At 42.2% G+C, this 72,089-nt stretch overlaps 1 long non-coding RNA gene across 1 annotated transcript; it reads right to left on the bottom strand.

Moving 5' to 3' along the window:
* Positions 1–18,184: 18,184 nt before the first annotated feature.
* LOC117244736 lies at positions 18,185–63,616 on the bottom strand. The gene is made up of 12 exons (XR_004498363.1): positions 63,172–63,616; positions 62,724–62,775; positions 61,774–61,859; positions 61,363–61,520; positions 60,523–60,579; positions 60,232–60,369; positions 57,401–58,135; positions 51,966–52,087; positions 51,077–51,129; positions 46,712–49,520; positions 37,919–38,020; positions 18,185–22,110 (listed from the first exon to the last, which is right to left on the bottom strand). It is a non-coding gene; the product is annotated as an uncharacterized LOC117244736 (long non-coding RNA).
* Positions 63,617–72,089: the final 8,473 nt, after the last annotated feature.

The following is a 72,089-nucleotide window of genomic DNA, read 5'->3' as shown; positions in this document are numbered from 1 at the left end:
CAGCAACTTACAGATCACAGTCACAGAAACATCAGGGCTGGAAAAGCCCTCTAAAATCATCATGTCCAACTGTTAATGTAACACTGCTAAACCCACCCCAAGCCATGTCCCCCAAGGCCACATCACATAGTTTTTGCTCAAGGCCAGGTTTGGATGGGGCTTGGAGCAGCCTGGTCTAGTGGAATGAGATGAGTTCAAGGTCTCTTCCAACCCAAACCAGACTGTGGTTCTGTGATTCTACCAGAGAACAAAATTGCAGATTGCTCAGAGGAGAGATACAGCATCACAAGATTGGAGCATGGCTGTGACATCGTGGGGTTGATTAACCCCATTTACTGGTGTTTCAGATCCTTTGACTGCAGCAGTGACTCCTGCTTTTACCTCTCCATCAGGATGGAGGGAACAGTATCCACATGGAGACCAAACCCAGGCACTGGAAACAGCTATTGTGATGGCTTAGGTATGCAAAGATATGTTTAAACATTTGTTTATACACATATAAACATATAAACATATAAACATATATATATATATATATATACACATGCATACACATATATGCAGAATCATGGAATAACAACACATTGGGGTGGAAGAGACATTAAAACTCGCTTCATTCCAACCTCCTGCCATGGAGGAGGTCTCCTTCCACCAGACCAAGCTCCATCCAAGCTGGCCAGGAACACTTCCAGGGATCCAGGGGCAGCCCCATCTTCTCAGGGCACCCTGTGCCAGGGCCTCCACACCCTCTGGGCGACAAATATTCTCCTAATGTCCAACCTAAACTTCCATCCTAAAGCCATTCCCCTTTGTCCTAGTGGCAGTAGGACACTCTCTACAAAACACACTAAACCCATATTTTTCCATAAAAGGGAGCACAGTGTTCCCCAGCACACCCCAGCCCCGGGTCCCCCGGTTCCCCCCGACGGCAGCGGGGCCGGGGCAGCTCCGCTTTCAGCCCGACAGCTGCGGATCCCAGGTGGTCTGACATTTGAGAGAGGGGCTGTGGGAGAGACTGGAGGTGTTTTAGGGGAGAAGGAGGCTGCGAATAACAGCGAGGCCTCATCCAGATGGAATCGTTCACGGAACAACCTGGGATACTCGATTACTGTCCATATGCCTCCCAGGTCTCCAAAGGCCACACTCCATTGATTTATTAGAAATCTGCTTCTTTTCCCCCAGCATTGGTTCTTTCCCAAACAGGGCATAATGTGGGATTTACTGCCATCTGAAATGCTCCTTTTTAAAAATCAGTTCTTCGTGCAAGCTGGGCTTCAGAAATGCTCCAATAAACACCAGATTAGAGAGCATTTCGGGACGGGAGCCCCCTCTTTATGTAGCCTTTAAACAAATTTCTTCCTGCCACAATGAGTGATAAAACATTTTATAGGGCATTTCTATGATAAGTAAATGGCTGAAGGCATGGCACCAGTAGAATTAAAGCCACCAGATATAACTCTGCTAACAGTCTGCCTTACACTTATTTCTTCCTTTGCATATAAGCCTGGAAGAATTATTTTATTGTTTTAGCACTGCAAACAGTTGTTATTAGTGTATCTTATTTATAGTCAGTTCTTTGAGGCACTATAGTAATATAGAAAAATATCAGTTATTTCATCACACTGGTGAATTTAATGAACCTGAAGGTGTGTGTTATTTTAGCACTTGCTGCAGCTCCTGTGAAAACCCAATGGTGCTAAAATCTGTAAACCTGTCACTGCTTAAGTAATAACCTTGTTAAAAGCATCTTCATTTAACTTATTTCAGCTTTTGCAGAATGCAGGTTTTATTTTATCAGTGCAGGGAATAGGTGTTTCCAACCAAACCACTTATTGTAAATATAGTTAATTGTAGTTCATTAATTTATTCTCAGTGTTATTGCTTTTATTTTAACACTTAGTTTAAATTAAGTGTTGTCTAGAATTGAGTTCCCATTTTCGATTTTTTTTAAACAAACTCTTAATTTATATAAAATATCTTTGGTTAGAACAGTAAATTTTATTCTGCAATATGGAAAATGCTCTTTGCATTCATTAATATCCCTTTATGCTGCAAGAAATGAGCTTTCTTCCTTAAGAGCAGACAGGAAAACAAAATGAGATTTTTTTTTTTTAATCTTACCACTGTGAAATTGGGCATCTTCCTTTCATTTAAAAATATAGAGAAAATGAAATATTGATGGCATGTGATCCAAATTATCAATTGATCCCTGCAAATGCACATCTACAATTATTGAAATCCTGGCAATAGAAGAATGGGAACTCCCTGCTATTTAGCACCATTCAGCAGAAAGAGAAGTGTAATTTGCACCATCACTTTTTTTATAGCACCAATGATACTTCCGATATTATTACACCATGGAGTTGTTTGTGACAAATTATAAAAGTATCAGGTTCCCAGTAAATTATTACAAGGTGGGCAATTATCCATCCATTAATACTTTTTTGTCTTTGAGACCTGCTGTGCTCCCTGGTGCTCCCTGGCAGACACATCCCAGGGGTACAGACCTCAAAACTGATGCTGGATGCCAACAGGGATCCGAGCTCTTGATGGCAGAGGGGCTGCAGTGGAATCCCAAATGTGTTGGATGCTTTGAAATTATAAGAATTAGCTCTCCAGGATGCTCCCATTAGATTGTCATTTGATTGGGGGGGTCATTTATTGTTTTTTCTCCCTCAGCTTAGCTCTCCTTCCCCGAGTGTTTCTGTTTCAGTGGCTGTTGAGCCATGTTTCAGAGTAGGGCTGTCATTAATTTAAATCAGAATATCATCATCCAAGAGAGTGTAACATCCCCAGCCAGGCACAAAGCTGACCTGGGTTATTTCATTGTCTCTCATTACAGCTTTCTGCCCCAGCCAGTCTTACTTCACAAACAAGCTGAAAATGTAATTAACTTCCTCCTTTCTTCCAGTTTTGGTGCCAAAACCCCACAGAGGGGTGGCAGTGCAGTGCAGAACCCCGGGTGGGTCCTACACAGAAAGCAAGAGGGATGCTGCAGGAATTACTCCATACCTGGATGTTACAAGCAAGGATGGGTGAGCATGGTCAGCAGGCAGCCCCAGAGGTGGCAATGAGGAACTGAAATGGGGCTGAAGGCATCAGCATCCCCCAGTGCCCTTGTGAGCATCTCAAACCCGAGGTGGGAACACACAGATCTGGTCTCCAGGATGGGAACACCCAGTTCTGCTCTGGTGCTGCCCAAAGAGGTGAGGGGTAGGAGGAGGGAACACACACTGCCTACGTGTTGTGTCTACAGCAGGGTCATCACACCAAAAATTAGGCCTTGTCTCAAGCCAGAAGAGCGTCAGTGTGCCCCGGGAGCTGCAGCAAACAGAGGAAGAGGAGGGAAGCCAAGCTGCCTGTGCCTGACCACAGCACCAGGACTTGGGGCAGAAATTAGGATGCTCCAAATCCCAACAGCTGCAGTGCGTCTTCAGGGTCTGAGAAACCAGACCAAGCAATTGAAAAGGAATCCAGTTGTTTAAGCTTAGGCTGAGACTGTGTTTGTGTTTGTTTTGCTTGTAACCTTTCATTTCCAGCCTTCCAGCTAAAAGCCTGACCTTACATCTTGCTTAATAAACCTTTTGAAAAAGCTTTACTTTATCATCCAGCCTGGCCCGTGCTGCAGGGAAGATGGATGGGAGGGAATGGGTGAAGCTTTGGAGGTGCAGAGGCACATCCCAAGGGTGCAGGGTGGGAAGCTGGGCTGTGTCCTGCCCTGAAATGCTATTCCACAGAGCCATGAGCGCTCCTGTGAAGGGTTAGACAGCCAGGAGAGATCCTCTGCTAAAGCATCTCACAGCTACTCCTCAGAATGCATTCAGAGAGAATACAGATGTCTGGAAGTGTGCAGAAAAGGATCTAGCTGATAATGATCCTATGCAATTTGGATATAAAAACAAGTCTGTAAATGAAAGGGTTATTTTGGAGCCTGGAGCCCTGGGAGCTTCCCTGCTGCAGAGCCAGGGGTCCATCAGCCCAGTTTGGTGTGGTCAGCATCACACTTCCTCTGGAGCTGCCACCTACCTCTGCCTCACTCCTCCCTGTCTGTAAAACTGCACCACAAGCTCCTTCTGGCCCTGGACTCAGCTATGAGTGTTGGCAGAAACATTTTGAACCTTTTCTGCTCCAACACAAAAAAAATTTCCTATATCAAACATCCGGCCTGCCTCCAGAAGCCCTGCTGTACCTGTATGTATCCTGTATGATACCTGCCTGCTGTATCCTGTGCTGCCACAATCCACAGAGACAAAAGACAAACCCAACACACACAAGATAACCCCAGATTTGATGATCAGGTGCTGAATTCAGCTGTCAGAGGGAAAGAAAAGGCAATACCAGCATCACCATTCCTCTGGGCTGCAGCACAGGGAATCCCAGCAGCAAAACTGCAAAGGGGATTCTCCTTTCTGACAACCAGCATAACCCAGCCCAGAAATGGGTTTTATACCCATTCACAATGTATTGACTTTGGTTTATAGCTAAAGTTATATAGTATTTATCCCCAGTCCTGAGACACAAAATAATTCCAGGTAGGATATCACATTAATGATCTGTTCCTTTCAGTATCTAGAGCCAGCACAACATAGTTCTGTACCCATTCCTAGTACCAAACAAGAGTGAAGTCAATATTATGTTTATGGCTGTAGTGCTAAAAATGTAAGATTAAATTTAAAACTATGGAGCAGAAAATTTGAATTTAAGAAGATTTTTCGTTAAGCCAGCATACATTTATCCCTCACAATGGTAATAGCAATTTGACCCACATAACTTTTTTGTTTCTTAAGTTATACTATTACAGACCAATTACACATTCTTTAAAGAAATGTTATTAATTATTGAAACATTAAAAAGCTGAGGTCATTGTTTTTGTGCACTCAGCATAGCTTTTAAGACAGATTATAGGGAGAGAATCTTTTGGTAGATAGTCTTAAAATATTCACCAGTGCAAGAACAATTTAATGAAATTCACATTTATTTCAAGGATTTTTTTAATTAAATCTATTGCTTGTTGGTATCCGTAAACCCTTAAGAATAAACACCTGCAGTGTTTTATTATGTAAAAAGGTAGTTTAATTGCATCATATTTATCACAGACAAATCAAGCCCTATTCAGAAGATAATAATGACACAGTAATTGGACCAGTAATTGGTTCAGGATGATTCAATATTGTACTAATAATCATAAATACAACTGTCTCCTGCTTTGGTACAAGGCTGACACTATATTATAGATTGGATTTGGTGCAATAAATATCCATGAACTGGGTCCAGTAGTGCCCAGGTCTTTAGTTCAACTGCCTTAGTAAATAACAGGTACCTCATAATGCAGCCTACACCAGCAATCATTGTTTCCTGGAGGGAAACACAGGGAATACTGCTTTTTTCTGCATCTGGGAATGGCTGGAAGAGGCATCCTTACAGCAGTGCTTCCTTTGGCTCCTTGCTTTAAGCATTTGCCTCAGACATGATTCCACTCCAAGCAAACCTGGTCATGCTCAGAGCCAGTTGTAAAGCAGATCTGTGTGGTGAAAATCTTGCTTTTCTTTGGCTTTTCACTTATTTGCTTGCATTCCTGACAACTGGGGAAGTGGCATGCTCCAAAGAGGTACAGTTTTCCAAAAATGTTCGGCATCTGCCCTCAAACCCTCCAAGGAGAAAGAGAAGGATGGGAAAAATAACCCAAAACTGGGCACCCCAAACTCCTCAGCAGCCAGTGGTTTGTCCCCAGTGGCCACATATCTCTGGGGGTGGCTACTGATGAGCCCCTGTGGGCCACCAGACCCCTGCAAACCCCTGGAATCTCTTATATTCTCCACAGAAATCAGTACTGCTGTTCCTTGCTTTAACTCCACCTTTTCCCTGAATTTCCTGTATTTCCCTGTCTGATCCAGAGCACCACCATCCAAAGTGAGGGGTTTTCCTTGCTCCCTGCATGGCACCATGGGGGTCTTGCTGCAGCATTTTGGCAAACCACGCTTCCTGTTTCGAATGGGAATGGTTTTGTCTTATAAAACCTAGGGTTTTCTTTTTTTTTTCCCTTAGGATATCTTTCATTGAAAATAATGAAGATAAAAAGGCCTTTTTTGGTCCCTGAATGTGACGTGTGACACTTAGCTCAGAGCTCCCCAAACACAGATAGTCCAAAATAAAAGCACTTATGAAAAAAATGCTCATTTTCATATTTCAGTTAGAAAGAGATGTCAACATTTCAAAGACCCCACAACTTTGCTGTATTTCACCTCTGGTGAGCTTCAACCAGACATTTTCAGATATTCCTGCTTTTCCAGATATTCCTTATATGAGTTGAGCACCTGCTTATTTTCATGTTCTCATGTTTTCCTTATTGTGTTTTATTATTTTATTATTTATTTATTATATTTATTAGTTATATTATTTTATTAATTTTTTATTATTTTATTAAATCATTATTTATGGTATGACATAAATCCTCATAGTGGCATCCAGCTTTAATCTATTTTCTTTGCTCTGTGCACGAACATAGAATTTTTAGAAATATGACAATATAGCAATGAAGTATGGGAATAGATATAGAAATTTAGAAAATATTGAATTTTTAATTAAATTCCTTTCTTGACTTGTGTGAGGAGGAGGGAGTGGAAATCCAAGGAAACAAACAGCAGGGCCTGGTGGCAAAGGGTGGCTAGCAGGAGGTGGCAGCCCTGTGTCCAGCTGCTGGTTTTTTGAGGGGTGATGCAGTGAGCACAAACCCACTCCTGTGGCATTTCGTGGTAGCTGTGAACACTGTCCCTGCCACCCCCATGTTCAGTGGACCTGGGGCACTGCTCCTCCAGTGCTGGGTCCTTTCAGAGGGAGCCAAAAGGGAGTGGAGCCTCGTTAGCCCCAAAAAAACCATCCTTAATCACCAGACACAGAAAATTGCTTTTCATCAGGGCCTTGTATGGAGCTGGAATGGAGATAACACAGCTCCTTTACTGCCAGGGCAAAAGATCAGTGTCCATGGCCCTGGCTTGGAAGGACACCCTCAGCAGATCGATTGTAAGAATTTACCTTTCATTCCTGTAATTTCCCTGCACTGGAAGGAGGAGCAGCCAGGCCCAGGTTCCAGCCTGAGGTGGGCAGTGAGATTCTGACACATGACTGGACATCTCCCTGGTGCCCCATCCCACTGGCTGACACCTCCACCCCAAAACACAGCACCTGGAGGGAAGGAGGGATGTGAGGAATGGAGGCAGAAGAAGAGACAACTCACATTGCAGGAGATATGGAGGGAAACCCTCAAAGATTCTACAGCAGAGCAGTCCTGGAATGGGCACTAAGGCTGAAATGAATCTGTACAAATGGAATTCCATGGCAGAATGGCACCAGGGGACCAGCTCCCTCCTAATGGGGCCAAAGGGATGGAGCCCAATCACAGCAGTAAGGTGGCAACCAGGGGAAGGCACACAACACCGAACCATCCCTTTTAATTACTATTTCCCCTTGGCGCTCCATCCCCATGCCACTTTTTTCCCCCTTTTTCCTGAGTCTCTCTTACCTTAGCCTTGTGCAGGGAGGAGGGAAAGGTGAGAAGACAGGAGAGCTATCGCTGTGCACAGCCAGGCAGGCAGGCAGCAGAGGTAGATGAACAGAATGTGTTGAAAGCATCATGATCCAGCGCCAGGAAATAACAGTTAGCATATCCCTGAATGACATTTACAGGAAACCTATGTTTCCTTTTCAGGGCCATAAGCTTCAACAAACTGGTGTGTTCAGTCAGCCCTTCCCCATGTACAGTATGGATGCCACAATTTTCTCAGCATATGCTCAGCTGCGTCCTTCTGATGGCATCCATGTTGGCGCCTTTCCATCTATAGGCATGGAGGGATGTCTTCATCTTCTGCAGGAGTCTGGGGCTACTGCCAAAGGCAGGGATCCAAGCACCGCAGGCAAGGAAAGTGGATCATTTTGGTTCCTGAATAAGGATTAGGCTCTGCAACACCTGAGCAGTGAAAATCCTGCAGAGCCTTGGTGGCCGGAGCCAGGAAACGCCGCGGTTCTGTGCAATATCGCTGAGCCGAGCCCTATTTAACCAAGGTGAATGCTTGCTAAAGAGCAAATTAGAGGAAATTTAGGGAAAAAAATGGCAAATAGGCAGCCACATGTAATGTCCGTATAAAGGCTTGGATGGGTTTGGCTCTGATGTTTTCTCAACGTGTAACAGATAACACCTTCATTATCTTAACTCTCTGCCAGCCCTCACCTAAGGAAAAACCACACAGCCTTCACACCAAGAACTCCTTCACTTGTGTGAGGCACAGATCCCTTTGATCTTTTGTTGTATATGCTGAGGAGCCCAGTTACACACCATCCTAAGAACCAACACTAGTCAAATCCCTTTATTATTTACTTCCTTTTTAATCACAAACAGGAAAAAAATAAAAATAAAAATCCTTCTATTTTCCCCCTGCAGCTTATCCATTTCTTGTCTTTTCAGAGCATGGGCCAAAATGTACTTTTCTGATTTGAGAAAGGAGGATTTCACTGAAGTAAAAAAGATACCCAGAATTAAGGGCAGGAATTTGTCTACACACTGTTTTATCCAATCTACATTTATCGTCTCTAATACACTTAGGAGAGAAGAAGGGAATTTATTTGGATATTAAAAGGCCCTGGAAATCATTCTCAACAAGGAATAAAACATTCCCTTTACATAAAATCACATTATAGAAAAAGTGTTCAAGTTAATTTAAGGGGAAAATTTAGAAAACAAAAGCCAAGTCTCAGCCACACACACACACAAACTCGCCTCGCTCCTGCTTGGGGAAGAGAACTGAAATATTTCCTCTCCTCCTCTCTGGCCAGCTCGTTTTACAGAAATGAGAAGGTAACCTTATCGATCAGCAGTGCATAAAAGCCAGGCATACACAAAGCAGGGAGAGGTGGGTGATGTAGATGAGAATTAAAAGTGTTTTTATGGCTCTGCACCTGATCAGGAAAAATCTTTTTCAGCTCAAACACATGAAAGTTGTCTCCTACTCTTAAGCCGTTTTTCACCTCTTTCATCAAACATGTGCTTTGCCCAAAGAAATGATGACAACACATGGCTAATTAACAACAAAGAATAATTGAACTATGGCTCTAACTATCTACCTTTAAATCAAAGGAAGAAGGCAACCAATACTAAAATTTAATCTGTCCTCTGGGGCTGGAGACAGCTTACAGGTTCAAGTCAGATAGCAAATGTAGCTAAATGGCAGTCAGAAAAGATCATGTGACTGGGGGCTAAAAACTAATTAATCTCCATAAAGCTGTAAGTGAGGTAGGTAAGATGACTTGAAATCTGATTACATTATTGCATTTAAGGAGGGAAAATGCAGCATGTATTTTTCATGTTGATTTTAACCACCTGAGCCCTTAATGACATTTTGTACCTTGAAAGAAAACTCATATTTCATTTATATTTTAAAAGACTTACAAAGACGCTATTGTCATCTGCACAGAATTTACAAATTTAGTCTAAATAATGCTGCTATGAATCACAGGGAGTGCATTTCTAAACTTTTTTTATTCCATGTAACTATGGGAAGTCATAAAGCCAATCATTTAACAAAAGCTGAAATAAATCCAAGGGAAAGAATAATTTTACTACATACTCAAAGAGAGGAGGGAAAAAAGACCCTGCATTCTAACTGACTGCTGAGGATGCAGGTGCATTGCTCCTCTGATTTGTAACAATCTCCAACGCTAAATTTCGAATTAGTGGGAACACAGCGTTGATTATGGTTTATATTATTTATAAATTGTTACACGGGAAACAAAAAGAAACCCAGGAAAACCCAAGCAAACAAAAAATTCTAGGTGGGTGGGAGAGCCCAATTAAATGAATTTAGTCAAATTATTCATGGAATCAACAAACTTAAATGTAATATTTTTAATTGTGTAGGATGGATGTTAGAATAGAGGATAGGAAATGGCCTCAGGTTTCTCCAGAGGAGGTTCAGGTTGGATTGCTGGAAAAATTTCTGCAAAAAATCTGAAAAGGCTTCCCAGGACAGTGGTGGAGTCAGCAGCCCTGGAATTGTCTGAAGCACGAGAAGATGTGGCACTTTGTGACGTGGTTTAGTGAGCATGGGGGTGTTTGGTTGAAGGGTGAAAACTCGATCTCAGAGGTTTTTTCCAACCTTAATGATTCTAGGAACAGAAAGGAAGAGAGAGGGAACAGAAAGCTGCAGCCACGTACCAAGCTGAAACCAACCCTGAAGTTAATTTTGGAGGTTTTAGTCATGGCTATGGACCGCTGTGCATAATCTCTGCTTCTTGTGCAGCAGCATCCATGTTAATTTACAGACTGGAAAACACCACAGACACACCAAAAAAAATTAAAAAATTAATAATAATAATAATAAAACTAACCTAGGAGCATAGGCATTATCAGACTCAATTACATGTTTTGAAATTCAGTACCAGCAGTACCTGACAGCCTGTGCAGGGGGCTGAGACAGGGACAGTTTTACGTGATAAAAACCTGTACTTTTAAAATGTTCATAAAATACTTGATATACACTGCTGAACAAGTATATAGTGGCAATAAATAAACAGCATTTAACTTAACAAGCGCACGTTTATAGGTATAATAATGGCATTTTGCACTTCTGCAACACCTTTGATCCCAGAATTTCTGAGTTCTTTGCAAGGATTAATTAATTAAGCTTCAACACGCCCCTGCACCAGATGTCATTAAAATACTTTTTATGGCCTACAAATTCTACGAAAGACACGCTTGTATTTCATGTCTTATTGTGCCTCCTACCCAAAGCAATTACTTTTCTCCTCACTTGGCTGTGTGGTGGATGAGAAATGATGGAGGGGTCCTCCTGCCCCATTGGGCTGGGAGATTCCCTGGCAACTCTGAATCTCTTCTTGATGCTCAGGAAATTCAGGAGGTTCACACCTGTGTGAATTTGGGGAGTTCATGCCATGCACCCTCCTCTCAAGCAGCTTTGCCTGTCTTGCTCCTGAAGGCTCAGATTTTCCTTCCCCACCTCCTGTGTTGCTCTTTGCTATGACTGATCTCCCTGAAATGCTCCAGGATTTTGCAATTTTGCTATTTAGAGTTAAGAAGACATTTTTTCCCACATGGTGAAACTGCCATGTGGCTGCAAAGTGCCCCCACACCCCCCACTTCCCCTGCTTTTTTTTTCTCTCAGGAACCAAACCATTGCACTTCTTACATCTTGACTCCCAGTTTTGCCAGAACCCAACATGAATTGCAGTTCAAACCCTCCTTGTGAGTGATTTAAGGTAGAGCAACTTGGCAGTGAAACTTGCAGGGTGAGAGCGCGTGTTTGTTAAGTCTGGCACAGATGGATGCACCTCCTTGCATGAACCCTTAGCCTCCATGGGAAAAGGCAGAACATGGGAATCAGCTCCCAAACCTCATCCTCTGCTTATCACGCTTATCTGGAGCTGGCAGTGCATCTTTTCCTGGACTGTGGTTGGTGAAAAACTCCCACACGGAGCAAATTTTGGCTCTATGACTTATTAGACTCAGGAGAAGTCACACGGGCAGCTGAATTAAAGATTTTATTGCTGCTGGGCTCTTCCTTACACCTCTTTCTCTTTCCTCCTTTCTTCCAGGTACCTGATGAGATCACAGTGCTTGTGAGGCTGCTGATTCAAAAATCTTCTCTACCTTATCTGTTATTTACAGAAACAGGTTGTGTCTCCTGGCCAGCAGCCAAATTTAAGCAAAATTTGGCCAATGAGTTCAATTACTGGACATGCACATCACCTCCTAAAAATACACTTGATGATATTTCAATGTTACTTATACCAGGCAACCTTAGGCTGATTGTCCCCAGACCTATCTATATTTTATCCTGGAAATAAAACACTTATAAGGAGCTCGTCAAAATAGGGAGACTGACTTTTTAAAAAGGCAGATACTTACAGGAGAAGGGGAACATTTTTTGAGCTAAAAAAGGGAGACCTAGATTAGGTGTTAGGAGGGAATTCTTGACTGAAAGAGGTTAGAACAAGTTGCCCAAATTCCTCAAGGCACGAGGAGAAGGATCTCCTTGGAACCCACCATACACTGATGGCAAAATGACCCTCTCAGAGGGACAGCTCTGTGGGCTGTGGCCAGGGGTGGTTTGGTGACACATTGTACATCTATCCAGGACATTTTTACCATCCCACTTTTTATCAGTGAGATGGTGAAAATAAGAGACGTAAGGCTCTCACCGAGCAGGTGTGTCCTGACATTTCCTGACTTACACAATTATTTCTCAGGGTGTTGGGCACAGTCTGAGAGTTCCCTTCACCTTTTCCCATATTTTTTTTTTTTTCCTGCTGTAGGAATGGCTCACCAGAAGCCAGTTTCAGCAGTCCTGTGCTACCCTCCAGACATGGAGCACAGACTGTGCCACTGCTCCTGCTTTCAGCAGATGTGCTGTCTGTCAGGAGCTGAGCCCTCCCTCACACTCAGCATTTCCCCTGTCACTGTGCATTTTCAGGCCATAAAGAACAACTGTCTGACCAGTGGACAGACACAACTCAGCCCAAAGCAGGGGTTTGTTTGGCTTTTCTATAGCCCTGTGCCATAATGTTTTGTCTTGAGACATCTTGTGCCAGCTGCTTTTGAGAAAAGCCCTGCTGACCAGCATCGAGCAGAGCCTGCTCCTTAAGAAAGGTACTTTGTGCATTCCTGTTTTGAGGAAATTAGTTTGTTCCTTCCACAGTGGAATGAGAGGGAATCTCTAGGCCAGACTTCAGATTCCTGACATAATTCTCCACCTACTCAACAACAGAACAAGCATGTTCCCAGCAGAGGTTGAGGATGTTGCAGTTCCATGTGCCTACAGAGAGCAAGAAAGGCAGGACTTCCCACAAAATTATATTTTCCTTAAGAGAAGAGAATCCTTTAAAAATAAACCATGAATTTTACCTTTTTCAGGTCGCTTAGATAATGTAGCTGAGTCCAGCTGGGCTGAAGAAGTATTTGTACCATACGGACGCTGATACCACAGCTCTGTGTGCTTAAATATTTAATTCCACTAAGGTACTGTACAACCAAAATACCTTGGCTTAATTTAGGTTGCATCTGGAAACATGTCATTTGAGATGCCAAGAGGTAGCTTTCTAATTTTTTTGCTTCTCTCTTCTCATAAATCTACAATTTCTGCTCCCAAGTTTAAAGTATGTAAAAATTCAATTTATTTTTTTTTTAATAGGAAGATTATGCTGTAATCCAAGGGTTGTCTCTTGGTCTGAACAGCCCTTGGTTTTATATAAGGGAGCCAAAACATTAAATACAAATCTATCTGAAGGCTCTTTAATAAGAAAGATGGCAAGTAAATTCTGGTTTGATATAAAATCCAATTCAACTATTAATCACGATTGCAGATAATTCCTAATGTAGCACAATATCATTTAATTTCCAAAAACCAGAGGAAGTGGCAGCATGTATTTTCTTGAACCCACGTAATGATATCGTGCAAAAAAGTCCTCTCTAACCACTCCTGTGCCCAGGTCATAAATTACCAATCAGACACATAGATCCCCCTTTAATATTTTAGAGTCTCATTTTTTTGTGTATTCTTTTCTCTTGTTCATGCTTTGTCTTAACAAATATGCTTGGCCATAATGAAAATAAACCTGCTGAAGTCTCTGTGGCCTGAGACAAGCTATAACACATTTCTGCACCACGGGGTGGGCTCATGGGATACCTACTGAGAAAATGCATCCCCCCCTGCGCATGCCCAGACTATTAAAATGAATTGACATGTTAATGCTGACAGGAAAAGAGCACAAGAGAGCTTGCTAAATTACTGCTCAGTCAGGCACTAGGAATTCCTGAGTGGCTAACTCCTGAGCAAAACCTGCAGCAAGGAGACAAGGAGGAAAAAAAAAAAAAAAAAAAAAAAAAAGAGAGAGAGGAAGAAAGGAGAAGGGAGGAAAAAAAGAAGTGAAGAAAAAAAAAAGTGGGTGAAAAAAAGAAACTTTATTGTCAAATGCAACAAAACAAACAAACAGTAAGGGTTTGTCATGTTAGTAATGCACCTACTCATAAATCATATGGATTTTAATCATACCTGCCACCTCAGCCTGCTTCTCCCCTGAGAAATTGTTTTCTTTTTGCTCCCTCCTTCACTCGCTTTCAATTATCTGGAAGCTGTTTCTCCTGTTTATTTATTTATCTAAAGTTCACATACAGTATGCATGCACAAATTTCCTCTGGGGGCCTGAGCCCAGGCAGATCATACAGGGATGCAGCGGAGCGTGGCAGCTAAACATCTCAGATGAATGTACTCAGCCTCCCAAAACCTGCTTTGGACCACGGTGACAAGAGGAGGGGAGGACAGAAAGTAATTAGTGTGTGTACAATGATGGATTATGGCTTAATATTCAGGCATTTCACCTTTGCACCGCTATAGGTAGGCCCACAGGATGACAAACGAAGTCCACATTCTTGCCAGTGAGGGAAAAAATAGAAGGAAAGGTGGGGGGGGAAAAGCCCCACAGGATTTTAGCCATCTCCTCTGTTCAGTGAATAAATTGCCTTGGTTGTTTTAGTTACCTTTCAGGCCCTTTACAGTTTGGAAAATGCCAGATATGTGCACACAGGCATCCATGAGAAACCTGAGGGACAGCTGCTTGGTGAATTTCTGACAAGCTGGCACAATACTGTTTTTATGTCTCACAGCTTCTATATGTAACTTCAGTACTACAGAGCAAGTCACTCTCTCAAATTTTAAGGAGAGAGTGAACTGCCAGTGACCTTTTCTCAGCTCTGGGAGGTGAGTGTACAGCACAGATCCATCATCAGAGGAAGATCTCATAGACAACTTTAGGGGAAAAAAAGAAAAAAAAAAAAAGGCATCATTTTTGCAAGCCAGATGAAGGAAAAATAGATGAGGAGAGTTCAATAAGGAGTTACAGCTACAGGTTAAATAGATTTTTAACTCCAAAAATTAGTTTAGATTCTAACTGAGGCTCTGTATGTGTATTAGGTCTATTGTAGCTTTTTCAGGGATGTTTGAAACTATAGTTGCTATGAGGGGTATTGCTCAATTAAAGGGACATCTAGACAGCTCTCCCATTTGGAACACTTGTAGAAATTAAATGGATCACGTGCAGTTTGACATTTTGCAAAATAAAAGAATAATTGGGGCACCGTATTGTTTTTGCCTGTTAAAGAGAAGAGTGAAGCTCACCCCGTGAAGCATAGCTGGATCTGGAATCTGGGTCCAGATTTCTTCCCCCCTCTGCTTTCTCAGAAAAATACTGAGGCTGCAGTTAACCCTTGCAGCACCACACACTTCCTACTGGATATTTAATTCACCTCTAGCCTGATACTTTGAAGCAGTCAGAACTTATTTACTCAAATTCATATGAGGGGAAGTAGTTGCCTGCTATGGCAGATTCTGCAGTTCAATATTTCCCTCTGAAGGCCATGACCTGATTATGAGACAAGTCCTGTGCTTCATATCCTTTGAATAAAGAGTTTCTGGAGGAATTCAGCTACCTGCCAAGGTGAGGTGTGTGGTGAGAGCTGGTTCCTCAGAACCCCCACCCTCCCCTGCAAAAGCCAAGGGGCTCACAAGCTCCCACACGTTTTCTGTTCATGCTAAACTCTGCCAAAACCTGAAAACTTTGAGATCAAGGGGGTTCTGGTGTCCTGTGGTACTTCAGCCCTTTCACATAAATCAAATTCATGTGTGGTCAGAGCAGATTGTTCACCAACTGAGGAGCCACAAACACTTATGTATGTGCCATCTTTTAAACATTTCAGCAGCCCGTTAAATGTTGTCGCATAAGCTAAAAATTAACCGTGAAGACACACTTTTCCTCACATTCACTGCAGCTGAGCCTGAAACCAAATCCCAGATGTTCCCAACAAAAGCCATCTTGAATCACTGCTTTCCAGAGAAGTGTTTCAGAGAAATCTGAGGAGGTGTCCCCTGTTCTGATTTCATGGACATTGCCAGAGGCTGCAGTGGCAGTGTGGGACCTTCAGTCCAACCCACCAGGGACATCTAGTCCCACTCAGGACAGCCACTGTCATATTTCTATTTAAAAATCACTCTGGGGTGATCTGATTTCAACCTTACAGTACCTGAAGGGAACCTACAAGAAAGATGGAGATTATTTACAAGGGACTGGAGTGGTAGGACAGGGAAGAACATCTTCAAACTGAAGGACAGCAAGTTCAGATTAGATATTAGGAAGAAATTCAACCCTGTGAGGGTGGGGAGGCCCTGGCACAGGGTTCCCAGAGAAGCTGTGGCTGCCCCTGGATCCCTGGAAGTGTCCAAGGCCAGGCTGGACGGGGCTTGGAGCAATCTGGGATAGTGGGAGGTGTCCCTGCCTGTGTCAGGGGTTAGAACAAGATGAGCAAAGAGTCTGATTTCCTCTGTCTCTCTGAATTATCTGAGCCAGAATACATCACAGGTGGTTTCCTGTGATCACAACCTAGTTTTGAAATGCCATGAGCACTTTCTGACTGTGGCTTCTCTCACCTGAAGATCAAAGTCCTGAATGTGTACAGTTCACACAGAAATGCCATCTTCCTTGGTAGAAACAACATATTGCACATTTGGTACAACTTTCATTTCATTTTGTATTTTCATTTGCAATCTCAGATATCAAAGAAAGCCAAACTGACAAAAGCCAGCTTGCACACCCAAGAGTGAAGTTTTCCATGGTTTACAGAAATCAACCCATAATCTATTTTATTTAAATCTCTGAATGCATAAAAGGCTGCAGATTGTCAGAATAAGATAAAAGCTAGAATCATAGAATTACTTAAGTTGGAAAAGATCTTTAAGATCGTTGAGTCTATCCATTCTCCAGCACTAATCCATGTCCCCAAGTGCCACTTCTACACAGCTTTTAAATCCCTCTGGGGATGGGGACTCCACCACTGCCCCCTTCCAATGTTTGACCACCTTGACAGCAAAGAAATTTTCCCTAATATCCACCTAAACCTCCCTTGGCACAGCTTGAGGACATTTCCTCTTCTGTTCCCATCAGTTTCAGTGAACCCTCCTGGTCTGGTGTCCCCCTGCAGGGATGGAGATTGGGTCTGAGGGATTTATTCCAGCACAGAAATCACCCACAAACAAACACCCACAATTAATTGGGACTTACCTACACAGGTGGATATTTAATTCACCTCTAGCCTAATACTTTGAAGCAGTCATAACTTATTTACTCAAATTCATATGAGGGGAAGTAGTTGCCTGCTATGGCAGATTCTGCAGTTCAATCTCTTTTTTACTATGCTACAAGCTCTTCTACCAGGTGGTGCTCCCAACATCACCATTTCTTTGACTGCTCTTCCTTCATACATCATGGGACTTTTATGAGTCATGTGGACCTAGGTATAGCAAAAATACCTCACCCTCAACTTTGTGTTACTCCAATGTCAGGAATTAATGACAAACTTTTGACAGACCCTAAATAAAAACAAGCAACAGACAAAACAAACAATCAAACAAAACCCCCAAGCTCTTTAGTTTGCTTCAGTTTCCCCCAACCTTTCAGCAATGTGAGTTTTCCTTATGTTTGGGGGCAGGAAATGAATAGTTACCATGGAAATTGCCACAAATCTTTTTCTTTCAGCCTCCTTCAAGCTACAGAGCACGTTTATAAAGACACACATAGAACACACTCGTCATTAAAGAACTTAGGCAGCAATAGAACTGCGTTTTCCCAAGTTTTACAACATATTTCACAATAATTTGCTCTGCTCCCGTTCTCATTACAGAGGCAATATTAGAATGATAATGACTTACATGCTCTGTCATAGTTTACTACTCTGACCTTTTCAGTATTCTGCCTTTTGAAAGCTTGACAGGGCCACCTCTCCTGCTCACTTTAACATGGCAGAGAGCTGGGACCAAGGAAAGAAGGGGATAACAGCAACAGACACTCTGCCAAATTCTCTTAAGCTTTAAATAACCTTACTGAAACTCATCATTTCTGGGGTGTATTTAAACAGATTTCCTGTCTTTCTCCCAGCACTTTGTGCCCCTGGAATTGCACTGGTCATCCAGAACAATGGCTTACCTGCAGAAGGTGTGTTGGGAAGTCAGAGGTCTACACCCACACTTGAATATCACTTTGGCCTTTTGAATTATTCATCAGCTCAAGAACAAAGTGAGATTTTGGTCCCAGATGACCAGATGTCTGTTTTCTCAGCATGTAGAACTTTTTTTTTTTGTTTTTTTTTTTTTTTTTTAATGTGTCATTGCAGACCCCAGGCCCATCCCCTTTGCCATATGCAGAACTTTCTTTATTTTGTAGGATAGCAGATTTTTTTTTCAGCTGCATTTCCTGCTGCCAATTCCCCTATAAATCATCAGGAGCATGAAGGAAGCTCCACAGGGCCAGTGCACAGCCTGCTGCACAAGTGTGGGGTCACAGGTAGACGTGCTGGCATCGAGTGTGCTCCTCCCAGTCCCTCATTTCCTAGAGCATAAAGTCAGAGAAAGATCCTAAAGAGAGTCATTGTCAACTCCCCTTTCCCTTGTGTACCTCTTTTAGTGGCACAAAGCCATATCCTTCTTGAAATGAGGGCACAAAAAGGCAGGAGCTTCTTAAACCAGTGGAAAGCTTGTGATGGAGGAAACAATTGCAGGGATCAAAGAATCACAGAATGGTTTAGGTTGGGAAAGACCTCTAAGGCCATAGAGTCCAACCTTTGACCAAACACTACCCTGAAACTAATCCAGAGCACTGAGATTTCTGGAGCAGCTCCCTGGGCAGCCCCTTCCAGTGTCTAATGACCTTTTCAGTGCAGAAATGCTTCCTGATGTCCAGCCACAGTGAATGGGGTTCCTCATTTCCTGGGATCCCCATCCCAACCCTTTGCTGTGCAGCACTGAGGAGCAGCCAGGCTGACAGCAACCTCTGGTTTTGGAGATTCAAAGGGAGCTCTCAGCCTCCTGCTGCTCAACCTGACCTCCCTCAAACACTCCCCTGATGCTGCTCCCTGCCTTCCTGCAGCTGAGGTGGGGATCAAGCCACTTTCACCCTTTCACATCTCCATCTCGCATCTGTCCTCTCCAATATTACTTGCAGGTGTTTTGAAAAGACCCACACACACTTCAGGCTGCCTTTTTTCCCCTTTTGCACTGCTCTGAAGTAGTCTGCCCTGCACATTAGGGCTGCAGTGTTATGCTCCTCGAGTACACCACTTCAATAAAAAACAGGTGTTCCGCCGCTTTCCTGTGGGATCCTTCCCCACTGCCAGCCATGTGCTCTGCAGAGCTCACTGGCGTGGTGATGGAAGAGTTAATCATCTCCCAGCCTACTGCTGGAGGATTATTTAGCACACCAGGTGCCTGCTGCACTCTCAGTGTGGAGGAGAGCCTGGGAACAGAGATGAATCAGTGCTGCAGCTGTGTGAGAGAGGGGAGCTGCTGAGACAGTCGGGATCTCCCTGGGACCTTCTGCTCTTTACACAAGCACAGAGCCCGTGCTGGGCAAACCCCAAGGAGCCACCCCAGCACCCCCTCGGTGGCTGCACAGCCCTGAGGGTCTCACCTTCCTGAGGAACACCAGCACCCTCAAAGTCTGCTGGTCCTCAGATTTGGGCAGATGCTCATTGCTACCTTTCACCTGTTGCTTGTAAAGCTGCTCTGCTCAAGTACAAAGACTTTCCGTGGCTGTAGAGAGATATAAATTTTGCTATGACTTTGAGTTCCTCTTATCTTCACAAGAGTCAAACTTCAAGACACCTAAAAGCTCTTATTGCTCTTCTCCAAGTGCAGCTTCCTCTTCAGTCAGAGAACTGATTGATTTTGGAATTTTTTGGTGGATTTTGTGTTGGTTTGGTTTTTTTTCCCCCTAAACAATGCATAATTTGATAGCATAACCCTTGAGTTTCCATTTCACACAAGAGTACAAAAGCAGGGGAGAACCTGTCCCAGACAGGAGTGCAGGGGAGACCCTCAGATGGCACCAGGGAGAGTAACTGGGATTTCAAAAGTCACGGGACCAGGTGTCTGTCTTAGGTACCAACCTCAGGCACAAGAAGCTCAAGAGAGAAGAATCTCAGAACTACCCCAGGCCAGTGGGATTTCCCACTATCTTTTAATCAGAGGAAAGCTATCCTCTGATCCAATCCTGTATGGCTTGATTTGTGCAATTCATAATGTAAACAACAAATAAATCTGTAGGGTTTCAAATGGCTTGTCAAAGAAAAGAGATTTTTGATAATGAAAGTATTAAAGGAAAACCAATATGGGAACCACATTGTACCATTCACAGGGAAGGAAAGTTTTGATCCATCTCAGCATCTTTCCTGTGCTTAACTGTATCAGAAAAATCCATAGTGCTAAACTCCCCCCCTCTCTCTGTAAAAGTTTTGCTCTGAATGAGATAATTACTTTTTCTCTGGTACATCACCTCTCTTGTCCCAGGGGGTTAAATATGATACACACACTGAAGGCAATGCAGATGTCCCTTGCACGAGTGGTCTCGTTATGGAGATCTCCACCTACAGCTCCCCTGCCCTGGAGATAAGAAAAATGAATTCATATCAAGAAAACAACAAGAGTTAGAATCATGGGCTGATTTGGGTTGGAAGGAACCTTAAAGCTCTTCTCATCCCAACCCTCTGTCACAGGCAGGGATACCTGCCACTATGCCAGGGGAGACTTCCAGGGATGGGATGTCACACTTCATCTCCCCTCTTTTCATTCCCTGATTTATGAAACAGACAAAAATTAATATTAAGAAGAAAACCAAAATTAAAAAACAACAAACACTTACTCCACTCCAGAGGAAGAAAGAGCAGAAAAGAGGGTGATGGCACAAGTCCCCTGGGATCTGCAGTACATGCAGAGGACTGTATATACTCTTCCCAAGTGCAGCTAAATTACATTGTGAACACCCTTTTTTCCATCTGTGATAGCTCAGAGCAGAGTCACTGCCTCCCCACTGCCCCACCTGCTGTGACATCAGCTGGTTTCCCCATCCTGCTGAAGTGGGGTAGGTCCTCCCTAAACTGTGCTGGTCCAGCTACTGCTGGCACTGAGTGAAGCATTCATGGTACACCCTAAAGTAATTCCTAAGTGACTCTTACTACCATGTATCCCATACCCAACTCCTTTTCCTTCTCTGTTCTCTGCTTCATGAGTTTCTTTTCACTTTTCCTCAGTGTTTACTGTACTTTGAATAGTTCTGTGGCTACCATCCGTAGGAGAACCATGGGAACTGGCAGGCAATGAATGACTGGCATGCAAAAGGGGTTTTTTTGGGTTTTTTCTTTCCCCTTCTTCTTCTACTTCTTCTTGAAAACAACCTTGGCGAGCAATCAGATGAAAAAATCCATTCTTCTGCCAGCCCCTGCCCGGTGCCAGTGTCAGGATATTTAAAGCTCTCTGAGAAGTGGTTTGGGGGAAGGTAGCACCAAAGCAGCATATCAAGCTGCATCTTTCCCCTCCATATAAAAAAAAAAAAAACAACCAAAAACCAAAACCACAACCCAAACCAGAGGTTGCTGAGCTCTCTCTGCTACCAGGCTTGACTTAAGTTAAACATCCAAGCCCCTGACATAAATGTGCTCTGTAGGAATCTGTAATAAGGTACTCCAGTTAAAACTAGCAACTGCATTTTCGATGTGAGAGCATAATCCCCATTGTTACTGGGGAGTCTGGATCCTGCCACAACAGAGGGGTTTTTGTTATATTACATGCCTACCAACCAAGTCCTTTTCTTTTACAGCTCCCTATGGTAGAGAAGGGAAAAAGAGTGGATTTAAGTTTCCAGGGAGCTGTCGGCCTTTGTAATAAGGTCCATGGCTCAGTGCTGGTTGACAAAGGGGGTTAGCAGCAGAACGGCGGTGAGCTATTCATCCTGCCAGCGAGCTCAGGTGAACGCGGCGCTCGCAGCCAAACAGGAGCGCTCAGCCCCATTCACCCGGTGCCTGGGTAATGTACCACAAGCTGAACGCTGTTCATCGAGCCAGCGGGAAATTCAGGCGTTTAGCAAGCGCTGGAAGCCGAGCTGCTGTGATGGATGGTAATATCCAGACCTCTGGAGCTGCGAGGAGAGGCCGGGCAGACCCTGGCGAGAGAGGCTGGGAGTGATGGGAGGATGGGATGAGGTGTTCCTGCTCTCCTCCTCCCTGGGAAACTGCAAGGAAAAGAGATGAGTTTGATTTATTTCCCATTGTGAACCTCGGGGAAAAGAGCAAAGCTAAGAGCAGAATACACAAACAAAACAAAAGACTTAACCCCAAGGGGAAAAAAAAAAATAACCCACGCCTGTTCCTCGGGGAGAAATGTGATACTCCCCAGCTTGCCCACTATCAGCACTCTGAGACCCGCTCCCAGCTGCTCGGCATTCTTGGGTTTCATCACTCAAATCTGAATTACAGGAGAGAGTTAAGGCTGCCCGTGCTGCTCCTGCTGCTCCCCTGGTGCTGCCCCTCCGAGCGATGCTCAGCCACCACCAGGGATGCAGCCTGGACAGGTCAGAGCCCACCACGGCAGCAGGAGGCAGAGAATCACAGACACCTGGCAGGGCGACAGGCAGAAGTCAAAAATCCAGGGGTCCCAGATAATATAAAACAAAATTTAATTTCTATCAGGTTGGAATTGTGTCTAAAATTGGCCAAATAAGAAGTTATAGCATTTATCCCTTTGAGCTGTTGGGTGTAGGTGGAAAGAGAACCCATCAGCAGCCCTCTGATCCACCCCAGGAGCCCTGAAACAACAGGGAGGAGAAATCGCCCTGTAAACTGCAGCTCATCGAAACCTTTTATCTTGAGATCATAGAATGGTTTGGGTTGGAAGTGAACTTAAAGACCATCTCTTTCCAAACCCCCTCCTTATGGGCAGGGATACCTTCCACTAGAGCAGGTTGCTTAAAAAGCCCTGTCCAACCTGGACTTGTTTGGTCACATCCCTCCAGTCACCCTTGACACTTCTGCTTCATATGACAGCTCATTAAAAATATAAAGATCATTAAAAATATAAAAGTTGATACATATTAGTAGTTTACAGAAAACGTGGCACCCTGCCCTGTATTGAAATAACATCTATTATTTAATAAAATCAAACAACATGTTATTTGAGGAAACCAAGGGGTGAAGAGGTTTGCAAAAGAAAAAGGAGAAATCACTGCCTATCCATAGGGGGAATTTGGTAGGAGATGATGTTCCTTGTTTCCACTCAAATGCATTCTGCCCCAGTTACACACAGCCCAAAGCCACTGTGGTACTCAGGGCTGCTAGTGCAGCATGAGCTCTCAGTGCCAGAGCAGATAAAGCCCTGCTGATAAAAGGACAATTAACTGCTAAAGGTCTGCCTGAACTTTCTCCCCACGTGCTGCTCTAGAGCCTTTCCCTGAGGACTGGGAAAAGCATCCCTGAGGCTTCAGCACCACCTCTTCAGTGATTTGGCATGGCCACCTGTGTTTTCCCGGAGATCCTGTGCCAGCTGAGAGGGGCAGGGATCACCCCTTCATCTTCTCATCCCCACCTGACCCTCCTGCCTCTGCTGTCACAGCTGCCCATCGCTGCCAGCTCACCGCAGCACTTCAGGGGACAGCAAGGAAATCAGACAGTGACCCAGAGCTGGCAGGGTGCAGGGGAACACAGCTCCAACTCCAGCCCTGAGCCTTGGCTGTGGAGCGGGATTTACATAATAATTAACTCCGGTATTCTTGGACAACTCACTCTCTGTGCAACAACTGCAGATGATTCCCCCGTACACCCTTAAAAATCTGTCTAGCTAACAGATCCAAAAATCCAACACCTGTGTGTCAGCACGAACAGCTGTACACTTCCACCGCTCCTCTCTCTGCAGAGGATGCCACATGCCAGTTGCTTTACTTAGAGCGTGTGGGGAGGCCAATCCATTAGAGAGGGAGCACAGCATAATTAAGAAGCAACATGCTTGCTTGTTCCTGCTGCCCTAATATTTTTTTAGTTTTGTTTGGGGTTTTTTTTAATTATTTTTCCTCCCCCTACATACTTTGTTTAAACAACTCCATCCACTTTATTCTGCTGTTCTTCAGGCTTGCAGGGGTACTGAACTTGGGAGGCAGGGTCTGTTTTTCCAGCACTCATCAGCTGGCGTGTCAGAGTAGAGAAGCTTCCAGTCAAATTACATTTTTGTCTTTTTTTTTTTTTTCCCCCCTTTCCCTGAGAAATATCCTCAATAAGAAAGATCTTCTTGGGATAAATAACGGGAGACACAAAGAGTGCAGAATCTAAACACCCGCATTCCGCCCGCCGTACGACGGCAACAAATGATTACATCCACCCCGAAACATCCACAGACGGTCATGTTTGTTTTCATTGCATTCCAGATATCAGTTGCAATAACTCTATATATATTTCTTTCTCTCTCTTGCTTTGTGTGTGAGTGCTTGTGTTCCCTTTACACACAGAACAGGAGAAACATTTTGTTAAACTAAGCTTTATCTTCGAAACCTGTGCTCCGGCAATGCACGCTGTGTGTAAAAATACAAGCTAAAAAGGGGGTTTTAAATCCATTTGGAGCCATAATGTGAATTTATCTTCACATGAATAATTTGCACCAGTATTCCTAATTTGGCAAGCAAAGAGTGCAGCATAGCTTCACAAGCCATCGTACCTTTGTGCTCTTAATCCTCATGGGGCTACCTATACTTGTCTTTCTGTACATTGGATCACTGCTAGTGGAGGTCTGAAAAGCATCTCCAGCAATCTTTAATTCATGTGATTAAAAATTCAAAAGAAGCCCTTGTACCAGCTGTTAAACTATGTTAGTAAGCTGTAATTCAGAGTTCAAATCCCAGCAAATTGAAGGTTAGGTTAACAGGATCATTCAGTGGAACTGCATTATATCGTAGCAACTAGAACAGTAGGTGGACTGTTTTATACATGCTCATTTGCAGAAGATAAACTAAGGATGAGCAAACCAAAGCACTGCAAACCTTGCCTTGGATTTATCCCCCCCCCCCCTTTCTCTTTCTGTGACATGATTTTTTTTTTAGAGCCTGGCAGATGAAACCAACTGTGGGTTTTGTTTAATCTTTGTACAGATAGAAGCAGAGTAAAATCAGCATGAAGTGTTTTGTTTAAGATTATCTGGAATCTGAGCAATAAGTTTTTCATCTCTGAGACTAATTCGTTTAAATATTACAAAGGTGAAATGAGTTTGATTGTCTTAAGTCTACTGTTCACTGTCCTTCAGCAAATACAGAGAAAGTATACAAGAAAAGAAATCCACATTATTTAGCACAGTATGATGTGGTTATTCTTTGCACAGACTGGTCCCAGGGTAAACTTGCAGAAAGTCTGGAAGAATCAACCTTAAGTGCAACTAAGGCTGAAAGTCTTATGTATGATTACAATTATTATTTATTAGTAACACCGCAGTAGTCATTAGTCTTCAGCTGAGATTGAAATGCTGTTGTGGAGAGTGTTGCATTAAAAAATGACATTATTTGCTCTACAGTGCTTACAGGCTCTGCAGCTTTACAGAGCTTGCAGGGGGAAGGTGAGAAACAGGATGTAATATCATCTTTAGTTTGCAGATGGGGAATTATGGCACAAAGTGTCTTTCCCAAAACCACACAGGAAGTGTGCAGAGCTAGAAGCTGAATCCTGATCTCCTGGAAGCTTTAACCAAAATACCATCCTTCCTGTCTATTGAAAGAATCACACATTATATAATAGGCTGTAAAGCAGACCTTTAAGGGGCCCAGACTTCAGATGTGGTCCTGTGCCTGTGGTACCCAGCAACACAATTAGCCCATTTAAAATATGCCTCATAAACTCTTGAACTCCATGATCTTAGAAGTGTATTTCAACCTTAACAATTCTATGATTCACTCTTGTGTTTCTGGTGAATTTGCTGAGGTGGGTTTTGTACAGAAGAGGGGAACTGGAAAAGGAGACAAACTGGTGGGAAAGTCTAGGAAGGGTTGGTAACTTGCTCAGGATGGAGAGGGCAGCAGCCTTTTGTGGGACAGGGTATTACTGGGGAACAAAGCTTCCCAATAAAAGCAGTCAGGAAAACTATGTCTTTCAAATTAAGAGGAAAAGATGCTAAAGAAGAAAAAGCACTGAGGATAAGAGCGTCAGGGACTCTGGCAGAGGAAAAGGCTAGCTGAAGAAAAAGGTGAGGAGAAGTTTGGTAGGAAGAAAAGAAAGGACCACAGCAAATGTTTAGGACTACAGCTGTTCTGTCAAAGCAAAGGAACTTTTGCATAAGTTGCAAAAGAATAAAAATTAAAAAAAATTATTTTTGCAATTTTTCCTTCTTGCTGTTGGCAAGATACCACCCAGTGAAAACCCCAACAAACTTTGTTGTCCTTCTAGGGATGTACTGACAGGTTGGAAGAAAGAAGACATCTGTTCAAGCATCTTTTGGCTGAGACGCCTACGAACTTTGATCGAGCAGCTCCTTTTAATTTCCCACCTGAGACAGCATTTCTCCTGAAATGACTAAAAGTCCTGGCTGTTCTTCCCAATAGAGGTCTTCATATAAATTTATAAAAACCAGACCAAACCAAACAAACAATTAAAATTTGCTTGTGACCAGCACGATTGCCTGCATGTGGATGATGTGTGGCTGGTTGCTGCCATTAAAACCCTCCAGTGACAAATCCCTCCCACTGTGGGTCAGATGTCATGTCTATACACATGGCACTCCCCAAACAATTTTAATGCTACATCAAATACAGTGTTTAAAAATAACTTTGTCTAACCAAGGGCTGAGTAAAACTTGTGAAGGACTTGGCCTCATAATTTAGAGTCATCATCATCAACAGGCTTTCCCTTGGATAGCACCTTTCATTCAAAGATCTCGGAACACTTAATTTAATTAAGCCTTTCAACAATGCCATCATGCAGCCAAATGTTATAATAACTGCTTGTAGAGGTTTGAATCTGAGACAAAGAGAGGTTAAACGAGTTTCCCAACGTCCCAGAACGAATTAATAACATCGCCAAGAAGAGGCTTCAAAGCCTCCCTGCAAGCCACGCTGCTTCCCTCCTTTCCCACCGTGACACGGGTGGGTTTATGTGCCCGCTGGGCTGTGCTGAGGGTGCCTCTGGATTTCTCTGCTTCCCAGGGAGACAGGGAGCAATCTGTGTGAGAAACAGGCAGCGACTGCTCAGCAGGGTTAGCTGCATCCTGAAAGGGAAGGTGGTAATGGGAACATCCTCCCCCCAGAAACAAGATGAGAAAAGGTCTCGCAGTGCTTTCCTCCACGCCACCACTTCCTCTGGGTTACCTTGGGAAGGGGGATTGCTTGCTGTTTTCCCATGGCTGAGAGCTGTGAGATCTTTTATGGCACATTAGTGGTCTCTTATAAACTGAGTCCAAAAAGCCACGGCTGGGAGAGTACAGTCACCTTAGCCCCGTGTGGGGAATTGCCTCAGCCCTGAGGGAGGAACATCCTGTCCTCGTACCGGCAGAAAACGCTGCACTCTGACTTTTTCCTGGAGGTCCCTTGCATTCAAACGCTGTCTAGTCCCGATTCCCTTAGCCTGGGAGATCTGAGCAGCATACAGGCTGCAGTGGTATGGCTCCAGGCCATACAGCACACACTAAGCATTACCATATGTCACAGAGGCAGCTAGACAAAATCTTCCCTGCAATGCGAAGAGCAGTGCTGGATTCATGCACAACTCCACTAGTTAAGACCAAACAGCAAAGGTTTTGTAAAACAAAATCGCTTTGGTTTACTGCTGAGCATCAGCAGCTGCTTTCAAATTTACAAATGCTCCTACTTTCTACAAAACATAAACGAAAAGCAACTGATTTCCAAGCCACCTGCCCAGACCTGAGACAGGGATTTGTTTTTTCCAGGCGTTGCTGCAGGGTTTCAGTTACCACAGGTGGAGTGACCACTAGAACACTGAGACCTGCAGCTCCCACCCTGCTGCCAAAGGAGAGCTGGACCTCTTGGATGTGAATTGCCCCGATCTCTGCAGGATTTGATGTTTATTACTCCCAGGATTTCCCTGGCATGGAGCAGCTCCAAGATTAAATACTTGTCCCTTTTGTTCTGGGGACTGGCTCAAGGGAGGAGGCTCTGCAGGAGATGCATCATGCACAGGGAACGTGGGGTCTCATCAGAAAGGCTACATCCCATCTTCTCCCAGCTCTACAGTCCCATGAACACAAATATTTAACCCCTATGCCAGTCCTGTATTTATAAAAGGACATCTGTTTTCTGCTTCCAGAGGCTCCACGTTAAGTCACGTCCATAAAAGAATTATGCCACTCACTACTGACATGATACCTTCAGTTTGAGGGTGACATAGTTATTTGGGCTAATTTCCTAGTGGTAAAGCCCTGTGTAATTGAACAGTGTTGAAAACAAATGAGGTTGGGCAGAACTACAAACAGAGTTGCTGGTGGCACCCATTTCACCAGGCCATCCAACCAAAGCCCAAGCTCCAGGAATTATATGATGCTTCAAAACATCGACTTTGGCTTTTAAAAACAAGCCCCTGGTCCTTATTATTGAGAAGTTCAAAATGTGTTTACTGCTGAAAAATCAAAAGACAAAGAACAATTCCAATTGTATTTTTGAAATCTAATTATTTGAACCATGACCTTGGAACGTTGGGAGCTGAATGCAACAGTGTAAATTACACACAAATTTCTACAAAAAAGAAATTATGTGGGTTTAAATGACAGTATAATGGTTTAAGCTTATTTATATTAATTAAGCACATCAAAATAATATGTGACTGTTAATACATAAAACAACATTAAAATATAATAGCTGTTTTCTCTTAAAGGTTAAATGGTCTTGATTCTTTGCATGTGCAAATGACTGTCATTGTCATTAATTGCCATCATCTTGCTTGCTCACATTTCTTGGAAACGCAAGGCTGGACACTTTTAGCATGCAAATTTAGCTTTAAACTCTTTGCCATGGGAGACCTGGGTCTCAGTAGGACCCACACAGGTAAAGCAGAGCCTGCAGATGAGCCCTCAGCACTGTGCCCTGCCTAGCTCAGCTCACAGGCTCCGTGGAAGGCTCCCAGCTCTGCAGATATTTTCCTCCTGCAGCAGTTCACAGTCCTTACAGCATACAGCGAAACTCGCATCTTAAATTTATCTTAATGAGCTGAAATCTGCGGCCCTAATTGGCGTACACATGGCGTGGTTTTAGTTACGAGATAAACAATTTATTCCAGTATCAAGGCAACATCGGTTAGGATTTTACGAGGCTCCCAAAAATGTTTGATAAACCCACCCTTCTGTTTGTTGCAACAGCTACGGTAAAATAAACTCCCAGCACATCCCAGGCTGAGCTCTTTGTCTCAGCCCTGCTCCCACCCAACGCCCACCAGCTTCGCACCCAGCTCGGCCAAAAACACCGCCCGGGCTCCTACAGGTGTTACATTTTTTGCTCCCCCCAGTGACCAGTTCCACTGCGATTGGACTAAAATAATATCTCCAAGAGCAATGTGCTGGCATGGCTGAGAACATACATATAAGGCCACTGAGGTCCGCACAGCGAGGATTGCACAATAACCCATTAAAATAAACATTTGCAACCACAGATAGCTGGACTGAAATCCCTGCTCTGATACAAATAACATCTGGACAACTTTTGTATGCATCTTCCAGCATAAAACACCCTTGAGAAAAAATAGAAGGCAAGCTAAAAGACAAAGGACCACTAAAGATTTTATTATGCTATGGGTGTGGTGCCATAAATTTGAGGGGATTCAGGCAAGAGTTGCCAAGCTTGAATTTAAACAGCATGTTGTTTTTAAAAGTTGTAACATTAGTGACGAACAAGTCAGTATTCTTACATAATTAATCCAGTGTGAAATAGAGTGACTGGAAAACATCCAGTGGTTTAAAAATAACTCAATCGTCTTTAAGATCCACAATACTATAGGATTTAACATTAAGGCACAGGAAGTGAAGGCATCTTGGTATGGAGCATGCTGTTTTAATTCCACTAAAGCTTTACGAATTCAGCTTAACCGAGCTCACTGTACAACAGCCCTGAGCCATGCAAAGCCAGGGAGGTTCCTCTCGAGTGGATCCCAGGTTTAAGCACCAGGATTCTTCCCCCCACCAAAAAGAACTGTCTCTAGCTGGAGGTACCATTAAAGAGACAAAAATAGAAGTGCTTTCTTTTGCAAAATGGTAATCCTTAACTGGGAAGACTGGGAGAAAAGACAAAGATATGCGGGGAAGGTAATGAGCGTCTTCAGAAGATGGATAATCATGGGTTGGAGTTGAATGGACTTCAACATCCAGGGTTATTCCTTAGTGGTGTTTCCAGCTGGCAGCAAGCACAAGGGACTGCAAACTGGAGACACAGCCTGAGTGGGGCTCAGTGTAATGATAAAGAAAACCAGCCAAACAAAACCCTCCTTCAACCTGAAGCTGCCACTTATGTTTGTAAACTGAGGGCCTGATTCTTTAAGTTATTCCCACAAGAATCTCCAGCAATGTCACCTGTAAATGTAAGAGATGTTACAGTCACTCTTCTTGCAGGCTGGATAAATTCTAGTGAAAGGTTCCCTGGCCATCAACTGTATTATTTTTAAGGTCTCCTTCAACTCAAACTGTTCTGTACCCTTATGAGTCCAAAATTGGCCCTTCTTGGAGAAGTGCTTGGCACACTCTGCTCACTCTGAAATCACAGGAAGCACCAAACACTTGTCCCAAGTGAATTCCCTTATCTGAAGCATCACAGGCCTGCCCAGAACCCCAAGTCTGCACAAGGATATCATGTTTCTTGCAGCACAGAAGTTGGTGGGGATCCAGGAGAAGCTAAACCCTTTATTTGAAATCAGTCTCTGGGAAGCTGCTGGTCTGGATGAAGTAAGATCCAGCTGATTTTGAACCATGTTTGATGAGTGAGGATGCTGAGTCAGATTTTGGCCAACTCTCCTATATCTGAGTCTAGTTACAAACAGAGAACCTGTGTAACCTGGGGCCACCAGCCTGGAACAACCACCATGGGTCTAGTTGGACACCTCAATAACATTTCACTGTCCACTGTGAAAACCTACCAGAACCAGGAGTGATCCAAAGAATATGTGAGCTCCCAATAAAGGGAAATAAAGCCTAAATCAATGATAGAAGGTGACTCTTCCTTGGCAAAAAGCATTCCCATTTTGCCTGGCTTGACATACAGGATGAGAGCAAATACATCAAAATTGTAATCTTGAATGATCAAAATAAATCACACACAATTGATTTTGACTAATGTAAAACTAACTGAATACATTTCTGGAAACAGTAGTTATGAATTAATAATAGTGATTAAGATGAATTAAATACACAGACTAAATTCTGCCCTACAACATGCTGACTTCCATGGAAACTGTGCGTGCACTTAGGGTCTGAGTCTAGCAAGTTAATTTTGAATTACTTTTATCTGTTGATTCAAAGTAGTTTGTTAAAAAGAGTTTATGTGACTAAATAACATGCTGTACCTATCAATGTTTATTGAGCTTTGACTATAATTTTCTCAAATTAACAGTGTATTTGCTTAACTATGCAAAAAGTGGCTTTGTGAAACTCATTATTGCAGGACTGCAGCAAGTCTTAATAAATGTGACTCAAAACAGTGTCTTCATTTCAGTGGATAGGGTCAGAATCATTAATCCCATCTCCTGTTTTGCACCTTGTTCCCATTTAGCTATCATGAAAAGTCCAATCCACAAATTCTCCCTCCACTCTGATAATATTATGTCCCAAATCTGACCCAGAAATATTATGACAACTAAAATTAATCCATATTTATATATATATATATATATATATATCTTTCTCTAAGCCTTTCCTTCTCCAAAATAGATAGATGTAAACACATATTTTTATATGTATTTTATTTCTGTATATACATGTGTATATACATATAGCAGTGCATATTCATGTGCATTTTCTCATATGTATTTGTCTCTATAACAGATTAATTCATTATGACAGACTTGTTCTTGGACTAGAAACTGTGTGAAATTTAGAGAAATGGAGTAAATTGAAATGCAGCACATGGCATTTCCTATGAGGATTTACAGAGGTACGTTTGGGAAAGAGAAAAGATCATCTCAAGTTCAAGCCCGTCAGGTGGAAAAATGGTGTTTAAGACTGGGCATGAGAACAGAAAGAAGGAAAAAAAAACCTACGGATGTGGAAGTAAATACAAAATGAGCAGCGTTGCCATATGGGTTTCTGGAAGGTAGCATGTGTCAGGTTAACCTGGTATCAGTTCAGATTAATTCTGATGAGAACATCTGCAAAGAGGGACTTGTAGGTGAGCAGAGAGCCTGTGGGTGTTATCAGAGGAGATTAAAAGAGCTGGGCACGCTCAGCCCGATAAATCAAAGGCTGAGATGCAGTTTCTGTCTAGAGATAAACCAGTGGGGTTAAAAGAAGTGGGGAGAAGATTTGTAATTAATCCAAATATGAATGAATATCATCTGGCAATTAATGAGCTTTGTGAGGAGCCTGATAAAGGAACCTGCAGCGTGAACTCTCCCACGGCTGGCCAACAAGAGAATGGGGATGAGGGATGGAAGGAAACAGCAGCCCCAGAGGCTGCTGAATATAGGGCTTGACCAATCTACAAAAGGGATAAAGAGCTGTGAGAGTGACCCAGTGCTCAGAGGACCCCTGCTGACCCCATCTTGTTACCTTTTCTTTTTTTTAGATGGTTCCATGAATTTTTAACATTTACCAAAAAAATGCTAAAGTGACAAAGTTTACCAAGAGTGATGAAATCAAAATTTTACTACCAAAATATTCCCCCCCAAACACAGAAGGCTTTGGGGTGATCTAATTGTGACCTTCCAGTAGCTGAAGGGAGCCTGCAAGACAGATTGGGTCAGACTATTTACAAGGGCCTGGAGTACAGGACAAGGGGGGATGGCTTCAAACTGACAGAGACCAGGTTTAGACTGGATATTGGGAAGGGATTCTTCCCTGTGAGGGTGGGGAGGCCCTGGCACAGGGTGTCCAGAGAAGCTGTGGCTGCCCCTGGATCCCTGGAAGTGTCCAAGGCCAGGTTGGATGGGGTTTGAAGAAACCTGGGATGGTGGAAGGAGTCTCTGCTCATGGCAGGGAGTTATAATGAGATAATCTTTAAGGTCCCTTTGAACCCAACCCATTCTACTATTCTGTGATCGCTATAAAATATTTTCTATTCAGTAGAAAATTCCCTTTAATTTATTTCTAGAGGCTCAAGGCAGAAACCAGGATGTCTGGAAGGGATGTGGACATTTATGCCTCACTGCCTCTGTTTGGCCTTCTCCAGAGAGCTCAGGACACGACTGGGTCAGGGTCTTTGTGCTTCTGGTGATCGAACAGCTCTGGATCTCAGCTCTTGCTGAATCCTGATGGCAAACAATGTGGTGTCTCTCCCCTGGCTGCTAACAGGAAAACAGGCTGTTTCCTCATCCGAAGGGACGTCCCAATCCTCCTTTTTGCCACAGACTGGACAAGAACAAGGCCTGGCTCATGGCAAGGGCATTTGGAATTATTTCTTGGAGACTCTGATGGCTCTTCTTTGTATGAGCTGAGAGAACGGGTTGGGCAAATGTTGCTCCATACTCATAGCTGCTCTTACCTTAGGCCAGCTGGGTGCACCAGATGCTCTAATTAGTAGACCATATCAGAACTTTTCTGTCAAAATTACTTTTCTAATAGAAAATGTCCTCTCCATGAAAAGGAAGACGGTATTTGGCTTGAAGAGTTTTCTCTCTGTTTCACTAAAGTACGGCTTTCTTTTTCACTGGTTAAATTTTTAAAATCAATTTCAGATTTATCAGCAACTTAAATTGTGAATTTCTAAAAATATAATGTTTTTAGAAATCCTTTCATATGAAAAATGTTGTGGTTTTCAATTTCCATCCAAGAGTTGGATAAGTTTCTTTTCTAAAAACAGAAAATATGTAATGGGAAGGGATTTCCACTTTCTAGCCAGCCATGACTTTTAGTGGTGTTATTATAATTAGTTATTTTCATTTCTTTTATGTAGAACCATTCATAAATACCCTAAATTGCAGCAAGGAGTACACACAAGTAATTTTTTAAAGCACAGGGCAACAAAAAAGCAGAATCTTATTTTTTAACAGAAAAAAAACCAGTAAATTAAAATTTTGGTTTGAGATCAGAACTTGTACACAAGTGAAATTACTGGAGATTGCAGAATGTATTAAAAGTAAAGCTTTACAGAGAAATAATGAGCCTGGAAATAACTAAATGCATTTAAATGTTCCCAGTGGTCCCAACTTTGAGAGTTGTTAGCATGTAGCAAAAAGAAAGTTAAATTTGGCCCTTGGTCCTCAGGATGGTGAAGGCTCTTCCATACAATTCCTCGATGGATACAAGCTACATCTGACACAGGAGCTTGCTGCTAATTGAGGCCAATGACAAATTAGAGAGAAACATCCAGCATAAAATAATCTGTAGTTTTCAGGACTCTGATTTTGGAAACAAATAAGAAAAGAGTTTGCAACAGCCGTGACCTGGTGTTTGCAAGTAGGCAGCATAAAGGGACAGCTTGGAATTGAAAGTTTTAACACTGACCTGGGATTTAGATGCCAGAGTTTGACATTCCTATGTCAACAAGTAAAAGGAATGCAGGAGGAAGTTTCCAAATGCAAAAGGCATATTCAGAATGAGGGACAGGTAAGCTGTGGGTGTCTCAGATGTTAATCCAAGTACCCACCATGGGAACCAGTGACAAACCAGGTGTTGCTACTTCATCGGGGTTCCCCTCAGCAGAACATCTGTCCTACAGTACACAGTACATGAGGTCAAACAAGATGGTCCTGGAGCAGGCTGATAGCTGGCATGAACATATGTGCATTTATAATTTGATTTTCTGTGAGTCCATGGGTTAGATAGACTTTGACAAATCATGTGTGTTTTAAACTGGGTGCACATGGTTGGAAGGTTTGCTGCTGAAATATTTCCTTTCCTCGCCAAAGCAGCACTCATCTGGGGTATCTCTGAATAAGGGTGGTTAACAGAACTTAGAGAAAGGACACTCCAGTGCTGATGCTGGTTTTGGTGTAAATTATTCACTGATATAAACCAGGAGCTGGTGCTACCAAGGTTTGAGCAAAGAGGAGTCTGAGAAGCTGGTAGGAGATGAAATATCTTTAGAGGATGAACCAAATTTCATAGAATCACAGAAGAAACCTTGAAAGGTTGGGGGTGGAAGAGATGTAAAAGATCATCCCATTCCATCCCCTTGCCTAGGACAGGGATACCTTCCACCATCCCAGGTTTTTCCATGTACCTTTCTAACCTAGCCTTGGACACTGCCAGGGATCCAGGAGTAGCCACAGTTCTCTGGACAAGCTGTGCCAGGGCTTTTCAAACCTTTGAGCAAAACATTTCCTCCAAACATCGAACCTAAATCTCCCTTCTTTTACTTTAAAACTCTTCCCCCTTGTCTTGTCACTGTATGCCCTTGTAAAAATTTCTGGAGTAATGAGTGAAGGGGAAAAGTAAAAATGAAAATAGTCCCCAGGATAGAGAGGAAAAAAAGAAATTTCCTAGGTACTATATTGCCTTCAACATTTGCAGTGGGAAGCCACATGAGTCACCCTGTAGCATCCCCATATACATGTTAAATGTTCTGCCCCTAACCTTTGCTGAAATCAGAATGAAGGAAAGTTTCAGTCCAAGCATTAATGGGAAAAGTGATTATTTGCCTTTAGAGAAGATACCCACTGAAAAATGATGACATTATGTGCTCTTTACAGGGATGCTGCAGCTTTTATAGATGCTCTTGGTACAATTCATTTCTGGGAACTGCATGTGAGAGGGTTTTACCACTGTCATTACACAGAAGTGCTATGGCTGGGCTGGGAACCCTGCAGCAGCTTTGGGGTTGCATCCCCTAAATGCAGCTGAAGAACAGCTGAAGTTAAGCTGAAGGCTTGGTGGTGAGAAGAAATTGTAAGGTTGTTTCCACCTGGCTGAAAGTGAAAATCTGAGAGTTCTGGGCACTGAAGGTACACAAAGGGAAATGAACTTGGCCTGGGAATTGGGTCCTGGGGTTTACAGATCAAACCAGCCAGAGTGGCACACCTACTGCTTGTGCCTGTGCAATCCAGTGCTTTGTACCTCTTAAATAATACAAACACCCCATGTTTGTGAATTATCTAAATCCAAGCTTAAAATTGTGTATATGGCTTATAGTTATAACTGCCCAGGAGAGCCATGTAGCTCTTTCTAAAGTGACACCACTTTTTAAAAACATAACTTCATTAGTTACTCATATTTAATAACCAGAACAGGGCACTTTTCCCCACTTCAGCATTGACATTTTTCACACTCTCAGTTTTCACTAATACCAAAGTCTAGACTCATCTAGCTGCTCAGCGCAGCTGAGATGAAATATTTCATCCAATATCAGCTTTTTGGCAGCCATTGGATTTGTGTACCCATCAAAACTTCATCTTCTGAGAAGAGAAAGAATTAAGAAAAAGTCATTTACCCAGTTAATTCTGTAACTATTGATTTCAGTGTAAACCCCTTCCTCTTTATAAGATTAATTTAGTTCTTCCCATGCCCCACAGAAAAATCTTGTGCCCAGAGAAAAGCTGCTATGAAAGGGATACAAATGAATCTACTTAGATAATTGTAATTCCAGTCAGACACTGGCACCATGTAGTTCATGTTTTATCATAAGAGGCCAATTTCTAAGATTCAGCCATCAGTCTAAAGAGTACAAGACAAAATTTCACCCCCGGGACTGTAAAGGAGGCAGAGTTGACTCCAGTCAATGAGATTGTACCTGGGACTTGCAAGATCTCTGAATAAGAGAGTTTTTTCCCTGTGAGAGTAAAAACATCTCCCCCAGTCTCGTGGTGTTAGTGTTGAACATGTATTTTTCTATAAAGTGAGGATCTCATGCCCCTGTGGTCCATCAGTGATGGGTAACCAAGCCAGCAGCCATGAAACCCTGAGCGCTGCATTACAAACGCCTGCCCTACATTTGAGAACTAACATCAAACAAAAACCTCACCAGTTTCATGTATTTTTGTAGTGGAATCACAGCACAAGGATTTCCCCCTCCTCTTTTCTCTAATCAAAGACTGATTAATTAATTCTCATTATCTCCATCTCTGTCACAAAGATAGCATGGTGACACTGTCAGAAAGCTGTTGTAATTTGCCTCAGGCATGGCTGTAATTTGGTGGTGGTTGAAGTGAGTGCTCACTATTTTTGTGGGTCTCATCACCCCCATGTCCACAAAAAACACTCCCAGACAAGAGCTGTGTGTGCCAGTAGGATGGAAATAGGTGGCAAAACCAGTATGAGCCTCACTGCACAACCTTTGAATGAAAAGAGCTCAAGAGAACAACTCACAGCCTCAAATATTCCCACAACTGCACCAAAGGCAGTGTCAGACCAAGTCAGGAGAGGAACCAGCTCAAAAAGGAGAAAAAAAAAAGCCCTTTTCCACAGCAAAATATATTCAGGGAAAACTTCTCTGCAGCTGCTGCTATTGGGACAGAGGGAAGGGTGAATAAACCCTCTCTCCCAGCAGACTGCAGAGCAGCTCCCACTGAAAGGGACCACACCAGGAAACAGCTCACCACAAGCCCATCAGGGTGAGCTGGGACAGCACCACGGCCCTGGGAGCACCGGGAGGACGGCTCGTTACTGGCAGTAATGAAAGCATCCATGGACAATTGAAACCACATGGCACCAATCCCCCTCCAAGCCCAAGGTTAGCGCCGATCCAGCTTTCAACTCGGCGAGCTACATAAACCAGACGAGGTGCAGCGAACAATGGCTCACGCGGGTGTCCCAGTTTCCACCAACAATGTCAGCCACACTGCTGGTGACTCGATTTGTTTCCATCAGATGCTCTTTAGAGTCGCCTCTGGCAGCTTCATTTTTCATGCTGCTTTACCAAGTGAACGTTATCCAAGGGCAGCGTGAGGAGCTGGCACCCAGGAAAAGGCACACGAAGCTCTGTATTCACACCTTACCTCGCAATTCCAGGTTTGGAGGGTTCCTCCTCCTCTTCCCAGCCCTTCTGGATCCGGTTTTGGCGTTCAGCTCAGAGCATGACATCTTCCCATACTGCTGTTCTGTAAAGCAAAAGGAACCAGCAACACCAACATATGATACTGACAAAGAAATGTTATAAATAAAATATTTATCCTATGTATACATGTACCTGCCTTTTATATAGAGCTGCGCTACGTCATCTCTAGTGTAGAAGTAGCAACGTACTCAAAGCAAATAAAATAAATATATATCTGACCTCAGTGCAAAAAAAAAAAAAAATCTGCTTTCTCAGTGTAACATACCGTAACTTGAAGTTTGCTCTCCCAGCATTATTTGTTTAATAGAAATATTTTCTGTACTACCTTGTTCTGGCAGAAAGTCAGAATTTGCATTTATATGAGGTAGTTTATCAAATATAACATACAGAAGTCTGTTAAGTACACATTGCATTTTGTTTGTGAGAAAATCTGTTTGTATTTAATGTAGTTTTTAAATTAACCTTAATGAAAGCTTCTGAAAATTGTTGTTCTAAGCATTTGAAATATGCAACAAGAACTAGTGGAAGACATAAACATGTTTTCCATTATATGTTATCAGATAGTCCAAAATTACTACAAAAAGAATGTGGGACTATGTTAAATTAGAAAGATAAGCAAGCATTTAGTTAAAAGGCAAAGGTCTTTAGAAGAGTAAAGCATCTGACAGTTAACCCCAACATCTTATGATCTCCTACCAAGAGCAGGACAGCACTCTCAGAATGCATTAGGGTGTTTTAACCACATCCATGGCTAAGGGAGAACAAAAAAGAAGTTGTGTTTCACAGAAATCCCGTGGTGGGTGTTTGTTCAGTCAATATTTACAGAGTGGTAGCGTGGCCAGGGCCATTTTTAAAGATCTTACTCAACCACTATCAAATATGGTCTGCCCACAGTATTTATTATCTTTTGAAAAGAATCAAACATGTGAACTTTACAAAGGGACTTATAAAAGAAATAAAAATGTATAACACCTTCAATTATCAAAATAATATTTTTTTATTGTCTTCTGCTGTCTGCTGATTTAATTTTTCCCTTTGACAGGCTGCTTTCTGTTGATAGTCACAAGGGTGACTTGGTGAAGAACATAAAGTAGGAAGCAAAAATCCCATTGGTATTATGGCTTTCTTCCCATCTTTTCCTCATACATCCAATTAAATGTATTATAAAGAATAAAAGGGTTTGTGGAAAAAAATTGCCAAACAAGGACAGGCATCAACAAGACATTTAAGATATCATGTGAGGAGTGAAGCAAGGGTACCTAAGCAGCTCGTGGATGAGTTGTTGTCACAATAATCATTCAAAAAGCAGCAATAAAACCATCACTGGTAATGATCAAGTAAGGGAAGGAAAATCTGACTAACAACGTTGTCCTACTATTCTGGTAACCCCTTGCACAGAGAAAACTCAGTCAAATCAGGTTTTAATCAGGGTGATATTTTTCTGGAAACTCTTCCTTCCCAACACATTCTGGCACTTCACCAGTGCTTGAATAACATTCCCACAGCAAGTCTCAAGTCAAGCTTCTTTTTCATAATCAACTGCTCTGGAAAACAGGGAAATCAAAGGGCTTTTCTCAGAATTCCATTAACTTCTCTGGGAGATAAAAAAGGGAGGAATACCCCGTTACCAACCAGTTTTCAAGACAAAAAGTTCTAAGCTCCAGGTGCTGGAGTTATGTGTGAATCTGTCCAACATAAGGTCCACCTCCACTGAGCATCAGAAGCTGCTCTTTTACTTCCTTCCACTTATATTTTCTCACTAACACATTGGAAAATTGGATCATTTTCCTTTTTTTTTTTTGGAGCATAGTATAGGTAGGTCAATCCAGCTGTCACCTAGGTCATGGAATAATGGAAATCCTGATTTGGATCGTGTCCTCAGTGTCTTGTTTAAAGGGGATGGTTTCTTATAACTGAGTTACAGATTGCTGTGCTCATAGGGTGGTCACAGAACTGCAGCTCTGCTTTGCATTAAAAGTGGAATTTTTAATAGCCAGGGAGGAAAAAGGAGAAAGAATTGAGAAGCTGCAGTATGAACATTTTGCAGTAGGGACCAACCCTAAATACCACGCAGGCCCATTGCCTGTCATGTCCAGGGATTCTGGGGTTCTTTTCAGTTATATCAGACAAAGGGTGGGCTGGAAACAGAAGATTTGGGAGAGCCAGCCTCCCAAAGCCCTCCACCCTTTGGCTTTCCTGAGTTTCCTTGGAGGTGGTTAACCTGACATTTACAACCGTGAGAAGCGATGGGAGCTCTTGGATCTTGCAAATTCTGCATGAAGAGGAGAGAAACCCTAAAAATTCCTAAATTTCGTACTTTTGGCTTCCTAACTGAACCTGGAAAGTTTGAAGGGCTTGACTCAGTTTCCCATGTGTGCAGGCCCTGCACTCTAGATGGGGTGGGGGATGAACTGAGCTGTTTCAGGAATGCTGAGAAGCCAGACTGGGCGAGGGCAAGACCTCGGAACAATAGCAAAGAGCTTGGGGACATCTTCCACAAATAAGAAAGTTCTTGGCATACACCACAGCCATGCTTAGGAAAGTTTTCTGAGCCTTTCCTAAATAGCTAAAGGAGATTCTTTTCAGGCTTTTTAAAATTTATTTTGAGAGCTGGAATGAGCAGAATTTGCATATTCTTTCGGACACTATGGGGAGAGAGATGGAACCAAGCTTTTGTGGGTAGGCCAAAAGATAATTAAAGCAATTATATACTGTAAAGGAATATGTTATGCTATTCCTAAAGGAAGGCTTTTGGCCAGATAGAACTGATGACAAATATTTATTTTCTTCTTTTGGCAATTATAGACTTAGTAGGCAGTATTAAGAACACTTATCAGTATTCATATATGGTATTTAGGGTGGCATTTTTATTATGTTTAGTGCAGAATATTTTCACACGTTAATAGAACACCCATTTGTTTTAAGAAGATATTAAAGCCTGTCTAATGACAGAGTGTGGAAAATAGCATGATCAGAGGTTTGGGGCGACTTTGGGAAGATCTGGGGTGCCATCACTAGAGCCAAACCATGTAAGTTTAACACAGTGGGGAGAATTACCTGGGAAAAACACTGGAGCTGCAGGGTGATGGCCCGTGGCACAGAAAGGATACAGGGATCTTTGAGCAGGAAGCTATTTGGCAGCCTCTCTGCCTTAGCTGGCGGAGAGCAGCCAGGAGCTGATTTAGTCAGTGGGTAGGAGAGGCAGCTCCCAGTGAAGAGTTGAGAAAGCGAAGGCGGTCCCAGTGAACTATCAAGAAATACCGATCCGGAGTTATTATGTAACATTAGGGTCAGAACTGCAGATAAGAGGCTGATGCATCACAGCCTTAGCAAACAGCCAGTGCTAATATGTTTGCACAGATAAGGCAGATTTGGCGTGGTGCACGGGCATAAAAATGAGGAGCCAACACGAGCTGAAACGGAGCTCAGAGCACCACTGCCAAGAGATGTAATTCTTGTCTTCATCTCCTTTGAATATCAAGGTTTATTTAGTTTACAAACATATGGGTTTTCAAAGCTATTACAACTGTGACATCGATTTAGAAGCTACAGACATGCAAGAGGTTAAGATTAGAGCTGGCCAGGAATTTTCTTACAAAACAGAATTTTGCTTTTTAGCCAGGATTAGTTAAGACAACTGAGCCTTACAACATCATCCTGCCAGGTGAAAAAATGACTCACTTGACAAGCACAGTGCTGCTGGGATGAGTCCTTTTAAACTGTGTATTTACATAAACATTTATGGGCTGTTATGATTATTAAGAAAAGATGTGATAGGGAGAATTGCACCTTTCAGTTGCTCAGGCAAGGGGAGGATAGTTTGGGAGCCACTACCTTCCTTGGATTTGTTAAAGTGGTGAGGAAACACTTGCTTCTCAGTACAGCAGGGTGGGTTATGCCTTCATGCCATGCTCTATACCCAGTTTAACCTGAGGTTTTTCAAAAGGGCATCAAAACAGAAAAATTATAAATATTTTACATCTGAACTTCATTAAAACTGGCATCTGAAAACAGAAATAAAAAATTAGAATAAACTAAGAAAAGCTGGTTTCATAAAAAATTCTTTACTGGAACAAATGCCCAAATATTAAAATAAAAGAATCACAGAATTATTTCATTTGGAAAAAACCTCCAAGACCATTTAGCCCAACCTTAATACTACTACTAATAATAATAATGATAATGAACAGCACATCTCTCCTTTTAGCACACTAAAGCCCCTGCTACAAAACAAGAAAAGCAGCAGAATTCTGTGCCAAATCATCACTACACTCTCAAGCAAAGAATTTTGAACTTCAGCTCAATTCACACAGATGCTGGGGATTATTTGGGCAGAACCCGAGATTACGAATCGAAGAGCACATGTATATGCTCCAGTTATGAAATCTGCTTACTGATTAAAGTCATCTATGCTAAAAATAAAATAAAATTTAAAAAAAAAGAGGGAGAGAATAAAATAAAAGCAAAACTGATGTTGAGATCCGAAAGTATGTGTGTGGATTGACGGGGCAGAGGTTAAATCCAGATGAGGGTCACTCAAGCCTGGTGTTAGTCTAAATGAGTTCAGCATTAGTGTTGAAAAATCCTGGCGCTGAGATCACCACCTGTCTGCTGCAGAAATCTGAGGTTCAGCTCAAACTTGAGGGTTTCTTGCATTTCCAACACTTATGTGCTGCTAACCAGGGAGGAGGAAGTGGGTAAATCTGGCTGTTGTTTCCATCGCTGCTACCACCCTTAAATCACTTTTGTCTGCTGCCTTTTAAAAAGGCACCACTTCTCACTTGTAGTGCAACAGGATGCTTGTATACTGTGCAAATATGACAGAGAGCTTTAAATAGTGAATCCTGTCAGGAAAATGCAGCACAACCTTCCCTTTTTCTTTTTTTTTAATATATTTTTCCTTTACGTTCTTATTTCCATTATTTTTTTTACAAAAGAGGTCTGAAAAGGCTAAAGGAGAACTGCCAATTTTCAATCCTGGCAGTGATGACAAAGCAAATATTTAGGTCCTGATCTCAACAAGAAAAATGCCTTAAGGACTCAGAACCGAGCTTTGTGTAGCATCAAAGGGTTAAAATGTCCAACACTTCAAGGAAAGAGGAATAGATCACTTAAAACACATATTCTATTATTTGTTGAAAACTTGTAGGGTGGATGTAAGCTTGTTATCATTCACCAGAAGATAAAATTTGCTGCAGAATGTACACACTTTGCAAGTGTAGAACAGCTAATCTCAGACCACTAATAGATTTAACCTTGTATATTCACAGATATTTAAAAGTGTTATGGTTTGAAGGTCAACTCCACTGTCTCCGAGTACAAGGAAAGAAAAGAAAGGAATAAAAATTAGAAAGAATTAATTCTTCAAAAAGTTTTTACAAATCAAAACCCTGCAGTTTCACACTGAGAACAAAAGAAGCATATTAAACACCAAAGTTTATCAAGACAAATTAGGTCCCAGTTTCAAATTTTCTTTAATCTTTTGCATCTGAACGTTTTTTTGCCTCATGCTGTTTTCCCTAGTTAAATGTTAAAATGAATTCTAGCCAATACCATTGACTTCCTCCCTTAAAAATATTGAGACACATAATAAAAAATTAATTACTTCCCCTAATTTCCGTGTGATTCTTTAAAAAGATGTAAAATTCATTTAAAGTAAGTGGTGACTTTGTCTTTGAAGATCACGACAATTAACATGGATCAAAGCTTAGGTTCTGTAACGATGATAGCTTATTAGCATAATGAAATTAACTTAGAGACAAGAATCTTTAATAGGTACAACAAAAACGCTTTAATAATACTTGAAGAAAATTATGTATTTGCTAGAAGTACAACAGTTTCAGACTTTCTATCCAATTAATAAGTTGTTAATTAACTCCTTTTCCAAACAATGTGCACTTTAAGTTAACATCTGCCCATTGGATAACACTTTCCAATGGTATTTTTTTTTTTTTTAATAAACTGTGGAACTGCAACGCTGTTTTACTGGGAATTCCTTGTAGGACTATTCTTATACAGGGAAACAGGACCCAAATATAGTAATATATATGGCTTTTTACAGCCAGCCAATTAAAAAAAAAAAGAAAAAAAAAAGAGAGAAGGCTTATTTCAAAGATGGGGAGGAGGAATGGGTAATTCCGTAATTCTGGCTGCATTGTTTGTGTGCAGTCTCAGATTTCCTTGCATTTTCAATAGGAATTATTTTCTGCAGTTTATATTCCCCTGCAAAATGTCTCCCTGCTGATTAGTGCCTTATATAGACCTGATTTGGGAGCAATTTTCATATATTTAAAAAATATCTATTTATAGTTCCGTGCTACAAGATTTTACAGTCTTGTTTTATAAGATTGTAAATCAATAACTATTGGTTTTGAAGACACAGAGAGAGAAGGTTCTTCACAAAAATATTAAAATAGAACTTTATATATATAAAGAGTATTTTCACAGACTTTTCTTTGTAGTGCAGAATAATAAAGGCTTTCAGTACTTGAATTTTTAATTAAAATTACACATTTTTTGTTTTAGGGGCTTCTGCCTATAGAGTGGTTTGGGGATGAAAAATTTCATAGAGCATTTTGCAAGTGGATTTGGAGAACACACGTGACTCTGCACTGCATGGGCTGCTCAGGCCAATGATGGAACAATTAAAGGGGCCTTATTTGAAACAAATGAGTTATTATATTCTATTGGGTCAAGGATTCATGTTTTAATAAATCCCTAATTACAGTAACTTTTCATTTAATCTGGCGAATTCTAAGCAAGTTAAGAATTTATGAGAGTTGGAATCAGCAATAAAAAATATGCCTGTCTGCCATTCTGCTCAGGGCCACACAGGTTGAACTCATTTGGAGGAGCTTGGAAGCCAGGAATGTATCTCCTGAGCAGGGCACTGCAACATGAATTCATCTATGAATGCATGAAATAGTATTATGCATGTATAAAATAATACTGTGCATGTATAAAATACACTGTATATTAAATTATGCATAAAATTGTATATAGAATTATTATATTATAGTCATTATTAATAATAGCCTGGAAAGCCTTTTTATTTTTTCTTTTCAGAAATAAAAAAGAGACAACAAAAATCAACCAAATCCCCAGCATAGCCATGAGAGCATTTTTGAGGTGGGTTATTTTTTTTGCTTTGGCAAAGTTTTCCACCACGAAGCTATGACTACCCAAAGCTTTTTTGTGCACCATCCAGCCAAAACTCTTCCAGTCACTACTGGCTGAGCTCAGGATTTCTATTTCTGATCATGTGTGGTGCTGGCCAGGCTCCTCTCAGCTCCTGGTATGTGCCTGGGTACAGACACCTTCAAAAAAACACTAAAAATGAGTAAAAATGAACATTTTCATGTGAAATTTTCAGATTTAGAATTTTAACATTAGGATTTGCTGGTTCAACATCATCTTGGAAAAGATTGTCTCCTCTAGAACAACACCCTTATGGGAATTAACTAATTAATACCCAGCAAATAAAAATAGTTCAGGCTTTACTATCCATTGAAACACCTTTTTCTTTGGGATTGAAACAAGGTGCCACCAAGAACTCACATGGAAACTGCATCACAATGGAAAGAGATCAAGGAAACTTCTGTTTTCTGCACACAAACAGGCAATACCTCTACCTTCCCAAAGTTTGTGGTGTCTACTGAACTTAAATATGCAAAGTCCTGCAAATGACATCTGTAGCTGGCTGAAATTCTTTGTTTTGTGGGTGCTTCAATTTGAAAGTTGCTAAGGTGGGCTTGGCTGCTTTGAGGGTTTTTTTAATTGCAAATCAAAACTGAAAATTTTTCAAAACTTCTCCCAAAATATCAAAGGCTGAAACCCCTTTTTTAGATACAAAGTAGAGCAAGAGCTGAGCACTGCAAGCCCCTTTTGGGGTCCTGAGCTGCTCGAGAGCAACGGGGACAGCACAAGGGGCATTGGTTGTGTCTCAGATTACTCAAGAGCTCCCAGATCTGCCTGGTTCCTTGGACAATTCTGCCCCAAAACTGCTGCAGGGATTGGTAAAAAGGCAGAAGGTTCACACAGAGGATGCTGAGCTGGTCCTGGCAGCATCTGGGGACATCCCTGCTGGCACCCAGCTGAGCTCTCCACAGGCTGAGCTCACCCACTTCCAGCAGAACCTCCCTAAAAACAAAGACACCTCCTTTAAACTCCTGGCTTTTGGCACACCAGGGTTTTTTGAGGTAAAACATTTCCAAGTCATAAATCTATCAGGTAACTCCCCAGTTCCCAGTTCCTTGGTGTCCAAGAAATAGGATACACCCTTGGCTGGGAAGTGCAGTCGAAAGGATATCATCACCTATTGCCTTTCCTGCATACTTCCATGCCATACCTATTTTTCCCTGGATGACTCCCAAGCTGAGAAAATCTCTCTCCTTGCTTAACAAAATCCAGTGTTTTAGCTGCACAAGACACTGAGTGCTGGCCAGAAACATTACGGGTTCTTCTAAATAAGACATTTTTATTCTTTACAGGAGGAAAAAGGAGATCAGGCTCATCTCTAAGCTAAGAAATGCACTTACTGTTCCAAATTTTGAGTCAATATTCAGAGTTACTTTATACATAAGGCTCTAGTGGAGATTGATACAGTGCCAGAAGATACTAAATTCTCATTTTTGGTGAATGACCACCACACAGAGTTGCCAGCCGTGAGTTTCTTTTATGATAACAAAGAGCTTGCCAGGAAAACCCTGGGTAAAAAAATTGTGCTGATAAATACCTTGATTTAAAGATAACCGGTACAGCATTTCCATTGTTCACACATGGTTTCATTTTTTGGTCAGCAGAACATATTTCCCTTGCCCAGCTTCTCCTTCCAACAAGGTATTTCAGCCTTTTTCCTGCTTTGGAAACAGAAAACTCTGTGACTAAATCATGTGCATGATTCAGGTTGTCCTGACTGGACACACACAAGAGCAGGATTTGGCCTTTGAGAAATGGTGACATAGCAGGTTTTTTTTAAATTATATAATGGCTTTCTTCAGCCATCCTATTCTAAATTATCTCCATAGAATTAAACCAGAAACGTCTATTTGTCATCAATTATTCCCTTTGAAATATCACCTTTGCCCATCAACGTGGTGGTGGTGTTAGTCCCAGTTTTCTGTGCTTTCTCTCAGTTGTGCCCTGGATTTGGGATTCTCTTGATGCCCTGTTCTTTCAGTGATGCTGTTCCTGCCTGCTTTCAGAATAATTTCTCTTTCACACTTCATTTGCATGTTTTTCTCACTGCATGGGAAAAAAACCCAAACAAGCACAAGTTTCCTTGTCTCCAGCTTCACAACTGAGCAAAACATATATTCCCCTTCCTTCCCATTCCCTTTACCCTGCCACAGAGTTGGAAATGTTGCTTCAGATGTTCGTGTGGAAAACCCTGAGCAAAAATCCTGGCTGGGAATTGGGAAAGTCTGAGCTGATTCTCTTTGGATAATGACCTGAAGGTCACATTGCACTGAAAGGACAGAAGCTACCCAGGCTCCAGGTAAAGGCATAGCTCCATCTTTTCCAATTCATGTTGGATTAAAACCTTTAAGTTTTATGTGCAGATTTGTGATGAGTACCTGCTAAATTCCACCTTTTTAAACAGGAAGTTTTCTCTAGTACTTTTTTTTTTATTGACAAAGACTTCCTAAATTTCAAGTGCAACATGACAGACAAACTGACTCAAAGGAAGAGCTCCATGGTGGGGTCAGTGATTTTAGTCACCACTTTCAGTTTAACTCTTTCTTCCTGCAAACACTGCATCACACACTGAAAACTTCAGGCAGAAATCACTTTGGAAAAGTTACATCAAGCATTTAAGAAAAGCAAACAAGCTAGAACCTAAATGATGGAGGTGTTCCTGCCTCTCCTCTTCTCTTGAAGAAGTTGTAGACCAGGATGAGTCTCCCCCAGCTGAACAGGCCAAGTGACCTCAGCCACTCCTCCTGTGCCTTCCCCTTCCTTCAATACTTGAGTATCTTGAGTCTCCCAGGTTGGGGTTTCAGGGTCCTGCCCAGCAGTTTTGATTTGTTTTTGATGTGTTATACCAGCAAGAAAAAGGCATCAAGATCCTGCTCCATGTGCACCCCTTGCTGCTGAGTTACAACCCAGCCACAGCCCACAGCATTGCCCTGCTCCTCTTGGCCCTCATTACTGAGCACTCAGCATTCTCACCCCGCTTGTCTGCTCTTTAATAAGAAATAAAGTTGTTTGTTTATTTTATACCTATTTAACTTGTCGTTTAAGATTTGCAGAATGCCATCAATCTCTGCCTCAGCACGTTGACCTCACTTTAATTGGTGGGGCTCTAAATTCTGCACAGATGTTATTACTGTGAATTTGACTTTATATAGCAAGAAATTCGGGCTGCCATATGCTGTCTTTTATGAGCTAGCAGTTTGCAATGAATATCCATGACTAATGCTTGTGACCCAGGTAAACCTGTGATTAGGGAAGGTAAAAAGTTTACCAAACTTTATTGCAGCGCTTTCAGTAATTCCACCAACCACAAATGAACACATCTCCCCTGCCTCTGCCTTGGTACCAAAAATTGCTTAGCTCTTCTTAATATATCTGTCAACATCTAGTGCCATTCTGGGACTCTCATGAGTCAGCCAAAATTTTCTACATTCATAGATTGCATATCAGAGGGGATAAGATGATTTCCTCTGATATCCAGCATAAATCAGACCTTTTTATGTTTTTCTAGTGGTTTCTAGCTGTGCTTGGGGGGTTTGGCCTTTTTTGTTGAATAAACCAGGGCAAAACTTTCTGCAGGTTAGTAGGATTTAGCCAGGTGCTAAATCCAGAATTCAAATACATCTGCTAAGTCTATGCAAAAGTAGAAAAAAACAGAGATACATGGAAAATTAGGAAAAACTTTATGGAGATCTCAAATTTCATTCCACCCAACACAACAACTTCAGTTTAGCTGAAGCTCCAAGAAAACCTGTCCAGTGCTAGTGAACTTATTGGTCTCAAGGCCTGGGAGAAGCAAACATTGTTTCAGCCAAAGGGAAGAGACAAAAAAAGTAGGAAAAAACCAGTGGGTTTGAATTAGTCATACATATATTTGCAATGCAAAGTAGGGGAAAGTCTTCAATCAACAGAGAACTGAGGTTGTGGTGCCTCCTCACTGCAGGAATGGAGTCAGGAAACCTCACTTCTCCCAAGATAGAACTATCCAGGCTTTCCAAAGTGATTACATGGAGACAAGCAAATAGAGGCACCTCTAGATCAGAAGTCCTTGCCCAGTCTTATTTCCACGTCTCAGCCTTATCCCTGCTGAATGCTTTGCCCAGCCATCAGCAAAGGATAATAAATTCCTGCTTACTGTCAGTAAAATTTATCACAACCAGAAGCATAGCAGAAAGCCTGAAAATATGAATAAATCTGAAGCACTACAAAGTTAAAGTTGCTGGTTAATAATAAGTAGGAAGATGTTTGCAGCAGGTCCTGTGCTCCCAGCAGCTCTGTTCACTTCTACGGAGTCAGCTCATGAAATAGGAATTGGAGTGTTGCTCTCATGAGTCACTCTGCTTGGAAACCTTTACATATTAAAATAAAAAAAAAAAAAAAAAAAAAAACCCCAAACAAAAAAAAACCAAAAAAACCCCATGTGTTAAAAGTATCTTAGCCAAGCATGTTATTTCTCTTAAATATATAACAAAACACAACTGTCCTCAAGGTAAATATCCTCTGTTTTATTACTTTAGATCACTTTTCAGTGCTGTAATCATGTCATTAGGATTGCAGTTCCTGGCTCCAGAGGAAATAACCACCTAACTATAAAATTCTGGTTTCCCAGTCTATTTTGAGGGGACAACCAGAGGTCAGTGGGTCTGAGCCCCTACCACTGAAACCAAAGGCAGTAGGTTCAAGGCTCCTGCTCCATGGTGTGTCCCAAGGAGATGATTTTTTTTTTTTTTTCTCAGCTGCAGTTTCTAACAGATGTTCAGGCAGCTCATGTCATTCCTCTGAACTGAATTAGAGAGCTGTGTCAGGAAAAAGTGTGGACAGTCTGTGTCACCCACAGATGCACCAGCAAGATTCCTGCTGGTACCACCAGGGCTTCCGTGCTTCTGCTGGTTTTTTTGTAGCCTAAAAAAAAATTTAAATGGGGAAAAAATGAAGTTTCTTCCCTTGCCTTATAGGTGGGAATGAATTTGAACAATAAATCATTGAAATAAGTCTTCTATAAGTCTGCATGAGGCCACCACAGTGACTCCAAGGACCTTAGCTTTTCCTCTGAGACATTTTACCTTACTGTGCAATATCCTCAAGGATAAGAGCTCAAAACCTTTGGTTTCAGCCTATTATAGCTAGAACAGGCTCACAGTGTGGGAATTCCATATTTCATACTTCATAACATATTGTAATGCGTTATGTTTTATTTTCACTACCTCTGGAGCCAGGAAAGTTGCATCTGGCATGAGTAACTTCTGCAAAAAACAGGATGGTGGAGACCAAAGGATAACAAAAACTAATTTCACAGTGAGAGGCCTCTCCCTGCAACAACAGCATTCATCAATAATGGTAATAGCAAGTGCCAGCAAGACACAAATGTCCTCAAACTACCTTTAAGTATCTCTACACTGTTTTCTTGTCCAGTCCTGCAGAAAAGGTTTGGATCTGCCTTGTGGGAATGTGCCCTCCCAGGTGGTCCAGATGTGGGCAAAAGCTACATCAACAAGTGCTAAATTACATGTCCATAGACCAAATCAGCTCAGCATAACCCCAAGAGATGCTCAAAGCTACTTTTAATCCCAGGCACCTCAGCTCCTGCTGGGCTTCACAGGCCTGACCTACCATGGGTGAGCAGATGAGGAGTCCAACGGCCCTTAAATTATGAATTTATTTATTCTTTTTTAGGAACAAGATGGCAGGTTCATAAGTTAATAACCTCAATCCCTTTTCAAGGTGATTTTTGAGCACTCCAGTGTATATTTGCTGTGTTTCCTGAGGTCAGATCAGTGGCAGCTTTAATTGCACTTACAAGGAATGTTGCTAAAATGGGCACAGAGTCCTAAACTCAATGTTTTCTTCATTATTTTGCAACTTTGGGAGCCTGCCAACATCGTTGCGAGATTTGGCATTCACTTACCTGGAAAGAATGAGGCTTAATATTTCATTTCAGCTTTGCAAGGTTTCCTCCTCCTTCCAAAAAAAGAGCAAGCAGAGGAATCAGAAACGCAGGCAGAGGGCAAGGCTGGTCCCTCTGATGTTGGTAGGGATGAGCTTGGCTCTCCAGGGTTCTGGGGAGCTCTCCTGGAAATCAAGAGCAGCCCCACCACAAGTGGCTGCAGCTTGTCCACTTTGCAGATCTGTGTGCACAGGGAATATTTTTACCTCCTCATTCCCAAGGCTGGATTGGCAGATCACAGAATCATTAAGGCTGGGAAAGACCTCTAAGACCATCAAGTACAAAAATTAAGAGGTGAGAGGTTTGTCACACTTGGAGGTGTGAACTGTGAAGGCCAAGCTGAGAAACTCACCTGCAGCCTTAAAGCCAGATCTGTGTTTAACTCCTGCTTTAGATGTTTAACACAGAAAATAATCCTCAGACAGCTGTTACCTGGCACTTGGAACCCATAGACTACTTCTTGTTGATTATTTTAATGTAAAATGTTTTGACAGCCTCCAAGAGGGGGTGGTAATAAAGGTTACCACCACCCACATCCCACAAGAGCTGCTGTGCACCAATTCCTCATTAAGTTAAGGCCAGATTGGACAGGGCTTGGTTTAGTGGAAGGCGTCCCAGCCATGGCAGGCAGGATGGGACAAGAAGAGCTTTAGGGTTCCTTCCAACCCAAACCCTTATGTGAGTCTGTGAAGTAAAGCTCCTGCTTTCCTGGGTTGTGTTAATAAGGATTCAACCCACCCATGTAAGTTTCCCTTTTACTGGTTTAAAACAAGGGCTCCATAGGGCTGGGCTCCCTCTGGAAAATCACGGCATTGGAGCTGGATTTCCTGTGTGCTGGGATGGCACTTACACAACAAAGGTTCTGCTTGGAGCCAGAGCAGCTCCTGAGGATCCTGCCTGGGCTGAGCACCAGGGAAGGGAGACCCACTGCAGTGCCAAGGAGTGGATGCTTCCTCTGTCAGGATGCTTCAGCTGTTGAACAAAAATATTTTCCTGGTTAGATTCCTGGAGCTGTGCTTCCCCCGTCCACAATGTCCGACTTTCTCTGTGCAAAGGCTAACTCCTGACTCAAGCTAAAATCATCTACCAGGCCTACAATTTAAGAACAGCTATGTCAAAACCCTTCTGTGGATCTGGTCTTCCCTCTGCAGCCACCCCACTGAAAGGATTCAGCTATTTGGGGAACAAAACACTGTTCACCAGGAATACGGATGTCAGATCCGGCTTCCAAAGGAGTGACGCCTCGGTATATTTTGGTTTCATATTCTTATGTCAGTGGCACTGGTAGGAAATGGGAAAAGGTAAAAGCTCTGTGAGGCATGTAAATCAGGATGGGGAGTGTGACAGCAGGGGCTGGCACAGCTGTCACCAGGGCCGGCAGAAAACATTCCCTAGGGACCTGTATCCCTACCAGCACTCCCGACCCCAAGAGTTAAATTTCGCTGTTCGCCTCAGCGGCATAAATCCGTAGCATTCTGACTGAATCCCATAAAAGTAAATCAGTGTAAGTGAGGCCAGACAGCGGCCCTGCAATGCTGAGGGAGCAGTGCTGGGAACAGGGGCTGGAGATGGCAGCGAGCGTCAGCTCCCACCGCGCCGGTGGCAGAGCACCGAGTCAGCCAGGGAGCAGCTGGGAGGCAGCCAGATGGGCAATGAAAGGGGCACAGCCAGAGCCTCAAAAAAAATATAAAATAAAAAAAAAATAGGTTTTTAATTGTAGGAAATTTTGCAAGACATAAAGTTGAATTATTTTCATTTTTCGCTCCAGCAGCAGAAATGTAAATGCTGCCGTTTGCATAGAGAGGGGTTTTTTGGTGTTTTTTTTAAGTTGTTGTTGAGAGGCTGCGCTTAAAAAGGGGCTGGTATTAATCATCTCTACGTCAGGCAAGTTTAAAGGGGCTCATCAGGCAGTTCCTTGGAGGATCTGGTGGACAGGGGGCTTTTTGGCTGGCTGGGTTTTTTTTTCAGAGCGGGTATCAAATGGGTCCACGTGGCATGAACAGAACATAGCTCCAGATGGGAGAGCAGCTCCCATCTCTTGCAGAGTAAATCTGCTGTTTGAGACTATATTCTATGACTGAAATTTTATACATATGACTTTGTTGGAGCTGGGATCTCTTCCTTTGAAAATGTGCTACAATAATAATTGCATTTACCAGTTGCCAGTCCTTCTCGCAAAACGTGGGGTTTTTTTTTGGTTTGGATTGTGAAATTAATTGTCTCTAGCTAATATAATTAAAAACAAACACTTCGGATTTCAGCAGAGGGAAAAGAGAAGGGAGAAAGAGAAAGAAAAAAAAAAAAAAGCACAAACTGCAGCCCTGATTTTCTATCGACAACAAGAAAGCTCTGCCATCCCTGAACTGTTTAATTATTGAAATGAACTGTAACAGTACACTGGATTGTTGCCGAGGTCACCGAGCAGTACTGGATGTCGAGAGGAAAGCAGCAGCTCCAAGAGCCCTGCAAAGCCCCAGGCTCTGGGTGAAATCCCACACACTTTTTCTCAAGCATTCAGGCTGTGATAGGTAGCCCGATAGCACGGCCGGCTTGCTGGTACTGCAGAGGTCCAACGGTGCTTGCTTGTTTTAAGACGAGCCAAACTATGCTCTGGTGACCACCGTGACGCTGTGATTCCCATGCCCTATCGCATTCCTCTTTCTCAGATCCCAGGCATTTTTTTTTTTCCCCTACGTGCACTCCAGGATGTAGACAAATGAATTCCAAGTGACCTATGTGGGGGTGGACTCTTTGGAAACAAACAACAAAAATAAGATATCTCCTGTCCTCACTTTTTCATTTGCTCGCTCCCTGGATACAGTTTATTCGTGGCAATGAAATACACATTGTGTCTCTGGAGTTAGATCCAGCAGCAACATCTTTACCACCCCCTAACCTTGGCTTTTTTTTTCTTCCTTTTCTCTTTTTTTTTTCCTCCCCTTCTTTTCTTTTCCTGATTTCCTATTTAAGTCTTTACAAAAGACATCTTGTTTAACATTATCTGCTCCTTTGGAAGTCAGGCTGCCCTCTAAAGCCTATCATATCAAAGCTTGCTATTGATTTAAACAATGTTTTTTTACTGGAAAAAGTTTAGGAAGCTGGAAGTTTTGTAGAAAATTCTGTATCTGTACTAACTGCTGGACAAATAATGACTGTTTGCAGGGAAAGGGAAAAACTCCTTTTGAATCTTTCATAGTGCAGAAAATCCTGTAGATACAAAAATTGCTAAAAAGAAATAAAACTGCAGTTGAGGAACAGACAATAAACATTTCAGATTGCTTTATGGTGCACTATTACAGGCAACTATCTTGCTTAAGTAGGCATAGCATTTTTCACAGTATATATTTAAGTTGGTTTTTTTTTATGGGGTAGATTAACAACAGGGAAACATAGCTCTTAAAGGCAGGGCAGAAATAATTTCTGCCACTCCAGTGGCCTGATAGGTCACAAAAAATCTTTTAAAAATGGCCAGAAAATTGCAGTGCATGGTCAAGCAGGACCTCCAGCCCACCCCGTGTTGTGGGCAGCACACAGAGCCCGTGAGCAACCAAAGCCAGGAGTGATCCTGGGATCAGCTCTGGCCCTGCAGGCTCTGGGGAGGCTGCTCTGGTTTCCAAGAGTGTTGCTGGCACACCTGTGGAAGATGCAGCTCTGCAAAGCGGTGAGAGCAGCACTGGAGAGAGGTTCCTGCTGTGAGACATTGCTCCTCTCCCAGCACCAGCACTCTTGGAGCACCCAGGAGCCCACAGGCAGCAGCCCCTGGTTCCTGCTGTCACAGAGCCTGTCCTCCTCACCACAGCCCAGATACCTGGTCTGGGCCACCACAGCCCAGATACCAGGCTGTCTGGGCCACCACAGCCCCTGATGGACCTCAGCCCTGCTGCAGAGTGGCTCTCGAGGACAGTGGGCTGTGCAGTGACGTCCCCTTGCAGGCTGCCAACCCTGCTAGCTTGAACAATGGAACAAAAAATAAGGGGGAAAGAACAGTATTGTGCTGGTTTCCCTTTGGCTTCGTTAAAATTAGTGATGTCCATGAGTTCTGGGTTCTCCAGAGCTCTCCTGGCTGTGCACAGAGCTCAGAGTGGGAGGATCCTGCCTGGCAGAGGATTCTCAGTGCTTCTGCTCTGCCCCCGACTCCTGATGGGGAGGGTTTGTCAGTTCACAGAACCCCAGAATGGTTTGGCATGGAAGGGACCTTAAAGTCACCTCATTCCACCCCTTTCCATGGGCAGGGACACCTCCCACTATCCCAGGTTGTTCCAAGCCCCATCCAGCCTGGCCTGGGACACTCCCAGGGATTCAGGGGCAGCCACAGCTTCTCTGGGCACCCTGGGCCAGGGCCTGCCCACCCTCCCAGCCAGGAATTCCTTTCTAACATCTAATCTAACCCTGCCCCCTGACAGTTCAAAACCATTCCCATTTGTCCTCCATGCCCATGTGAAAAGTCACTCTCCAAATATTTAGCCAATTTTTTAGCAGTTCAAAGGAAATGAGAGAAAACTGATTTTTGTTATTCCCCATGGAGCAGCAACTTGCTCTATTCCCTAGTTTACTTTCACCTCCTTGGAAACAAACACTATTTACTCCAGATGCTCCCACCAGTGGCTGGATCCTCATGGGACCTCCTTTACCTTCCCTGGAATACGCAGATTTTCCACAGAGAAAGACCCTTTTGTAAATTATGTGCACTGAACTAAACAATTTAGCAGTTCATTCCCCCAGGTATCCAGTGTCCACTGTATGTCTATCTACTTAATTTAACAATTAATCTTTGGAAAGCTGGTAGTCATTTTAGATTAACTTTTTTGCCTTAAAAATCAATAAGCATCTTCCTTCTGGTTAATTTTTTCTTTTTATTTGTTTTGTTTTTTCCACATATTTCCAGAGGTCATCTTGTCTACTAAATTTGTTCATCCTTTTCGATGCATCACTTTGGAAATCAGAAGTGGAGGGAGGAGGGAGACTTGCTAAGAAATTAGAAAACATTTTACATTTTTTAAGTAGGTAAGATGAAGTGCTTGTGCCATAGTTTGCAATTATAATAAAATAAATCTAGAAACTATTTCATGTATGAGAGCATGTGCATTAGAAAACATATTTCTGTAACAGATAACCATCTTCTGAACACTAGAATGTTGGTAATTTGTCAGTTTTTCTTTTAATTAAAACTGTGTATATAGTTCATGCTCTGTTTGATTCAGTGTCAACATTTTGGATGGAGGCTAAAACTGATTTCCTCTTAAATCTTTGCATTTCTCAGGACAACTGATGAAGTGTGCCTTAACATTAAGCTCATGAACCCATGAGGTTTTGCCTGTTTCAAGATCAGTAAATCAAGAGATATTAGAGAAGCAGCCCCAATAAGACTCAAGACTTCTAACGCTTCTGTAAATGCTCTCTTTACCAAAACTGCATATCCATTTTTCCTCTCAGACAACCTGTTTTAATTCATTGCATCATTACCAAGCTGGTCCACTGTAAAATGAATTAAAATTATGCTAGTTAGGAATCCAGCTCTGAATATTTTTCTCAATGCAACCCACAAAACATTTGAAGTCTTTAATTTTATTTTTTTTTTTCTTAACAACAGAAAAATCTGCCTGGTGTTTCTCCAAATAATTTTAAAATATATTTTCATTTTTTTAAATTTTCAGTCTTCTTTTCTGAAAATACAAAAACTTGCAAGGTCTGGATTGGAATGAACCTTAAAAAACTTACAGTTCCAACCCCCTGCCATGGGCAGGGACATTTTCCAGTGGATTTAGTTGCTCTAAGGCCTGTCCAACCTGGCCTTGGACACTTCCAGGGATCCAGGGGCATCCACAGCTTTTTTTTAATCTGAGCACCCTGTGTCAGGGCCTTGTAACCCTCACAGGGAAACATTTTTTCTGTACATCCAACCCAAATTTCTCCTCTTTCAGTTTGAACCCAGCACTCCCTGTCCTGTCACTACATTCCTGATGAAGAGTCCCAGGTCTGGGTGAGTTTGGAAGCACAGCCCTCCTGACTGTCACACCCAGAGTGGAAATAACCACCACATTTCTTAAAAACACACACATTTAGCTCCAAGCCCCAGTTCCTTCTACCTTGCCTACTTTAATAAATACTCATGGCACTCAATAAAATTAAAACATCAGTGAACAAAACAGATCCATATGAATTTTCCCCCAGGGATTAGGAATGGAGAGGAAGCACATCTGGTACAGGAGAGTTGTGTTTCTAACTGTGCTCAACTGCCCCGCTGATAGGTGAGTATGGCGATAATCTCATTTATCTGTAACGTACCTGAATGGTTCTTGGATCAAAGCCTGGGGAAGGCAAAAGAAAAGACTGAAAATGGAGAAAGCCCACTCAAAAAAATATGGCAACTTCCAGATGTAATCACCATGGCAGTGAGGTGCTGGATTCCCTGGGAATTAGCTCAAGACAAACACGGTGAGAATTACTCTGGAGAGGATGTGAGGAAGCACACACCATGAGAAAGAGGAGCAGATGCATCTTTGGAGCTCTGTATTCCTCATTCCTCTAACTTCACATGCCCTTTACACAGCCTTCAACTAATTTTTCTACACTGATAATCTATAGAACCTAATTACACAAAGTCTAAAAAAGCTCCTTCTACGAAAGGCATAATGCTGATATCTGAGTCACGAGCACAGTTAATGTAATCTAACACATATTGCGGGAACCTACTGCACACAGATATTACCAATTAGCACATGATTTTAACAATCAACATTCATGCAATTAATAGAACACTTCATATTCCTTCTAATTTTGAGCTCTGCATGAGCATATGTTATCATGACGGAATGTGGGATCATTTATTTATACTGGAAGCAAGGCACCACATAGAAATCAGAGATGCTGAAAGTTAGCCTGAAAGTGAAACAGGCTCAGCTTTGCATTGAGGAAAGAATATTATTAGCCTGACTTCTAAAAGCTGAACCTTTACCTTACCTTCTTGTTGATCCTTGCTGTTGGTGAACGTCTGGAGGGGAATCTGTATCCAGATTACAGCTGGGGAATACAACAATATGTTCATCAACAAGCACTTCTCTCTAAAATTGAAAACTGTAATGTAATCATCACTCAAATAAAAGTAAATACTTATGTCTTGCTTAGATATTTATATATATATATATATTCAAAGATAACAATAGACACCTTGTTTTCCATAACATTTGTATTGTTTTTCTTTACTGGGAATGGGAAAGAATCACTGTGCTTATAGGACAGATGAAGGGTTGAGGCACACAGAGATTAAACTCAGATCCCCACAGCATTTAGCCAGTCACTTACTTTGAATTCCAAGGATTTAGGCATTTGATACCTTTAGGATCCAGTCCTGTCTATTTTTCTGGCAGCAGAGGAAGCAGGGAATCAAATTTCTGTTTCCCAGAGAGATTGCCAGCCTACCCTACCTGTCCCTCTCTCTCTCCTTCCTCCTTGGTGCTGGCATCAGTAAGAAGTAATGAAACCTTACTTTAATTACTGGAGTCCTAGATGTGTTACTGGCTCATTAAGAAGATGAGATGCTCAGTAAAGAAGGAGTTTTTTGCATGTAGACTGCAAGGACTCACACTTCACTGCTGCAGTGGCTGGAGCTGCCACATTCCCTGTCTGGCTCTGAGAAGGAGAATGTCAAAACATGGGGACTGTGCGTGCCTTCACCCCAGAACCTCTTCACATCTCCTGCTGCCTGACTACAGAGATGTCCCTCACATGGTTCCTGCCACTGAAAACCTTCCTGCAGGCCTCCCCAGCCAAACACACCCTTCAGGAGCTCCTCCTGGCACCTTGGGGACACACATCTGCCATACCAGCATCCCACCACACCGACCTTCCCTTCAGTTCAGGGAGACCTCTCCTCTGATCCTGCTCTCAATACATTTTGGAGGATGTGACAGGAGTTGCTGTCACCAGGGAGTCCCTTTCCCCCTGCAATGGAAGGTGGTGGTTGTCCCCTCTTTGCCTTTCCAGGGGATTGGGAGCAGCATTAGATTCCCCTGGGATTCTGCTCTGGGAAGAGCTCTAAGCCCAGTCTGGGGAGGCTGCTGGTGCAGGGAATTCTCTCCAGCAGCAGGTACCAAAGCAGCTTAGAATGCAGATGTAGACTCTAAATCAACGCCTTTCCCTCTTTCAGGACTAGCTCCTGGAAGAGTTTGGTTTACCACACATCTGAAGTGTATTTATGAACAGGAGAAATGCAGCCATTCTCTGGGTATAACTCTACTTCTATAAAATGTCAGGAGAGGGTTTATATCTCCCATTGCTGTCTCCCCCATTGAGGGAGCCTCCACAGAAACATCACTTTTTGGGCTGCTGCTGTTTGAAACAAGGACAGATTACAGAAATCTACAGGTTGATAAAGAAAAGAGAGGTTTTACTTGTAACTGCATGTTTATTTCAAGGGCTCTCTAACCCAGTACTGGTGAAAAAAGGTGGTGAACCCTCTCTGAAAGTCGGTGTCTGGTGGTGCAATATCCACACTTGGAAATAAAGATGCAGTTCAGTCAGATTTCTGTGATGACCAGGGGAGATGAACAGCCATAGACAAATGAGAGGAGGGAAAAAAGGAAGGTTTCAAATTCAGCTTGTCTGAGGTAACTTCAGTGGAGGTAACAGAGCAACATGAGTGTCACTGACAGGGAGGTAAACTGAGCATAATTGTCTTTACACAGAGAAAATACATTAGCAGAGGCCTTCCTGCCAAAAAGAAATCAAGAGATACTTTTTTCCACCAATACCTTCAGTAAACTTCCAATTTTCTTAACCATTATTTTTATTGAAGGCTTTACTGCACAAAGAATCCAGGGGGAACAGGAAATCACATCATGGTGCAGGTTGGGGAATTCTCTAAAAATACGTAACCATGGCACCCTTGTCATTACCAATCAAGTGTTCTTGATAAAAAGTAAAGTAATTAGCCTTTGAGAGGAGCATAGAGCTAATTAAAAATGACAACTTAGTCATCTCAACAAACAACAGCACAGAACCAGTCCAGAGTTCTAACTATAGCACAACATGATAACCTGACCTGCCACAACCACTTGCCTTCAACCCCTTAGAAGAAACCAGTCTGTGAGAGTGAAACTTTGATAACCTCTCCTTACATTGTAAAATTTAGGTTCGTCTCATCCACCATCCAATATTTCTGTTTGTTCTCTGAGTTTCTTCATCTTTTTCTAAGACAGTTTTGCCCAGCTATCAGAAATTTTTCCAAGTGAAATGATGGAAATTCTTGTAGTCTCCTGAAAGGAGATGACAAAATGTGAAGCATGAACATATGCATTGTCAAAAAAATTCACAAGTTGCAAATGAGTTTAGTCTCATAACAAAGTTGCTTGCTCAGAATTTATAAATAATAACCAGAAACAAAAAGAAACCACTGGTCTCTCACTTACAGAACAACTGGGGTTCTGTCCTCTCACAGGTGGCAATGACAAGGTTTTAATTCAGTTCTGTGGAGCAAGAATGAATATTTTTTCTTTTCTCAGCCTACAAAAATCCTTGAGGAGGACACATTATGAGAAGAATATACAAATTACCACCACTATTCTTATCAGGTGTATTTACTCATGTTGCAGGTATTGAAGGAAACAAGTTACTGCATTTTCATGGAATCCTACAATGACTGGAAGATGGAAGGAACCATGAAGATCATCCAGTTCCACCCCCTGCTGTGGACAGGGACACCTTCCACCATCCCAGGGTGTTCCAAGCCCCATCCAACCTGGCACTGGGCACTTCCAGGGATCCAGGGCCAGCCCCACCTGCTCTGGACACCTGTGCCAGGGCCTCCCCACCCTCAGAGGGAAGGATTTATTCCCAATATCCCATCCATCCCTGCCCTCTGGCACTGGGAGCCATTCCCTGGGTCCTGTCCCTCCATTCCTTGTCCCCAGTCCCTCTCCAGCTCTCCTGGAGCCCCTTCAGGCCCTGATTTTAAATCTTTCTCTTTTCAAATTGCCAGATTCTACTAAATATTTCCTAACATAAACACATATATATATTATATACATATATATAATTAAATACATTAACTGCAGCCAGCAACTATCCTTAAAGCTGAGAGCTCATTTTCTTTAAGAATTGGAGCTCTGCAATCACAAAATCATTAAAGTTAGAAGCAACATCTGAGCTCATCAAGTCCAACCATTACCCTAACAGTGCCCTAACCTAAGGTGTATGCACACAACAGAGTCTCCACAAAGTTTTGGCACAGCTCCTGAGCTCATACTCACAGGATTAGATCAAAAAAGGATAAATCAGTGCTGTGATGGGCCAAGCCATCACTGGCTCCTCAACAGGTCCTGCTGAGTGATGCTGATGCCTCATCACGCTGACAGACTTTCCTCAAGCACGCAGGAAATACAGATTTGATCCTCAAAACAAGGATTGACTGGAACAGGAAAAGAGGTAGAAGAGATTATGGTTAGGTTTTGAGTATCCCACACGAATCTTTCGCTGTAGTTTCAGTTCCTGCTTGCTGGGAAGGTCAGAACAGTGACTCAGAGAAGGCCTGAGGCTGCTGAGATGTAACACATCGGAAGCACCCCATGAAACAGAGTGATTGCAATGCAATGCAAGAAGTGAAAACTTAAGCTCCTTTGACTTACAGTATATATGAATATATGAGAGGGTAAAATACTTACAGATGTGTATCTAGACCAAATAAAAAGGCCTTGTAGAGATGGGGAAATCTGTATCTTGCACTGCGCTGCATGCAGTCCTAGGAAAGCTTGAAGCAGAAATAAAATGTTTGCTTATATTCTGAATAAACGCTGGATGAAAAGAAATTCTGAGCAGCCGTGAACTAGATAAAGACCTTGATCCTGCTGTGTAATGCTTGGTAAAACACAGCTCAGGAAGGCCAGCTCTGGCTTAGGAAGGAGAGTCTCCCTAAGCCTCCTCCAGAGCCAGTGGAGAGAGGGATCATCCATCCTGGGCTGGAGTAGGGAGGCATTGCTCCATTCCAGCCCATGGAAGCAGACCAACACACACAGGCTGAACATCTTAGGCTGGGATCCCAAATCTACAGATCTGCACCTCTTAATAATTATTCACACGCCAAATGTAACAACGCTGGACAACCTTCCTGAGCCCTGTTTTACAAGCTTTTCATTGAAAACATTTTCGGGGTCAATTCTTTCCTCCAGCTTGATTCTGTATCGTGAATTCTGTGCAATTTTGGGGATTCAAGTTTGCTTTTTCTATTCTTTAAAGTGTTTTCTCAAGCATGTTTGCAAAGACTTGTGTCTAGAAAAGTTTTAAAGGCCCTAAAGGAAATGCAGTTTCTTTTCAAACACTTACAGGACAGGCAGGTGTTCTGGTCTCAGACTCTTACGTGTTATAGGACATAAGGGAAGATAAGAGAAGTGCTGCTTTTCTCTTCCTTTTCTGCTTTCCCCAAGCAAAAATTAAAGTTTTACAGGGATGAGGTAGTAATCTACAACACCTGCAAGGAGCAAGCATCTACTTGATCTTTTGATACGGTGTTTCCTTGTAGAAACACCATATCAAAAGATCCTTGTAGGGGTGGTGGAGATGAAAATGAGGTATTTTTCTTGTTAGGAAAGGAGGAAAGAGGGAAATCGCCACTCACTCTTGTACCTCTCCTTAGACCTGCAGGCTCTAAACTCAATTCCAAGTTTAACCTGGAGAAAGAAATGGAAAAAATACTCTGTAAGGAACAGGACTCTGTTGGCAGCAGAGTGGATTCAGTGATCTAATAGTTCTTTCTCCAGCTCTGATTTCTTTGATACTATTTATAAAAAGGGGAAGAGAAATGATGGACCACTCCAAACAAATTGTTACCATAAACCAGCAGCAAACATCAGAATTGGCCCTTTAAGAGTAGTGTGGAGAGAGGGAGAGGACTAATAACGTACCTTTCCTGGTCCTGGGCTATGTTTATCTCCCATATTTATTTAAAAGCAAATCAAAATACTTTTAAGCAAGTCGGCTGGTTCCAAATTTAGGAACAATTGAACAAAGAGGAATCTGCTAATTCCAGATGGAGTGCATATAGTCCCTTGGCACTTATTACTTACCAAATGTTTCAGAAAGCAAACACATGACCTAAAAGATTTCGTGAGTGTGGGGTCCTCAAAAAGCTTTTAACAAGTCATGTATTTCCAACCGTATTTACTTTACCCACACACAAAACCCCTACTTCATTTTCCTTTAGGTTTTTTTGGGGGTTTTTTTCAGGCAGACAATGCTGCCTTTAAAGACTATTTATGGATGATTCAGTTATCCCATAAGGGCAGGAGCTCTAAAGGTGTCTCCTTTGAAAGGCTTCAGCTGTGGAGCATCTGCTGCCTGCCAGGGCCACCTTCCCTGGCGGGTGCAGGTGTTTTGCTAAAGTTGGATGAGCCCTGCAGGAAATGGGCACCCACAGATGGTTTCTCATCTCAAAGAGAAGCAAAATACTTCTCTTGTTGTGGGTTTTTTGTGGGTTTTTTTTTTCTCTTAAACCTGCTCCTTTGCACGCCAAAGTTGTCCTCCAGCATCCTGCAGGGGAATGCCAACCCATGATGATGTGCCTTGGGGCATGTTAATTGAGATTATTTTTTAATATTTTTTTTTGGTATGCACTTCATATTTGTTGCTGAGGTGTTTTAAATTAATTTCAGAGGAAAATGAGTCTATATAATGTAACTTGGAATTTTTTAGGGAGTGTTCTATTCTGTTTTTATAATTGTTTCCTCCCCAAATTAAATACTTCAGGGGAAGAATAAAGTAGAAATTCTTGATTTTTGAGGCAGTTTGATGAAAGTCAGTGATTTTTCACCAGCTCCCCCACCCCAGGAGAGGTGGCAGTGATATTTCCATCTGTGTCTGTCCAAAGCCTCTGGAGCCAGCAGCTTGTGCAGGTCCTTGTAGGCAAAAATCCCACCTGGGTGACTGCTTCAGGAGATCTTCATTGAACCCCGCCAGTCTGAGAGGGTAAAAACATCTCACTTTTGTTCTAGGTGACAATTTTCATGACACAAACTACAAAAACTTCAAGATTTCTGCTGTTTATACTTTTCTGCTGAAGGGATTAACCTGGTCCTGCAAGAGGGGCAAAATCAAAGACAGCAAAGAAAAATAAGCATTTTATTCTCAACTGAGGTATTTTTTTTTTTTTTTCAGTTTTTGTTTTCAACATTCTAACATGGTCTTTTTTAGAAGTAAAGCCCTTTCCATGGTTCTCAAAGGAAAAGAATCTAAAGCAACGAGTTGTGACTGAGACATTGAAAAGAGAAATAACTTCTGCTAATATTAACAGGTAGATGTAATTTAGTCTTGAGTTTTTGATGAGTTATACCTCTTCCCTTTAAGCTTTTTAATATTTATTTTTTTCCCTCTAGCTCTTATTTTAATAACCTTCCTTCCAGTTATGCTTCAAACCTTTCCTTTGGGCTTCCATCGTTGTCATTCTTTCATAGCCACAGACTCAGCCCAGAAAGAAACCGAGGGCAAACATTGTTATTCTGATTTGAGTATCTACAAGGTGAAATTTATCTGCTGACAAAGACTCTCTTTGTTCAGTAACTCTTCTCTAACTCTGTGCAGTGTGATAGTCCCTCAAGTTTTCCTACTGCCGGCATTTCCCTGCAAATCCTTAAGCTGCAGCAGCAAACTCAGCCCAACACGTTATTTTACATTTTTAACTGAAATGCTTTTTGTTTTTATTTTAATGAATCCCCTAACTCCAAGTTTAATTAAACTCATGTTTTTTAATTAATTACCAACAAATGCAAATAAGGCAAACTACACAAATATGTATTCACCGTTCCCCGATAGATACGTGGGTGGTTTTTTTTTTAATCCTTAAGTGTCAGGATTTAAAAAATCTCAAAGTCTTGAGGGTTACAACCCAAAAATTCTTTTCATTTGGGGCTTTATGAGAATTTTTTAGTAGTGTATGACAGGGAGCTTGTCTGCTTAAGGGAGGAGAAAGCAAACTGCAGGTTTTTTAGCTTTTACCCACTTTACTCTTGTTAAACAACAGTGACAATCAGCAGATTTAGGCCTGTGCATATATTATTATAAGAAAAAAAAAATGTAGAACATAAGAATTTCATAAAAATCACAGTTATGTTCAACTTCCCTAAATACTGAGAAATGTGGATTCATGAAATGCTCCCTTTGGTTATTTAAGTGCAGCTAAACAAGAAATCCTAAATGAAACACAGAAGAGTTCAAGTATCAAACTCAAACACTCAAAGCTCAGGGCCCCCAAATTTAAGACAAGTAATATAATCATGCTTGAAAAGGAGAAACTCCCTCCTGTGAGGACAATGCACAGGTGAATTTCTTTTTTTAACTACATAAGTATTATTCTTAGGAGCAAATATTTCAAGATCTCATGAAATATTACTCTGAAGAGTTGCTTAGAAATTTCTTAGCTTCTCTGATCACTTTTTTCAGCCTAAACCCTGGCAAAGCAGCCTGTCCTTAATACATGGGATTATTTAAATCATTAAAGCAGTCAGGAATATTTGTTTCTAGTCCCTTCCTGGGCTTGACATGGATGAATTTGGCTGTGTCCACATGTCTGGTTCAGCTCGATCTCACAGTCCCAGCATGACCTGAATCCACACACAGAGATCTCGAGTTTGCTTAAAGCCTGAGAGCAGTGCTTGAGCTCTGGCCCTCCTGGATCCCAGCCCGGAGTCCTGGCCCTCTACACCCTGGACACGAAGTAAAGCCAGCACTGGAGTGCTCAGCAAGTTCCCTGGACAATGTATTTTCCCATCAGTCAGAAGGTAAGGGCTGTTTTTCCTACTTGGCAAAGGGTTTTCTTATTTGCAGCAGCACTACACACCTTTGGGAAACATATTCTGCGAGTGTTTGCAAACATTCCTGTTTCCACTTCTTTTTATAGTCATTTTTAGGTTATATTTCAAGATTAATACATTTCTATATCTATAGATTTTCATATTTTTTTGTATTTTTTATACACATACACAACTCTCTGGGTACACATCCATAGAACCTCTTCTACTTCTCCCCTTCCAAAATAGAAGGCAGATTTCTCTATCATTCACCACGTGCTGGAAAGAAGAGATTAAAGGACTGACACCAAATTTCTTTTACCTCTATAAAGAGGTTTTCTGCCCTCTAAGATGCAAAATGTGAATGCACAAATTTGTGCTGCCTCTTTTCCCACCAAAAGGGCAAATAAAGAACTTAAAAGGGAAATTAGCAGCCTTGAGACCTGCCTATATAGATAAATTTTGGGCTGTTTTAGATAAATTTCTGGGGTGGGAGTTTTTCCAGCTCCCTGTCCCTCCATTTTCCCAGATGAAAAATGGGAATAAGCCACCCCTAATGATCTTATGCAAAAATTTAATTATGTTTAGCTTATCTAATTGATGTATTTTGAGGAGCTTGGCTAAAAGATGTCATATGTGCAAAGCTATTTGTTGTGTTTAAAGATATTTGTGCTCCCATCCTTGGGAAAATTCCTCACGTTCCCTGTCCTGCTGCACTTAGCAGTGATCTGATCTTGATTGCGTTCCAGCTACCCAGTGTCAAAAACAATCAGGAATAGGCAAGATAAAGCACAAGAACGTTCTGAGGAAGGCTGTGAATCCAGTGGCTCCTCCTTCCCCTCCTTGTCCAGTCTAAACACATGCAATACTTTGGAAATATTAATAAATAATTGAACCAGCAGGGCAATGTCCACCCGTCTCCTGAACAGCTCCTGTAACACGATAGTCCTTAGGCAGCCATGCAAGATTTATCATCAGAACCTCAATGCTTGGGAAAGCCCTTAAAATATCCCACATTCCCCCAGACAGCTCTTCCAAAAAAATGAGGAAATAAAGATAGTCCCTCTTTTGCTTTTTCCCGGTTTCCTTCCAGCCCACAGGTTGGCGAGAGGCGCGGGGACAGTCAAAACTACGGCAAAAAGGGGTTTTCCTTCCTTAAGAAATATTGCAAACAGAAGATTCCCATGTTTGAAAGGTCAGAGGAAAAAAACATAATGCACTCATGAAGAGACAACCTCATTAATCCTGTTGTTCTTGGCCCAGTCAATAGAAGAAACATAAATGCTGTCAACACTGCGCTGCTAGATAAAGGATAAAAAGTGGGAATGAAATGTTTTACTGCAAGGACTGCTCTTATGGTTTGAGAACATTTCTGGAAATAACCTGAGCTGAGAAAATGTTCCCTAGGAGGAATACATTCTGTGGGAAACTGTGTGGAAGATAAAGTTTGGTCAGTGACCTTCTCACTTTCCTCTAATCACACAGCACACACTGCTCCAAAGAGAAAAAAAAGGGATACTGTGCAGCTAGAGACACTTTACCTTCCCCACATTGCATGAATTGAAGTGGAAAACACAAGAGTATCATAAATCTCTATTTCATGCTTTCAGGTACTGCAGTGAAATAATAATCTACTGTAACTCACCGGGAAAAAAAGAAATGTGACTTTTGGTTTAGGGCACTGCAATAACACCAACTGTGATACACCTTCAGTGAGCATAAAAACAAATGACTGGAAGCTGCTAAAAGGGGAACTTGCCTTTTCGTCTGTGCAACGTTAGAAATGGAGAAAGAGCCTCACATTTCTCATCCAAGAGCGGGGATGACAGAGAGGGGGAAGGAGCCAGGCGAGACCTCTCCTGTGCAGGCAGCTCCCAGGGAAGAGATGGAAAAGCTCAGTTTAAATACTCACACATTAATGCAGCAGCATTCAGATACTGTATCTGTACAGACAGAGAGAGTAAATATTGGCTTATGTAGCTACTCCTGGGAAGATTAGGGAGACATCAAATATGGATGTCCCCAGCGCTCCACGCACAGGGAGGGTATTGGAAAGCTCCCACCTTTTGATATTTGTGGGGAATATCGCTTTTCCCTTTCTTTTTTATTTTTTATTTGTCCCTTGAAACCAGAATTACTGTAATTACTGTCTCTAAAAGGTGGTTATTTGAAGACTGGTGTTACACGCACGGAAATGTCAAAGCTTTTTTGGTTTCTGCAGCACGAAGCTCGGGAGTGCAGTGTGATCTTCCTGAAATGGCATTACTGGGGTAATGCCACAGCACAGAAGTTGGGTAAATATTTTCCTTGTGCTCATCAGTTCCTGGCTGTTGACAAATACACTACCTAGAGCAGTAATGCAGGGTAATGATGTCATTACTGGGGGATAAACATCGCAGCTGCTGTGCGTGCCTATGGTTCTCGCAAAATAGAGCTGAGGGTGAATTAGTTTGTGTACTCCACATCTTTCAAATATTTCACTAATCACTGCAGAAATAATTGCAGGAGCGATTGGTGAGCTAATTCAGACACAGGCGAATGTGAAGTGCTCGAGTTTGAAATTATCCTTTTTAATTTTAAGGATCCTTAAAGATAAAGAGAGTGGAGTGGACAGAATGAAAGAGCTTTGTGTCGTTGTCCCTTGCTGGTTTCCTGGGACATGAAACAGCGAGGGTGCAATGACATATTCTCTGATTTTACTTCCATCCATCTGGAACCAAGAACTACCAGAAGTCTGACAAGACAGCCTGATCTCCAGCCAGATTTCTAGAAATGTTAATAAGAGTTCCTTATTCAAAAAGCACCTTCAAAACTTCCTAACCACCAGGAAGAGAACCTCAGATGTCTCATCAGCCACCACAACTACTCCTGGAAAAAGACCAAGAAGTGCCCTGCAGAATTCTCCTGCTACCAAACCTGTGAATGTCTCTACATAATCCAACCTGCATACAAAACCTCAGGGATGTATCCTCCAAACACAAGATAATGCAGGTAAATAGAGATCAGGAATAAAACCCTCTGGGAAACCTTCAAGGGATGGACAGAAAGGATATTTTAACAGATATCATCTTGAAAACTTCATTCAAAATAATTTTCTGTATTCAAGTGTATTAATTTATATATTAAGGAGATTCTTCCCTTTGCTTAGAGCTTTCTAAAGTGTAGACAAGGAACATCTCAGAGACTCACAGAGGACAGAGACCCATTTCCAGTGCTCTGGTCAGGTACATTCCAGCTACAAAACGAGCTCAGGACCACACAGGGCCTGCAGAGGCTTTGGGGGGTGGTTTATGGCAACAGCAGAAAGTCACCAGCAGAATATTCTTGCTCCATTTTGTGCAGTGTGACTTAATGGCATTATCGACATCTTCTGTGATATACATCCTGTGATCAGTGCAATTACTGCATGTCATCACCACTGTAAATTTACCCAGCCTGAAACCATTTTAAACTTAAACTGCATACTTAAGAACTACTATCCACCTCCTCTTTGTAAATTAGCTGTATGATTTATCTGTGGGAACCATTTCAAAAAGTATACATTCAGAAATACATATACCACATGATGTCTTTTCCATATGGCATCTCATAATTATTTTGCTGTGTGTGAACATGATGAAAACAGTTTCATAATTCTCTAAGGGTTAGGGTAAATTATTTCAATTAGACATATTTCAGAGCAAACATTACCTTAGGGTTTATTAATAATAGTACCTGAGAAGGAACAGCTGCCTTTTAAGCAGTGAGAGCTGTCAACTTCTCACTGCCCCCCTGTAGCACCCCTTTTGTGACTCTAAAAAAATGGTAGATTTTCTCATGCTTTACCTAAACAGAGAACTTGGCAGCAGGGACCTGGTTGTAATCCTCAGCAAGGGAGCTGGTGGGTGGATTTTTTTCTCTATAAACTCTTGTATAAACCACACCAGTCTCCTGGTATTTATTTTGTGTAATGTTGGAAATCATACACAGATCCAACAGGCCATGTAAAGGAGTTTTGTAACTTCCTGAAACGCTTTCAGGCAAAATCTTTTCTCCAACAGCAGTCCCAGGCTGTCAGGATAATATCATTTTTTAAGGGCAAGGTTTCTCAACTATATGTAATAGGATAGCTTTGAAAAGACAAAATGTAAATCTAAATTAGATCAGCTAATTATTAGTAATTGTTATTGGAATTATTAAAAAGAGAATTACCTCCACTGTCAGAGTATACAGACTGTTTTGCAAGCTTGCCTTGCAGTTTTCTGTGCTGCTTTCCTCATTTAGTTGTTTTAATATATCAAAACTGCAGCATGATGTGCCCTAATTCTGAATGACCAGTTGTGTGGGAGCACCCCTCTGCTCAGATCAGCCCACCTGCTTTGGTGCTCCACACAAGTTCACCTCCCTCTTTGCAAGGAATACTTCAATTTACCTCACAAATACCTAAGGATCCATGTAAAACCCCAAATCTGAAAGGGAAGTGTGCTGAGAGCCAGCCAAGGGACAGGTATGGAAAATCCCTGCCTCTCCTCACCCTCCACAGCGTGCAGAGGGGTGAGGGAACTGACCCTGAATGCACAGTCACTAAAGCTGGCTTGGAAAAAAGGATGGAGTTAAGTCTGTTGGTTAATAAATAATGCAGGTACAATCTCACAGAGGGCTGGTGTGACTGAACACTTGCTACAACCTGTGGGCAGCAGGAAAAGTGTTGTGGAGCTGCAGCTCTCAGTCAGAGAGTGGGAGGTGAGGGCATCAGCCCTCCCCAAAATCCTGCTTATCCCAGCCTCACACATGGAAGAGGGATGGAAGTACCCAGCATGGGAAAAGTAAAAATTTAAACTAAAATACCTCTATTAAGTGTTAAACTTTCTGAGTGTTAAAACTGGTGTGTTGGGAAATCAGCTCTCACCTTGGCTGCCAGTCTTTGATCCAGCAATTCTTTCCTGCCTATGGGCAGTGGGATTCTCCTTTAGTTTATCAATTCCATTGCAAATATTTACACACACACACACACACAAAAATAGCACAAAAAAAAAAGAGAGAAAGAGGATGTACTTATATGCAGAACTGCAGGTATTACACACAGAATCACAGAATGGTTTGGGTTGGAGGGACATTAAAGACCCTCCAGCCCCATCCCCTGCCACACCTTCCACTGGACAGGGCTGCTCCCATCCAGCCTGGCCTCGAGCACTTCCAGGGATGTGCAAACCCATGAAAGCCAACAACAGGCTATCCAAAATGCTCAGTCATCACCCAGCCAAACATGATTCTTCCACAACATCATTATCATACTTTAATCTTTTCATCTCAACCACAAGAGGAAAAAAGCATTTCCAAACAGAAAAGAAAAATTGATAGGTAAAAAGAATTCAAGCTATAAAATATTTCCTTTTGATTCAGATCCTAGTATTTTTGCCTGGCTCAAGTTCAGGAAGCTCCATAACTTGGTTGAGTAACTTCCAAAGGCCCCTTGCCCTGTGTCTTTGCTCAGGAACACATTTAGCTTTGAAATTGCCACTTTAAATAAGAGAGAAGCCGTTTGCTCCTCTGCCATCTCTGGGGCAGTGAAGCCTGTGGATTTCTACAGAGGTTTTGGTCTGTCCCTTCTCCAGGAGGAACCCAGGCAGGTCTCAGCCCCACAAGGACCTTCAGCACTGGGTGCTTCATACTCAAATGCTCTGGGGAAGACTCTCTGAGTCCTGCTCCAGCGTGTAGAAACCCATAAGAAGTGTAGGAATGGGAACCCTAAGCCTGAGACCTCTTTAATAAATTGAATAAACAAGATTTGTCTAATGTTTGGACTTTGAAACTGGTTTTTAATTTGGAGAAGACTATATTCCAAATCATGGAAAATTCTAATCTCTTTCCCCATGTTAGCCAAGGAGGGGACTGACCTCTGACCTTTGCTTTCCTCTCTACTTAATTCCTTTATTTGTTCTCCTTCATTCACTCCCTAACCAGACAATCTGTGTTACAGTTCAAATGCTGCTATACTTTTCAAAATCCCACACTTTTCTGGGTTCAATTCTTTTTGGGCAAGTCTCCTGAAGCAATGAAGCTTTCACACTTGTCCTGTCTGCCAGACCTTTTCTTCCTTAACCATTTGCCAATTCATTGGCTTATTTCAATCCAATTTAATAGAGAGGTAGAAGCCCTGAAGATAATTAAATTCCTGTAACTTCTGCAAACATTGGCAGCTGGAGACAGGTAGGGGATTGAAA

This window comes from Parus major, chromosome 7 (assembly GCF_001522545.3).
Source record: "Parus major isolate Abel chromosome 7, Parus_major1.1, whole genome shotgun sequence".
Lineage (NCBI taxonomy): Eukaryota > Metazoa > Chordata > Aves > Passeriformes > Paridae > Parus > Parus major.
This window is presented reverse-complemented; position numbering and strand designations above follow the sequence as displayed.